This window comes from Amblyraja radiata, chromosome 9 (genome assembly GCF_010909765.2).
Source record: "Amblyraja radiata isolate CabotCenter1 chromosome 9, sAmbRad1.1.pri, whole genome shotgun sequence".
In the NCBI taxonomy this organism is placed as follows: Eukaryota; Metazoa; Chordata; class Chondrichthyes; order Rajiformes; family Rajidae; genus Amblyraja; species Amblyraja radiata.
Genome location: NC_045964.1, coordinates 17,134,131 through 17,206,219, shown reverse-complemented (window position 1 = coordinate 17,206,219; position 72,089 = coordinate 17,134,131). Strand labels below are relative to the sequence as shown.

General features: G+C 46.5%; 1 protein-coding gene and 1 pseudogene across 1 annotated transcript; one reads left to right on the top strand and one right to left on the bottom strand.

Annotated features, from left to right (window-relative positions):
* Window positions 1-17,375: 17,375 nt before the first annotated feature.
* Window positions 17,376-19,296, bottom strand: LOC116977300 (annotated as a pseudogene).
* A 17,076-nt stretch (window positions 19,297-36,372) lies between these two features.
* ccdc177 (coiled-coil domain containing 177) lies at window positions 36,373-39,074 on the top strand. The gene has a single exon (XM_033026789.1). The coding sequence runs from the start codon at window positions 37,031-37,033 to the stop codon at window positions 38,891-38,893; it is 1,863 nt and encodes a 620-aa protein (XP_032882680.1). The 5' UTR covers window positions 36,373-37,030; the 3' UTR covers window positions 38,894-39,074.
* Window positions 39,075-72,089: the final 33,015 nt, after the last annotated feature.

The window sequence follows — 72,089 nt, the reverse complement described above, 5'->3', positions numbered from 1 at the left end:
AGACTGTACAAACTCCATACAGACAGCACCCCGAGTCAGGATCGAACCTGGGTCTCTGTGGTTGTGAGGCAGCAAATCTACCGCTCTGCCACCATGCAGAATTGGCAATGTATTGAAAAATATAGCCCTAATCAAGGCCGATGGGATTAGTGTCGACAGACAAAATCGTGGGCATGGAGACAATGGGCTGAAGGGCCTGTTTTCACTGTTGTGTGAGTCTATGACTCAGTGACCCTTTGATTAAATGATTTGTTGAGTTGCTAGGGGGAAGTGTGTAAAGAAGAGCAGAACAAAGGGGCATTGTTTTTAAATCAGACCCAGAGCAATCAGAAGTGATTTACAAAGAATTGTTTGATACCATGATTGCTCAGTTTACTGCTCGTTCCCATTTGGGACAACTCTGCCCTAAAAGAAAATAAGGAAATTGCTGAAAACCTGGATAGGCTGGCTCTCACGCTCAAACCTTAACACCAAGGCAGCTCCCTGTTGAATTCACAGCTGCCGTTTTATTGACCTGCTGAACCCTAAGAATAAGACAGCAGTGGTGAATTCCTAAGAAGTTCCTAAAGCCCCCAAAGAACATTTTCCCCAACAGCCACGGAGGCGGGGAAAGTCATGTTGGGGAGGGGGACCTCTGTTGGATTTTTTTGTTTATTGAACTTTTAGTTTAGTTGAGTTCAGAGATACAGCGCGAAACAGGCCCTTCAGCCCACCGAGTCCATGCTGACCAGCGGTCTCCGCACACGAACACACAGTAGGAACAATGTACATTTATACCAAGCCAATTAACCTACAAACCTGTACGTCTTTGGAGTGTGGGAGGAAACCGAAGATCTCAGAGAAAGCCCAGGCAGGTCATGGGGAGAACGTACAAACTCCGTACAGACAGCACTCGTAGTCAGGATCGAACCCGGGTCTCTGACGCTGTAAGGCAGCAACTCTACCGCTGCGTCACCATGCCGACCATTTTTGTGTTTGTTTATAATATTATCCATTGAGTACTGCGTTTACAAACCTTTTGTGCTGCTGCTGCAAGTAAGAATGTCATTGGTCTATGATGGTACATAAGACAATAAAATACTCTTGACTCTTGAACTCTGCTGTGTGGTTGGACTCTCACACCCTCATGCCACAAGTAACCGGCAATCATCATTAGATGCGTCCTCGTTAGGGAGACAGTAATCAAGCAGCTTCTCACTGAGGTATATAACAACAGTAGGATGTATGTACAGAATCCCGTACAGAAATATTCAGGTGGGTCCAATTTCAAGGAATATTACTCCACACAAAAAAGTACTGAAAGTTGGAAACCCACACGAGAGTTCATGTTCATAAGGTCATAGGAGCAGAATTAGGCCATTCAGCCCATCAACTCTAGACCACCGTTCAATCATGACTGATTTATCTTCCCCTCTCAATCCCATTCTGCTGCCTTCTCCCCATAACCCCTGGCACCCAGACAAATTAAGAATCTGCAAATCTCTGCCTTAAAAGATTCCATTATCTTGGCCGCCACTGCCTCTGTGCAAATGAATTCAACAGATTCACCACCCGCTGGCAAAAGAAATTCCTCCTCATCTCTTTTCTAAAGGTACATCCTTTTATTCTAAGGCTATGGCCTCTGATCCTAGACTTCTCCCACTAATGGAAACGTCCCCTCCACATCCACACCATTGAGGCCTTTCACCATTCGATAGGTTTCAATGAGGTCTCCTCTCATCCTTCTATACTCCAGCAACTGCAGGCCCAGTGCCGTCAAATGCTCATCATACGTTAACACGATTATTGCCGGGATCATTCTTGTAAACCTCCTCTGGACCCTCTCCAACGCCAACCAGAGAGTTGGTGAAACTGGGTCAAATTTCAAAAGTGCGACTTGTACATTTTTGTTAGGTGAGGGCTACGGAATGAGGGTGAGTAGACGGAAGGAAGCTACAGCTCAGCATTGGTGTAAATGGATGGTGAGAAAGATCCCAGAGTTTCTCCTTTCCCTTAGTTCCAATGAGATATTACTATTGGATAGACACAAAAAAGCTGGAGTAAAGCCCCCGTCCCACTTAGGAAACCTGAACGGAAACCTCTGAAGACTTTGCGCCCCACCCAAGGTTTCTGTGCGGTTCCCGGAGGTTTTTGTCAGTCTCCCTACCTGCTTCCACTACCTGCAACCTCCAGCAACCACCTGCAACCTCCGGGAACCGCACGGAAACCTTGGGTGGGGCGCAAAGTCTCCAGAGATTTCCGTTCAGGTTTCCTAAGTGGGACAGGGGCTTAACTCAGCGGGACAGGCAGCATCTCTGGAGAGATGGAATGGGTGGCATTTTGGGTCGAGACCCTTCTACAGGCCGACCCGACCCGAAACGTCACCCATTCTTTCTCTCCAGAGATGCTGCCTGTCCCGCTGAGTTACTCCAGCTTTTTGTGTCTATCTTCGGTTTAAACCAACATCTGCAGTTCCTTCTTACAGCTATTACTCTCTAGAATTTAGGAGATTGAGAGGGGATCTTATAGAAACTTACAAAATTCTTAAGGGGTTGGACAGGGTAGATGCAGGAAGATTGCTCCCGATGTTGGGGAAGTCCAGGACAAGGGGTCACAGCTTAAGGATAAGGGGGAAATCCTTTAAAACCGAGATGAGAAGAACTTTTTTCACACAGAGAGTGGTGAATCTCTGGAACTCCCTGCCACAGAGGGTAGTCGAGGCCAGTTCATTGGCTATATTTAAGAGGGAGTTAGATGTGGCCCTTGTGGCTAAGGGGATCAGAGGGTATGGAGAGAAGGCAGGTACGGGATACTGAGTTGGATGATCAGCCATGATCATATTGAATGGCGGTGCAGGCTCGAAGGGCCGAATGGCCTACTCCTGCACCTAATTTCTATGTTTCTATGTTTCTATTACTATTAGTTCCACATGCCTGTGCTAAGTGGCACGGTGGTAGAGTTGCTTCCTTGCAGCTCCAGAGACCTGGCTTTGATCCTGACCTCGGGTGCTGTCTGTATGGAGTTTGTACGTTCTCCCCGTGACCGCGTGGGTTTCCTCAGGGTGTTCCGGGTTCCTCCCACACTCCAAAGACTTACAGGTTTGTAGGTTAAATTGGCTTCTGTAAATTGTCCCTAGTGTGATGGATCGAACTAGTATATGGGTGATCGCTGGTGGGTTGAAAGGCTTGTAAAGGGCCTGTCCCACTGTACGTGGTAATTCAAGATCTCTCCCGAGTTAAAAAAAAAATCAAACTCATGGTAAGCACGTAGAATGTATGTAACGGGTACGTCGGAGCTCCGGACGTCTCTTAGCAGCTCGTAACGCTAACGGCAGGTACTCGGGAAACGCGGTAAGCTCGTGAAGACTCGTGAAGATTTTTCAACATGTTGAAAAATGTCCATGAGAGCCCCGAGTACCTATGAGTGGCTATTACCATAATTCTCCGAGTTCGAATCAGGGGAAACTCTGGAGAACTCTTGAATTAGCTCGTACAGTGGGACAGGCCCTTTACCGCGCAGTATCTCTAAAGACTAAAGACCCCTTCTGATCAGCTCACTGCTCTGCCCCTGTGCCACCAGAAACTGGTGGGACTGCAATTTCCGGAATTGTTTCCCTGTTTAGGTAATAAGCGACATCTGCCATTTCAAGTCCCAAGTCTCAGCAAGTTTTAGAAAAAGGAGAACATTGAAAAGGCCAATTCACTGTGATTACTGACATTCCAAATTCAATGCCTCAACATAATGTAGTTACACCGGTTTAATAGCCACCAGTAATTTAAAACCAGTTCTTTGGTGGCTCTGCAGGAACAAAGGTTTCAGTTTTATTTAGCGAATGCAAAGTCCTTTAGCCAAGCAGTTGCCTCAAGGTTTGCCTCAAGGTTTCAGTTTGGGGAGTGTCACTAATCTTATGCTTTAACTATCCAACATCCTACCATGCCATTCCTATTCACTCCTCCCAGTTTTGTTCCACTTCAGTTTAGTTTAGAGCTACAGCTTGGAATTAGTCCCCTTGGCCCACCGAATCTGCGCCAACCAACGATCTGCGTACACTAACACTATCCTATACACCACGCTCTGATTTGTCCTGGTCTTTTCTGGCCTCCAGTTCCTCCATACACCCCCCCCAACATTTTCAGTCTGAAGAAAGGTCCCCCAACTCGAAAGGTCACCCATTCCTTTTCTCCAGAGATGCTGCCTGACCCACTGAGTTACTCCAAAACTTTGTGTCTAACTTTGGTATAAACCAGCATCTGCAGTTCCTTCCTATCGCAAGTTCTCCTGCAACTTGCCCCCTACTGTTTGACACTAAACCCTGACAATAAACGCCCCAGATGTTTGGAATGGTGTCTATGGTGCAGAGATTGGGAAACATTTTTACTTGTCAATTCCTTTTGCCACAGCAAGACGTTCTTTAGGAATTCTGAGTAAATTTCATTGCCTCCTGCTGTTTTTTGTCAACTTGATTTCAGAATACTGCCCGTTTCTCTTTCCTGAGATGTATTCGGGTAACTGAATCAGATGGGCATTGCAGCTTCCATTTGCCTTCCCTGCTGTGATGACTTTCAGTTTAAGCGACGCTATCAAAGGACGGCATCAGCGTTGATTTTGTTCTGGTTGCTGGTTGACTACTCCAGGAGATGCAAGCTCCCACAGCTGAGGGGCCAAAGTCCATGTTCTCCTCTGTTTCTCACCATCTTATGAGAAGATCTTCAGCACAGGAATCCTGGAGTACTTTTACCACCTGCTCTGTTTCCCATTTTTCCTGCTTCCTTCCTGGATCCATTGACTTTTTGCGGTCTGGCAAGAGTGAACTTTTATTTCAAAATAGACTTTATTCGAGAAATAAATATATACGATACATGATCCTTACAAAACTCCATCCAACATTCTAAGAGGCTATACATATATTCAATACAGTTTCCCCAAATCACAATTTTACCCTACACCCTTGCCATTCATGTGGCCCACTGGAATGGAATCACTTCCCTTATTTTGAGGGGGTCTCCACCACACCCTGCCCCCCATGTCCAGCAGCGGAAGGATTCTAGACTGTGGTCCTCCCCCACCAAGCCTTGGCGTTGGCTGCACCGAGCTTCAGTGCGTCCCTCAGCATGTATTCCTGCAGTCTGCAGTGGGCCAGTCGGCAACTTTCCCGAACGGACATCTCCCTCTGTTGGGTGGTCAACAACGCTCGAGAGTCTTTCACTGAGTTGATGACCTCCCAGCAGCACTTGATGTCCGTCTCTGAATGCGTCCCTGAGAACAGTCCGTAAATCACAGAGTCCTCTGTGACGGAGCTGTTCAGAATAAACCGTGACAGGGACCCTTGCAAACCTCTCCAGACTCGCAGAGAGAGTCCACACTCTGCAAAGAGGTGGGCCACCGTCTCCGCTCCAGAGCAGCAATCCCGAGGGCAGCGTGCGCTGGTAGTGAGGTTCCCACGGTGCAGGAAGGATCTGACTGGGAGGGCTCCACTCACCGCCAACCAAGCCAGGTCTTGGTGCTTGTTGGTGAGTTCTGGCAATGAGGCATTTTGCCAGACAAGCTGGGCAGTCTGCTCTGGGAACCACGCCACAGGATCCATGGAATCATTTCATTGTAGTGCCTGCAGGGCGTTCTCTACTGATCACTGCCTGATGGACTTGTGGTCAAAGGTGTTGGTCCAGAAGAAACTTTCCACGAACGACAGATGGTGCGGCAATGTCCAGCTGACTGGCACATTGCGTGGCATCTGCGCCAGGCCCATCCTTCGCAACACCGAGGACAGGTAGAACCTCAGCAGGTATTGACACTTAGTGCCCACGTGCCATGGCTCTACACTCCGCCTGATGCAGCCACACACAAAGGTGGCCATCAGGGTGAGGGCGATGTTGGGCATGCTCTTACCCCCAGTGTCTGCTGACTTGTACATTGTGGCCCGTTGCACCCGGTCCATCCTCGACCCCCAGATGAACTGGAAAACGGCCCGGGTGATCCCTATGCCGTGGGAGGGGAGGGACAGGCCACACTTGCGCCAAGTACAGCAGCTCCGAGAGCACCTCACACCTGATGACCAAATTTTTCCCCGTTATGGAGAGGGAGTGTTGTTTCCACAGCTCCAGTTTCTTCCCCACCTTGGACATCCGCTCCAATCAATTCTTGTCACACGCCTCAGCCCCTCCAAACCAGATCCCCAGCACCTTCAAGGAGATGGAAGATTGGTCGGGCCAGTTGCCAGAGAGCAAGGCCTCGCTCTTCCTGCGGTTCACCCTGGCTCCCGTGGCCGACTCAAACTGGTCGCAGACGCTAATCAATTTGCGGACCGACCCTGGATCTGAGCAGAAGACAGCGACATCGTCCATGTACAGGGAGGTTTTGACCTGAATGCCCCCACTGCCTGGCAATGTCACTCCTTTTATGCTCGTGTCCTTCCTGATGGACTCGGCAAAAGGTTCAATACAACAGACGAACAAGACAGGAGAGAGAGGGCAACCCTGCCTGACTCCAGACCTTACAGGGAAACTGTCTGATTCCCACCCATTGATTTGGACTGCACTACAGACATCGGTGTAGAGCAGTGGATCCAATTTCTGATTCCCTCCCCAAAGCCCATTTTGGAGAGCACGTCCCTCATGTACGTGTGCGATTATATCCTGTCGAAGGCCTTCTCCTGGTCCAAGCTGACTAGGCAGGCATCCACCCGCCTGTCCTGCACGTAGGCAATGGTATCTCTCAGCAGCACCAGGCTGTCTGAGATTTTGCTGCCAGGTACAACACAGATTTGGTCCGGGTGGAATGCCCGTCCCAGAGCAGACTTGCCCCGGTTGGCAATGGCCTTAGACAGGGTCTTGTAATCAACATTCAAACTAAGACTATAGGACTCGAGGGATAAATTTTATGGGTGCCAGTTCAGGGTGAAGTGGGTTTCAAGCAGAGCAGGTGGCAGTTCATCTGTTATGGAGCACCCAGTACCCTTCCACAGATTCCAGCATTGTTTCGGCCTTGCATTTGTGGATTGTACATGGAGGCAACTTGAGCAACAAAGGTCATAGAGAAAGATGGGCAATGCCCATCCAGAGAGCAATACTGGTCAGCCTAGGCTTTCATTGGCCGTGCACCAATTATTTTAAAAAAGAGTAGGTAAAACTCTGATAACCTCGTGTGTTCCAGACGTTGGCATTACCAGACTTCATGGACTTTAGTTAGAGATACAGCACAGAAACAGGTCCTTTTAAATGTTACACAGTGGTATAATCCATTTGTCAGTGAGCAGGTGAGCTTACAGGGAGGATAGAACACAAAACGCAGTACATTTACAATGGAAACAGGCCCCCTGCAGGTGAGTGAGCATGGTAGTGTGTTTAAAGGGAGCACAGGAAACGGGTCTGAAGAAGGGTCTCGACCCAAAATATTATCTATCCCTTTTCTCCACAAATGCTGCCTGACCCGCTGAGTTACTCTAGCATTTGTGTCTATATTCAAATTAAACCAGCATCTGCAGTTCCTTCCTACACAGGAAACGGGAGTTGGGATACAGGGCTGTGGTGATGTTCAAGGAGCAAGGGAACGCTGCCCAGATGACTATAACAGGACTGTTGGAAACAGGGCCCTGATGAGCTGAAAGGCATCATACTAGAAATAAACTAAGTAAGTTTAAAGTGAATGTAGTGACAGGGCCCAGGCAAGTTTGAAAGGTTGGGGACACCCAGGGAATTTAAATGTAGTATGGAAATGGGAACGGTGAAATTAAAGGGAAAGTGGGAGTGGGGCCTTGGTGAGTTTGACGGGAGAGTGACAATGGGGCCCAGTTGAGTCTAAAGGGAGGATGGAAGCCGGGATCCTTAGACTATAGAGATACAGTGTGGAATCAGGCCCTTCGGCCCACCTGATCCGCACCGACCAGCAATCACCCCGCACACCAGCACTACCTGCACACTCGAGATAATTTACAATTTACAGAAGCCAATTAACCTAAAAACCTGCACGTCTTTCGAGTGTGGGAGGAAACCGGAGCACCAGGAGAAAACCCATGTGGTCACAGGGGGAATGTACAAACTCCGTACAGACAACACCTGTAGTCAGGATTGAACCTGCACTGTAAGGCAGCAACTGTGCCACTGTGCCGCCCCCAAAATCTAGTGAGTTTAAAGGGAGGTAGACAAAAAGGCTGGAGAAACTCAGCGGGTGAGGCAGCATCCATGGAGCGAAGGAAATATGCAACGTTAGGGTCAAAACCCTTCCTTGACCCGAAACGTTGCCTATTTCCTGCGCTCCATAGAGTTTCTCCAGCCTTTTTGTCTACCTTCGATTTTCCAGCATCTGCAGTTTCTTCTTAAACATAAAGAGAAAGGGAGTGTGGAAATAGGGGTCTGGAGTGTTTACAGGGAGTGAGGGAATGGGTCCCAGTGAGATTATAAAGGGAGTGTGGGAATTGGGCCCGGTTGGCCCGATGCAGAACTATTCAACAGCATAGTCCCGATGCAGAACTATTGTCCAATAGACTATGGACTATGTGATTGTCCATTAACATTGTCCATATTAATGGACAATAAGATAGTGCATTTTTAAAAAACCCAGAGGTTTTGACAATGGACTATGGGGTTTGTATCGCTAATCTCCCTCCAACTACTGGAATGAAAGGTGCTGGCCTGCTTTTGTGAGTTGGTGCACAAGTGAGTTGGCGCACAGAGGCTCAGTGTGATGGTGATTCTGCCACAGCATTGTGCTGTCGACTTTGACAATTGAGTGGGCTGGAGGGGGTTTATGGCCACTTTGATGGTCAGCTTACTGCTTTGCGTACGCTGCTCTTCTTGAGATGCTGAAATGGTCATGCGATTTTGTTCTGGGTCCTTGCCAGGTTACTTATTAACAGCCTATAGGTACAAACGAGCGTTTGGGAAGCTGGCGTGATGGATTGGCCAGCTGCTACAGGGTTATAGGCACCACCAGGATGCAACCCAGGTCCCTGCAGCTTTAAGGCAGCAACTCTACCGCTGCATCACCGTGCTGGCCTATGATTTTATTTCAATAGATTTCTGTGAAGCTGCATTTCCGACGTGAAAATTGTTCAGGTTATGATGAGTTCTCAGCAATGTAACCCTGAACCTGTGTTAGATTGGTTGCTCGTGTGATAAGGTTTTATTTTTCCAAGATGAAAGCGTGTGGTTCACTGCCTTCCTATGCACCCATCACACCAGGAGCACAGGAGCATTGATGGAACATTTCCCTTTGATTGTACCATCCCATGCTGTTTAGCATGAACCATCTGATGAATGAATGTAGACACACAATGCTGGAGTTACTCAGCGGGTCAGGCAGCATCTCAGAAGACAAGGTATAGGTAACATTTCAGGTCAGAACTGTTCTTCATTCTGAAAGGTAGAGGTGGGGGCTAAGTGGGGGGGGGGGGGAGTACTGGAAGCGAGAAAAGGCCAGAACAAATCAGGGTCGGCTATGGACGGCCTCAGAAAGGGTGGAGTCCATAATGGCCCAATTGGCTGGGGAAGATGGACTAACGAGAGGGATACAAGGATGTGAACAGTGGGGGGGGGGGGGGGGGAGGGAATGCAGGAGTTACTGGAAATGAGAAAAAACAATATTCATACCACTGGGTTGTAAGCTGCCCAAATGAAATATGAGGTGCTGTTCCTCCAATTTGTGTGTGGTCCCACGATAAATGCATTGCACAACAAATATGCTTTTGTGGAGTAAAAGTCTATCAGCATTCTGCAAGTTGTTAACAAGTTCTAGCTCAGATACTTACACTTACAAACACAATTGAGGACAGAATCAACCACATTGCAGCCTTCACATGACCTATGTAATAACTTGTACATTTGGTGACATTGTGTGTAAGCTTGTGTCTGTATATCAAGGACTATAAGATTTCCTTTCCATTTTGCCACTGTTGGAACAGTTCAGCACTGACACTGTGCGACCACAGCATCGTGGCCAGTTTTGATGCACGTGAGATCTGGATGCTGGGGGAGGCAAAAATACAGGAGTCCATCCCCAAGTGACTGAAACCTGACATCTCACGACAGCTGTCACTTCCACGGGTCCAGGCAGTGGGCAGTTGAGGTTTCTACCCGAGTCGACCGCCTGCCCCTCTTCCACAAGCTCACGTTATAGGAGTAGAATTCGACCATTCGAGTCTACTCCGCCATTCAATCATGGCTGATCTCTGCCTCCTAATGCCATTTTCCTGCCTTCTCCCCAAAACCCTTGACACCCGTTCTGATCAAGAATTTGTCTATCTCTGCCTTCGGAATATCCACTGATGTCCTCCACATCCCTCTGACTAAAGAAGTTCCTCCTCACCTCCTTTCTAAAAGAGCCCCCTTTAACTCTGAGGTTATGACCTGTGGTCCTAGACTCTCCCACCAATGGAAACATCCTTTCCGCATCCACTCTATCAATGCCTTTCATTCTTCTGAAAGTTTCAATGGGGTCCCGCCTCAACCTTCTAAACTCCAGTGAGTAGAGGCCCAGTGCTGTCAAGATCCGGAGTTATGTCCATGCCCATGTGTTCCTGGAGAGGGAGCACGCAATGTCCATGAGGATTTTGGAGGCTTTCCGTGAATGCTGGTCGCAGCGGGGCTTTGGGTGTGACATGGATATGGCTGACACCGTGATGGTCAATGTTTGCAAACTGCATAAAAAGTAGTTTTGATTAATGTAGTAACATAAACTGTGAATACGTAATAAAAGTTCCTTCTTAAGGGAAATAAATGCGAAGACTTCTAACCCACTTCTCCCGTTCCCTGTAGAGTCAGAACTTTGTGCATTGACTCACATTGCTTCTTCTTCTGTTGTCATTTCCCCTTCACTGCTATATATAACAAGTGACAACAGGATAACAAACAGTACATGACTCATAATCCTTATTGCTTCAAATGTCATCCCTGTTCCTAACTTGGTGCCACCGTGGAGTATTTCTGGTGCCACACGTCTTGTTCCACTTCACTCTGTCAAGGTTTTAACTGCCTCATTAAGTGTTGCATTGCATCAAGATGACTAAACCTTTGGGGTCAAGTTCATTCCTTCTTCTGGTTCCTTCCATCTGGTGGAAAGCACAGAATGTTGAAAGCATGCACCACCAGGCTCAGGAACAGCAACTTCCCCTCTGTTAGTAGAATTCTGAATGGTTCTACCTTGAGCTAGGGTACACTCCGATTCACCTCTATCCCACCATGGACAGTGGACTTTGTCTATGGAGCTGATATGCCACAATGCTGAGCATTATATTCTGCACTCTGTACCTTCCCCTTTGCTCTATCTATTGTACTAGATTGTATTTATGTATAGTGTGTCTGATCTGTTTGGACAGTATGCAAAATAAACCTCTGTATGCGTAACAATAATAAACCTGCACATAAGCAGGTCAACATCGTATCTTAAAAAATCAATAAGAGGCAGATGCCAAAAATCTGAAACAAAAACAGAAAATGCTGGAAACACTCACTAGGTCAGGCAGCTTCTATAAAATGTTAACTCTCTTTCCACAGATGCCGCATGACCTGCAGTAAATTACATCTTAATTGGCTCACATATTCCTGTAGATTTAAAACCTGCAATTGATTCTGTCTGTCTGTCTGTCTGTCTGTCTGTCTGTCTTGAGATACAGCATGGAAACAGGCCCTTTGACCCACCGAGTCCACGCTGACCAGCGGCCACCACATACACTAGCACTATCCAACACACCAGGGGCAATTTACACATTTACAGAAGCCAATTAATCTACCAACCTGTACATCTTTGGAGTGTGGGAGGAAACCAGTGTACCCCGAAAAAGCCTACGGGGTCACAGGGAGAGCCGTCCAAACTCCGTACTGTGCCACTGTGTTTTGTTTCCTTGGGATAACACTAGTGAACATGCGCAACGCAAAAGGCCGGATATATAACTGAGTTTTTCGGATTATTTCCATTCGTTAAAAAAAAAAATCACGGTTGCAGTTTCATTTCCTCATATTTTCCCCTTATGAGAATCACCAATATAACGAGATAAATTGAAATTTTATGTTTGTTTTAATTTTAATACATTGTCACATCTAATTAACCATCCTTAGCAGTCATCTTTGCTGCAGTTCCAGCCAAGCTTTCCCATCTCTGTTTTTATCACTGGAGACAAGCCTTAATTAACAACCCACAATAATGAGCAGTTGTCACAGCCAGAAAATGGCAGGCTTCTAATCTAAGAATGGATTTCAATATCCGTGTCAGCATCCCACTTGGATGACTCATTCCTCCTCCCATTGGGATCTCCTCCTTCATTTTACTTGTTATCATGTGTTCGGATTAAATATCACTTTTGAATCATGTGACATGGTGCTATATTTGTTCATTTATCCTCTTCACTGCCACTAAATTTGCCCTGTCATGCAACATATGTTTCATGAAATTCCACTTCCCAGCTCTCACAGGTTAGACGGTGAGAATGAAAAGTTCTGACAAATAACAGCCTGACCCTGCAGAAACAAAGAACTGCAGATGCTGGTTTATACCACAGATAGACACAAAGTGTTGGAGTAACTCAGCGAGTCAGACATCATCTCTGGAGGAAAGAGATGGGTGACGTTTTGGTTCGGGACCCTTGTTCAGACTGAAAATAGGGGGTGGTGAGGGGGGAGGTAAGAGTTAGAGGTGAGAAAAGACCAGGACCACACATGCCAGCCACAAATGACCTCAGGCAGGGCGGTGCCTGGTAGGTCCATTGATGGCTAGGGAAGGAGGGAAGGTTTGACCTCAAGAAAAATAATGGTGTGTGGCTCCATCTGGTGGTTAGGCCAGTGATAGATCGAACCCTCGTTAGTTGAATTGGATCGGGCACGGGAAGATGACGTCATGAGTCACGGGTGTGCCCAACTGCATCTGCAGGGACTCAGTTAGTGCTCACTCTCAGCGCACGAGTGTCTGACTCTGTATCTGCCAATAAAGATCGCTTTGTTCTCAAACGTGTGTCTGACAATATTGGTGACCCCGACGATCCAAAACGGTTCTTTTGGATTCTCACGATGCACGCAGCCGACAACCTACCTCAGCAACCCGAAGCAGCCGACATCCTGGCTCAACAGAATGCCGTTTCTCTCAAGCTGCCCAAGTTCTGGACATCGCAGCCACAGGTGTGGTTCCAGCAGGCTGAGGCCCAGCTGCATGTTCGACGGCCGATGACACAAAGTATTATTATGTGGCCGGCATGCTGGATCAGGACATGGCCGATCACCTTGTACATTTCCTGTGCCTGCCGGCAGCTGCCGACAAGTACGAGGGCCTCAAGGAGCTCCTCCTGTGTACCTTTGACCTCAACCACCGCGATCGGGTGGCAAGGCTCATGCACATGTAGGGGGGGGGAGGTCTCGGTGATCACATGACATCCGTGTTAATGAGGGAGATGCTCACCTTGATGGATGGTCATCAGCCCTGTCTCCTTTTTGAGCACGCTTTCCTGGAGCAGATGCCTGAGGACATCCGACTACTCCTTGCAGGTGAGAATTTCGATGATCCGCTGCAGCTTGCGGAATGGGCGGACGACCTGTGGCAGACCAAACAGCAGGGCCGTGCTACTATCGTTCAGGTGTCGGCGGTGCCCCAGTGGGCCCAGCGACCAGTTCCTGAGTCCACCGGGCGTGAGCAACACCTGTAAGGAGTCATGGTGCTTCTGTCACCAGCGCTGGGGTTCAGAGGCCCGTCAATGCCGCCCACCCTGCACGTTTACGGGAAACGCCGCAGCCGGCCGCCAGCAGTGGCTGCTGCGGTGGGCTTGAAACATCGCCTCTATGCCTGGAACCTTCATTCAGGGCGGCGCTTCCTCGACACGGGTGCAGAGGTCAGTGTTTTGCCCCCGTCAGGACTCAACACTCATTCTGGTAAGCGGGGACCTTCTCTTACAATGGTTAATGGCAGCTCCATCCAGATGTATGGAGTTCGCACGGTCCCTCTCATCTTCGGCTTCTGCCATTTTACTTGGACTTTTACCACCGCCGTCTCACAGCCGTTGCTGGGCGCCGATTTCATCTGGGCTCAATCCCTGCTGGTCAAAGTGAGAGGGCAACGCCTCGTTCGTCTGCCTGTTCGTTTTTGTTACTCCGATTCTGGGGGGGGGGGTGATGTGGCGCCATCTGGTGGTTAGGCCAGTGATAGAACCCTAATTAGTAGAACTGGATCGGGCAAGTGACGCGTTTGGCAGGAAGATTACGTCATGAGTCACGGGTGTGCAACATCTCTGGAGAAGGGTCTGGACCCAAAACGTCACCTATTCCTTTCCTCCAATGATGCTGCCTGTCCCGCTGAGTTACTCCAGCATTTTGTGTGTATCCCCGTTCATGACTGGTGCTTGGTTTCTGCCGGCACCGAGGAGGTTAACCGACAGCCACTGGATAAGGCAAGAGGGGCAGCTGACGGTCCCCGGCCCTTCGGGGAACGGGTTGCTCGGGAGTTGGAGCAGAGTTGAGCAGGAATTAGCGCTTCTTCTCCGCGCTGGCTGTAAGCCTGGAGCGGCCACTGCTCCGGGCTGGTGTCCCGTCAGTCCCGGGTCACCCCGGACATCTCCAGCCGCCCCCAGACAGGGATGAGACACTCAGGAGGGGACGAGGACAGTCCTGTAGGAATTCAAAAGTGCTTGCAGCGCCGGAGACCCGGGTTCGATCCTGACTATGGATGAAACGCAGGTCTGTACACGCAGCAGCTCAGCTGCCGAGAACGTCTCTCCGCCAGTCCAGTCTCTCCCCCTGTCTCACACTCGCATCTGCCCCCGCTCTCTCGCTGTTACACCCCTCTCTCCCGCTACCTGGCACCCCCGTTCTTCAGATTAAATATATTTTTACACATAAATTATGAATAAAAATAAGAAAACGTTTCAAACACAAGTAATATTTTCTTATTCCAGTAGCAAACACATTAAGGATTAAATGAAACTAATAAATTCTTTAACGTTTTAAATATCTCATAATTGCAGATTAATGAACTGGGACTGTGTAAGTAGTGGGTGAACAGCTGAACAAGAAAGGAAGCTATTGAGTTGACAGAATTCTAGACTAATTCATCGGTACAATAGTTAACAATTTATACACAGTTTATACAGCTAGCACTTCGTTCGATTTTTCTTTTTCACAAATGACTAGAGCCAGGATGTTTAGGCACTAAAAAACTTTGAAATAGGCAGGCAAAAAGGCAAAATTAAATTACAAAAAGACACGAAAAAGGCATTTATTGACAAAAAAAGGTATAAAAAGGCAATTATTTCCACCACCAAAAAATGGTAAAAAATAATTATATAAAGGTGTACTACAATAGATGGCCAAAGTTGCCTGGTTGCACATAATTACTGGCATTTGTTTCAAATTATCTGGTGTTATACTATGCCGTCTGTCAGACAGAATATGCTTCAGTTGTGAAAAACGTTTTTCGCCCCAGCTGAGGTCACAGGTGCATACCCGAAACAAGCTACAGACTCTATATTCATGTTGATATCTTGTGCATTACAACTACCTTTGAGAACCTAAGCTATGTTTTGCATTTCTTCAAGATCTTTGTTAGCTAAAATCACTCTCTCACATTTTCCTGGTATGTCTTTACCTACATCGCCAAGAACTTTACAAATATTGTCAGTTACTTTGTTGAAAATCTGCAAGTTATTCACTAATGTTTCACCACATTTCTCAAGGGAAGCGGTAGGTTGTGGGAAGTTTGCAAAATTGGGAGCAATAAACACAAGATCGCGGTGGAGGGACTTTTTCTGCATGATTTCACTGACGATCCTGATTGCAGCAGATTCTTCTTCTTCAAAGCAGTTGATGATTTCTTTTATCTCTTCAAAATTTGCAGCATAATGGAATACAACAGAAAGCCATGTACCCCACCTAGTCAAAATGGGCTAAGGAGGTAGCGGAATCTCGGGTGCCATTTCCTTGAACAACTGCACAAGTGACGGTACTTTGAGGAAGATTTTCTTGACATTGTCTAGGCGATCGACATTTGGAAACAAGCTACATCTGTGTTTGGCAATTCTATGAAGTCCTGAGCTAAGCATGTCAAATGCAACATTTTGGGGAATCAAACTTTATGTCACAAACAGAAGTACATTCTCGTGTATTATACTTTCTGGCCAAAGTACAGCAAATGAAGATGTAAACAACTGAGCAATAGTTGAGCTGTTTGACTTCCCCAATACTTCCGATGTCAACAAATACTCCTTTGATGGTTGACCTGCCTCCAGTGTACCGATGACCACATTGGCAACATATCTCCCCACAACATTGGCTGTCTCGCCTATTGGGATCCATATTTTGTTGCATGCAACGTCATCTCTAATTTTCTGCACGACTATGTTGAAGTTGCTGTCAACATAATTTTTCCATAATGAAGACTCGCTTGGTATATGTTCCTCTGTGTATTTCTCTAAAAAACCTCCAATTTCCACAGTAGCATTCCAGCGTCAATGAATGCCTTGAATAAATCACTTGCAAACTCAGATTCATCTCCTGACAGCAGAACCAGGCACCAGCAGTAAATGTAGTGAGGAGACAAGCTTATGTATTTCGCTTGGGTAGTCTGCACCCCAGCGGTATCAACATTGATTTCTCTAATTTTAGATACCCCTTGTCTTTTCCCTCCTCCCCATCCCCTTCCCAGCTCTCCTTCTAGTCCTACTGTCTTTTAAATGATACTATCGTATCTGCTTTAACCTCCAATCCTGGCAGTGCATTGCAGGCACTCACCACCCTCTGTGTAAAATATTTTCCCTGCACATCTCTTTTAAACTTTGCCCCTCTCACCTAAAGGACAATCAAAACAACTGCAGACATCAGTCTGAAGAAGTCTTGACCCGAAACGTCGCCTATTCCTTCCCTCCATAGATGCTGTCTCACCCGCTGTTTCTCCAGCATTTTTTGTCTACCTTCAATTTTTCTGCAGTTCTGCAGTTCTTTCTTAAATAGATCTTGGAGAAAACTGAACCGACATGCAGTGGCACGAACGAGTGAACGACCGACGGTGGTGCCCCTGGTTTCAACCTGGTGGTGGAAATTTTCTTTTAAGTTATACTATGTTAACAAGTTAATAATAACATTAATATTAACGTGTTAACATAGAAAACGTCATTGTAATCACGGTACAACGAGAGAAAATAGCACGACCTTCTAGCAAAACGGCAAAAAAAGGCTGATTTAGGAACTCAAATGTGAAAAAGGCATTATCCTGGTGAAATCATCAAAAAAGGCATAAAAGGCACATGGCATTTATGGCAAAATCCTGGCTCTACAAATGACCTTTGACAAATCATGATTCCTTGCGGTTTTCGGAATACCAAACTCGCTTATACTACCTTTTCCCTGGGTAGGCTGATCTCATGGGAGGTGCTGGCTTTGAGTGTCCCAATCAAACCCACACCCTGGTGAAGTGTACTCCATCACGGTGCAGGGTCAGAGGACCTTGTCTCCAGCTTGAATAAGTCCTGTTAGATCTAAAGATGCTCGCGTTACCTTATCCACCTTTGATACGCAATTCAGTGGAGCAACACATTTCATCAGGTCATTCTCTTTCAGGATTCCTTAACGCAACTCATCTCCTGACAGCAGAACCAGGCACCACCCCTTCTTGCCATCTCCCATCTGCATCCTTGTAGATTCTTTGTATAATAAACTTTTTCTTAATCCTGTAAATGTGGCATTAGCTTCTTCATGACGCAATATCTGCAGTCCTCCCAATCCTGATCTCAGACAGCTTAAACTGAATGTGGTTCAACACTGGTTGTACACCATTAACACTTATCCCTATTGATAGGCAAGGGACAATGTTCTGTCCACTACTGTTTTTTTTCATTCTCACTATTCCATGTAGCTTATCTCAGCCACACAATGGAAATCCCTCGCAGCTTCACTTCATCTGCAAAATCCAAAGTAGAACAGGCTCTACCACCTTTTTAAGTTTACTGCTCAGTGAAGTTGGCCTTGGACTTACATGACCTCAAACAGACTTGTTTTTCAAGATACTTACATCTGTGACGCCTTCACGCCCACGTTGGTTTTGCATAGAGCCTGTCAACGCTGGTGAATCGGCAGCAGCCTCCCGAGAAGGTCACGGTGGCGCAGCGGTAGAGTTGCTGCCTTACAGCGAATGCAGCGGCGGAGACCTTGGTTCGATCCTGACTACGGGTGTTGTCTGTACGGAGTTTGTATGTTCTCCCCGTGATCTGCGTGGGTTTTCTCCGAGATCTTCGGTTTCCTCCCACACTCCAAAGACGAACAGGTTTGTAGGTTAATTGGCTTTGTTAAATGTAAAAAAAAATTGTCCCTAGTGGGTGTAGGATAGTGTTAATGTGCAGGGATCGCTGATCGGCGCGGACCCGGTGGGCCGAAGGGCCTGTTTCCACACTGTATCTCTAAACTAAACTAAACTAAAGAGCTCAATAGCAACTCCAAGGTCAGACGCACTAATTAGCCTCATCTGCACACGGGTTATGATCAGTGAGAATGTGGGTAAAAGCGGCTTCTGGAATAAACACGACACAAGGTGCCTGGCTCAACTAAGTGTCGTTTGTTCTTTGCTTTCTGTCGTGGGAATCAGTAGATCCTACAACTGGTGACCCCGACGTGACCCAGTTGTAGGGTCTACTGAATCACATGACAGAAAGCAAAGAACAAACGACACTTAGCTGAGCCAGACACCTTGTTCCTGCGGGGTCCTTCAAAGGGTCTGAAAGGGAGACTGCCGGTGGCTGCATGGTAAAACGTGACCCCAATACTCCAGAGATCCACGGTCGCTCCATACGTCTTCTGGTGAGGTTTTCTCAGCACAGCACGTTCATACATGTATGGGTGCAAATACTCCTTAGTTCCATAAAACGAGAGAAACTGCTCATCATTTTCCAAAATCCTGGCAGCTCCGAAGTCAGTTAGCTTGTAAACGGACGTTCCATCCTCTCCGATTCACCGCATATGTTTTCCAGGCTCTTAGATGCTCCTGCCAACACTGTCCGGTCTCCAGTAGGTGATTCATCGGCCCATGCATTCGCAACCATCAGAACTTGCTCCGGCAGCCAAAAATCAATTTTTCTCTGCAAGTCAGTGTACAAGCTTCACAATAAAGAAAACAAGCCACACAGCACTTAATTTTGCTGGTATACTCCTCTTCCACAGCAAAAAGCTTTACAATGTTTTTATGATGCAGACTCCGAAGGACCACAAACTCTGCATCTGGACTTTAATCGGCCGCAGGAAGCTGATGTTGTTGAATACTTTGACGGCGTACAGGTCTCTTAGCAGTGGCTCCGTGGCCAACAATGTCAGAGGTGAGCCAGAGGTAATTTGCCGTGCTCTGCATGTCTGATGAGTCTGAAATCTCTTGTCCAGAAAGCTCCTGACGCCACTGTCAGCCGTTGCAAAGGTGGAATTTGACCATAGGTTGAAGCTCGGGTTCATCCGCAGGTCTAAGAGCTGCTGGGCATCACCTCTTCACATGGTCCTGAGGAAGTCTGCCGGAAATTGGTGACCCTGCAGCGACTACCGTTCACTAAACAATGTCACTATTCCAGATCGCTACAGTATCCCACATTTGCAGGATTTCTCTGCAAGCCTACAGGGTAAGTGGGTGTTCGCAAGCATCGATCTCGTGCGCGCATATTATCAAATTCCGGTTGAGCCTGCCGATACTCCAAAGATAGCCGTGGTCACTCCATTCAGGATGTTCGAATTTCTATGGATGCCGTTTGGTTTACGAAACGCAGCGCAATCATTCCACCGTTTACCACATACTCTTCAGCCTCGATTTCATCTACGCATACATCGACGACGTGTTGGTAGCGAGCTCCAGCGAAGACGAACACAAGAAATGCCTCAGATTACTGTTCTGGCGTCTCGACAAATATGGTATTGTCATTAACACGAACAAATGCGTGTTTGTTAGTATAGTAAGACCTGAGTGATCTCCTGGACAAGTGTCGATCGCCTGGATTGGGGTCGGAGAGGAATTTCCCGGATTTTTTTCCCGAATTGGACCTGGGTTTTTATCCGTTTTTTTGCCTCCCCCAGGAGATCACGCGGTTCTTGGGGTGGAGAGGGGTGATAGCGGTATAAAGGGGAGGGTAGTGTCTTGTGTTCTGTGTCTTGTGTCTACTGTTTGTGGGTAAGTGTGTCTGTTTAGTGTTCAGCCATGAGCGAGTGGCGGTGCGGGCTCGACGGACCTGGTGGTCTACTCTCGCACCTACTTTCTATGTTTCTATGTTTCTATGTTTGCCATCGCGATCTCACTTTCCCCGGGCATCGCGTGACGGAGAACGCATCCTGCCCAGCGAATCACAGATGCAGGAAATCCGAAATTACCCAGTGCTAAATTAGTTAAACCAATTATGCCGAATTTTGGGGATGATGAATTTCTACCGCCGCTTTCTACCGAATGCCGCGGTTCCCTATTACCCTTGACCAACTTACTCAAAGGTTCGCACAAATCGTCTTCAAAGAAACCGTTGTGTTTACCGGGGATGCAATGCAAACCTTCAACGCCGCTAAGAGGACTCTCGCTGAAGCAACTATGCTGGTCCATCAGAGGCCCAACGCCTTATTTTCACTCACCACTGATGCCTCCGTCAACGCCGTGGGAGCCGTCGTGGAGCAGCGAGTCAACGGCAGGTGGAAGCCTCTGGCATTCATTTCGGCAAAATTATCACCCACACAGATGAGGTACAGTACGTTCGGGCGAGAACTGTTGGCTCTGTACCTCGCAGTCTAGTATTTCCGCCTTCTGTTGGAAGGCCGTCCCTTCACTATTTATACGGATCACCAGCCGCTCACATACACTACTCGTTCAAGTGTGGGGAACTATTCACCGCGGGAAATAGAAACATAGAAAATAGGTGCAGGAGTAGGCCATTCGGCCCTTCGAGCCTGCACCGCCATTCAATATGATCATGGCTGATCATCCAACTCAGTATCCTGTACCTGCCTTCTCTCCAGACCCCCTGATCCCTTTAGCCACAAGGGCCACATCTAACTCCCTCTTAAATATAGCCAATGAACTGGCCTCAACTACCTTCTGTGGCAGTGAGTTCCAGATATTCACCACTCTCTGTGTGAAAAATGTTTTTTCTCATTTCGGTCCTAAAGGATTTCCCCCTTATCCTCGAACTGTGACCCCTTGTCTTGGACTTCCCCGACATCGGGAACAATCTTCCTGCATCTAGCCTGTCCAACCCCTTAAGATTTTTGTAAGTTTCAATAAGATCCCCCCTCAATCTTCTAAATTCTAGCGAGTACAAGCCGAGTCTATCCAGTCTTTCTTCATATGAAAGTCCTGACATCCCAGGAATCAGTCTGGTGAACCTTCTCTGTACTCCTTCTATGGCAAGAATGTCTTTCCTCAGATTTGGAGACCAAAACAGTACGCAATATTCCAGGTGTGGTCTCACCAAGACCCTGTATAACTGCAGTAGAACCTCCCTGCTCCTATACTCAAATCCTTTTGCTATGAATGCTAACATAACATTCGCTTTCTTCACTGCCTGCTGCACCTGCATGCCTACTTTCAATGACTGGTGTATCATGACACCCAGGTCTTGTTGCATCTCCCCTTTTCCTAATCGGCCACCATTTAGATAAAAGTCTACTTTCCTGTTTTTGCCACCAAAGTGGATAACCTCACATTTATCCACATTATACTGCATCTGCCATGCATTTGCCCACTCACGCAGACCCAGCCTATCCAAGTCACCTTGCAGCCTCCTAGCATCCTCCTCACAGCTAACACTGCCCCCCAGCTTTGTGTCATCCGCTAACCTGGAGATGTTGCATTCAATTCCCTCGTCCAAATCATTAATATATATTGTAAATAGCTGGGGTCCCAGCACTGAGCCTTGCGGTACCCCACTAGTCACTGCCTGCCATTGTGAAAAGGGCCCGTTTACTCCTACTCTTTGCTTCCTGTTTGCCAGCCAGTTCTCTATCCACATCAATACTGAACCCCCAATACCGTGTGCTTTAAGTTTGTATACTAATCTCTTATGTGGGACCTTGTCATAGAAACATAGAAATTAGGTGCAGGAGTAGGCCATTCGGCCCTTCGAGCCTGCACCGCCATTCAATATGATCATCCAACTCAGTATCCCGTACCTGCCTTCTCTCCATACCCTCTGATCCCCTTAGCCACAAGGGCCACATCTAACTCCCTCTTAAATATAGCCAATGAACTGGCCTCGACTACCCTCTGTGGCAGAGAGTTCCAGCGATTCACCACTCTCTGTGTGAAAAAAGTTATTCTCATCTCGGTTTTAAAGGATTTCCCCCTTATCCTTAAGCTGTGACCCCTTGTCCTGGACTTCCCCAACATCGGGAGCAATCTTCCTGCATCTAGCCTGTCCAACCCCTTAAGAATTTTATAAGTTTCTATAAGATCCCCTCTCAATCTCCTAAATTCTAGAGAGTATAAACCAAGTCTATCCAGTCTTTGTTCATAAGGCAGTCCTGACATCCCAGGAATCAGTCTGGTGAACCTTCTCTGCACTCCCTCTATGGCAATAATGTCCTTCCTCAGATTTGGAGACCAAAACTGTACGCAATACTCCAGGTGTGGTCTCACCAAGACCCTGTACAACTGCAGTAGAACCTCCCTGCTCCTATACTCAAATCCTTTTGCTATGAAAGCTAACATACCATTCGCTTTCTTCACTGCCTGCTGCACCTGCATGCCTACTTTCAATGACTGGTGTACCATGACACCCAGGTCTCGCTGCATATCCCCTTTTCCTAGTCGGCCACCATTTAGATAATAGTCTGCTTTCCTGTTTTTGCCACCAAAATGGATAACCTCACATTTATCCACATTATACTGCATCTGCCAAACATTTGCCCACTCACTCGAAAGCCTTCTGAAAGTACAGATATAACACATCCACTGGTTCTCCCCTACCACTGGATTTCGTTCTGCAATTCTCCAGTGACATCAGGCACATTCAAGGAAAAGCAAGATTGGAGGTGGATGCTCTGAATGCGGCCACACTCATCGATTTTTATGCCATGGCTCGCGCGCAGCGTACTGATGTCGATTTTATCCATTACCACCGAACGCACACAGCCCTAAAAATGGAAGATGTACCTATCGGTGACACCGTATCCGTCGGGCGGTTAAAGCCAGCATACGTCGAGAACCAACCGACTACCTCTCCCACCGAACCAGCAAAGTCACAAGACCCCCAACATTTCCTGTCAAAGACCTCCCACACTGTAGTACCAAACAAGGTCAGGCCGTACAATCAACCCGCCAGACCGGCACGCGGCAGGACAAAGCCAGGCAGTTGCCACCTTGTATGACTCGGTGGCTGAAGAGGGAGCTGTGGCACTTTCACGCCCACGTTGGCTTTGCATACAACCCGTCACGTAAAGAGGTAATAATGGGGCTAAAGAGGTAATAATGGGGCTAAAGAGGTAATAATGGGGCTAAAGAGGTAATAATGGGGCATTTGGATAGCAGTAAAAGGATTAGTCCAAGTCAACATGGATTTATGAAAGGGAAATCATGCTTGACTAATCTTCTGGAATTTTTTGAGGATGTCAACACCCTACCCCCAATACCATGTGCTCTAATTTTAGTTACCAGTCTCCCGTGCGGGACCTTATCAAAGGCTTTCTGAAAGTCTAGATACACTACATCCACTGGCTTCCCTTCATCCATTTTACTTGTCACAAAGATCGATAGAGTTACATGGTATTGGGGGTAGGGTGTTGACATGGATAGAAAATTGATTGGCAGACCGGAAACAAAGAGTAGGAGTGAACGGGTCCTTTTCAGAATTGCAGGCAGTGGCGAGTGGAGGGCCGCAAGGCTTGGTGTTGGGGTCGCAACTGTTTACCATATATATTAATGATTTGGAAGAGGGAATTAGGAGCAACACTAGCAAGTTTGCGGATGACACAAAGCTGGGTGGCAGTGTGAACTGTGAAGAGGATGTTAGGAAGTTGCAGGGTGACCTGGACAGGTTGAGTGAGTGGGCAGATGCGTGGCAGATGCAGTATAATATAGATAAATGTGAGGTTATCCACTTTGGCATCAAAAACAAGGGGGCAGATTATTATCTCAATGGGGTTAGGTTAGGTAAGGGGGAGGTGCAGCGAGACCTGGGCGTCCTTGTACACCGGTCACTGAATGTTGGCTTACAGGTACAGCAGGCAGTGAAGAAAACTAATGGAATGTTGGCCTTCATAACAAGAGGATTTCAGTATAGGAGTAAAGAGGTTCTTCTGCAGTTGTATAGGGCTCTGGTGAGACCACATCTGGAGTATTGTGTACAGTTTTGGTCTCCTAATTTGAGGAAGGACATCCTTGTGATTGAGGCAGTGCAGCGTAGGTTCACGAGATTGATCCCTGGGATGGCGGGACTGTCATATGAGGAAAGATTGAAAAAACTAGGCTTGTATTCACTGGAGTTTAGAAGGATGAGGGGGTTCTTATAGAAACATATAAAATTATAAAAGAACTGGACAAGCTAGATGCAGGAAAAATGTTCCCAATGTTGGGCGAGTCCAGAACCAGGGGCCACAGTCTTAGAATAAAGGGGAGGTAATTTAAGAGGTGAGAAAAAACTTTTTCACCCAGAGAGTTGTGAGTTTATGGAATTCCCTGCCACAGAGGGCAGTGGAGGCCAAGTCACTGGATGGATTTAAGAGAGAGTTAGATAGAGCTCTAGGGGCTAGTGGAGTCAAGGGATATGGGGAGAAGGCAGGCACGGGTTATTGATAGGGGACGATCAGCCATGATCACAATGAATGGCGGTGCTGGCTCGAAGGGCCGAATGGCCTCCTCCCACACCTATTTTCTATGTTTCTATGTCACCGCTGGAAACTCACCAGCAGCCTCACGAGAAGGTCTAGCAATAAGAGCTGAATAACAACTCCAAGGTCGGACGCACTAATTGGCCTCATGTGCACACGGGTTATGATTGGTGAGAATGAAGGTAAAAGGAGCTTCTGGAATTAACGTGACACAAGGTGTCTGGCTCAGCTAAGTGTCATCTGTTCTTTGCTTTCGGTCATGGGATTCGGTAGAACCCACACATCCTCCTGGCCATCAATTATACGTTTGATCCTCTTTAGGTGAGATTCAAGGGGAGGGAAGTCCTGGGGAGCTGGATGGATCTGAGGTCAAACCTAAAAACCTACCTCTCCCAGTGGCCCTGGCAATTCAGTGTAGAACATAGAACGGTACAGCACAAGAACAGGCCCTCCAGCCCACAATGTCTGCGTCAAACATAATGCCAAGACCATCACTTAGCTACTCGCACATAACCCATATCTCTCCACTTCCAACAGGTCCATATGCTTGTCCAAAAGTCTTTTAAATGATACTATCGTATCTGCTTTAACCTCCAACCCTGGCAGTGCATTGCAGGCACTCACCCCCCTCGGAGTAAATATTTTCCCTGCACATCACCTTTAAACTTTGCTCCTCTCACCTAAAGGACAATCAAAACAACTGCAGACATCAGATGAAGGGTTTCGACCTGAAACGTCACCTATTCCTTCGCTCCATAGATGCTGCCTCACCCGTTGAGTTTTTCCAGCTTTTTTTGTCTACCTTCGATTTTTCCAGCATCTGCAGTTCTTTCTTAAGCAAACATAGTAAATCTCTGTTCCCTTCTTCCTCCGCCTGTCAGTCTCCCCTTAAAGCCACATAGGAAAGTTCTGCCTTCTTTTTCCTAAAACCTGTAAACTCCAGTAAATCACAGACCCAACAGTTTACTGGGTTCTGTCACTGGGACCGAGTGGCTGAACAGTTGTGAGTGGGAGCTGGTCAGAATCAATGCAGAGTTATGACCGATTTGAAAGAGGAGGAAGCCTTTCTTTTTTTTTTTTTTTTTTTTATTTATTTATTAGAAGTAGACATATTATAAAATGTAGTTACATATTATAGTAAAAAAACATTTCATATACATCAGTCATACATTATTAAAATTTTCCATTATCAATTACTTCTGCTTCTAGTGTTTTTATTTTTTATAGAAAGAGGGAAAAAGAGGGTAGAAAGTTACAAATATAAAAGAAAGAAAAAAAAAAAACACAACAGAAAAACAAGGGAGGTGGAATGGGTTACCTGTAATACGTCAATGGAGATAGGTTCGTAGGTTATAAAGTATAGCTTTTCATCTGTTCCTGAGTTCAAGTTTCAGTTGGGTCCTCGTGCTGTGTCAATCTATCCCTTCAGATAGTTAATGAATGGAGCCCAAATTTTATGGAAAAGATCTTGTTTGTCCATTAAGACAAGTCTAATTCTTTCTAAGTATAGGGTCTCCGACATTTCCGTAATCCACATTTTAATTGTGGGGGTTGTAGGGTCTTTCCAAAATTTTAATATTAATTTTTTTCCGGTTATTATACTGTAGTTGAGGAAATTTCTTTGGTTTGTTGTGAGTGTTAAGCTTTGTTCTGATATTCCAAGTATTATTAATTTTGTGTCTGGGTCCAGTTTTGTATTAATAACTTCTGAAGTTATTTCAAAAATATCAGTCCAGAAATGTTTAAGTTTTATACAGTTTGCAAACGTATGTGTTAAATTAGCCTCTAGATGTAGACATTTATCACAAATAGGAGAGATTTGTGGGAAGATTCTATTTAGTTTTATTTTAGAGTAGTGTAGTCTATGTAAGACCTTGAATTGTATTAAAGTATGTCTGGCATTTAATGAACATTGATGTATTTGTTGTAAACTTTCGTCCCACATATCTTTCGTGATAGGATGACCTATTTCATTTTCCCATTTGTATCTATATGGTTCGGTCGGTGGTACCTCGTTGTTTAGTAGGGTGTTATAAATATAAGCTATTAGTTTTTCAGTATTAGGATGCTTGTTCAGACATTCATCAAGAATTTCTGATTCCCTATTCCTGTAGACTTGTGTATTAGATTTAACATAATCTCTAATTTGTAGATATCTGAAGAAATTATTTGAATGCAGTCCATAATTCTGTTGTAACTCTTGAAATGAAAGAAAAGTACCTTTCCCATAAAGATTTCCTATATTTTTGATTCCATAATTTTTCCATTGTGTGAAACCTTTGTCCATAAAGGATGATTTGAATAAAGGATTATTTACAATGGGAAGGCAGAGTGGTATATTATTCAATTTTAAATCTTTTTTTATTTGTTTCCAAATTCGCATTCCACTATGTATTATGGGGTTTTCTTTATAGGTTTTTTTGTGCAGTTTTGTGGGGGCAAATATGATCGGTCCAATTTCAAAAGGTAGACAGTCTTCCTTTTCCATCATTAGCCAATCTGGTTGTTGATCCATTTCTTCCAGCCAGAAATTCATGTTTTTAATACGGACTGCCCAAAAATAAAATAAGAAATTTGACAAAGCCAAACCTCTATTTATCTTTGATTTACATAAATGTTTTTTACTTATTCTATGATTCTTATAATCCCAAACAAAACTTGTAACAATGGAATCGACTTTTTTGAAAAAAGTTTTTGGGATATATATCGGAATTAATTGAAGTAGGTACAGCAGTTGCGGTAAAAAAATCATTTTTATAGCATTAATTCTCCCAAGCATAGAAATGGGGAGTGTTTTCCAGTATTGAATATTCTTATGTAGTTTATTCAGTAAGGGTGGGAAATTTAGTTTAAATAAAGAGGTATATGTCTTAGTTACATAGATTCCTAAGTATTTAAATTTATCTTTAACTATTTTAAAAGGGGATTGTTGTATTGTATGTAAATTGAATTTTGTTATTGGCATGATTTCGCTTTTATTCCAATTAATTCTATATCCCGAAAACTGACCAAATTGAGTTATTAGATTTAATAGGTTTGGAATACTAGTTTCTAATTTTGTAATATATATTAGTATATCATCTGCATATAAGGAGATTTTATTCCTTGTGTCTCTAGTATTGTATCCAAATATTCCTGGATGGTTTCTAACGCTTTCTGCTAGGGGTTCGATTGCAAGAGCAAATAATAGTGGGGATAGTGAGCATCCTTGTCTACAGCCTCTAGAGAGATTAAATTTAGTTGATAACATTTTGTTTGTTAATATTCTAGCTGTTGGATAAGAATATAACAATTTAACCCATGTACAGTACTTCTCTCCTAGTTGAAATTTTTCCATCACCGAAAATAAATATGGCCATTCTACCTGGTCAAATGCTTTTTCAGCATCTAACGAGATAATTGCTAGCTCTGCGTTAGGGATTCTATTGGAGTATATAATATTAAATAATCTTCTCAGATTATAAAATGAATACCGTTTGGGGATAAACCCTGTTTGGTCGGGATGTATTAATTTGCTGATCACTAAGCTCAATCTATTAGATAGAATCTTAGTTAATATTTTCTGATCAGTATTTAAGAGGCTATAGCTCTGTATGAACCTGGGTCTTCAAGATCCTTGTCCGTTTTTGGTATAAGTATGATTGTAGATTCATTTAGAGTTTCTGGGAGTTTCTGTTGAGTATAAGCGTATTTGTACATTGTCTGTAGGCGTGGGGAAAGGAGGAAGCCTTTCTGCTCCTTAAATTTATCATACCATCCAGTTACATTTTGGCTGACCTTAACCTGATATTCCTAAATTACATTTCAAGAGATGTGATTTTTTTTTTTTGTTCTTAAAATAATATATTTTACTAGACAAAGTGCAGACCCGTTGGGTCTGTTCCCCCAACGTGCGGTTGTGGGGGGGAGAGGCGGCATGCAGCGTCACACACACTAACTATCCCCCCCCCCGCACTCGCGCTAATTACCCCCCTTGATATTATATTAATATTATTAATTTGCCTCTTTTACCCCATAACCACCCTATCTACTGACGCATAGCCCCCAACTTGCAGTCACATCTAGAGAGGAGGGGGGGGGGGGGGGGTAGAGAGTGAGGGCAGAGAGAGAAGGGGCAGAGACAGAGAGAGACACAGAGAAAGGGGCAAGAGGGATAGGGGGGTGGGGAGGAGAAGAGGGAGGATGGGTGAGTGGGGGAGGAGAGAGAGAGGGGGAGGAGAGAGGGGGGAGGGGAGGGGGAGAGAGAGGGTGTGCTGAGAGGGGGATGAGGTGAGGGGAGGGGGAGAGGTGGGGAGCAGGGAGGGTGGAGGGAAGGGGGCAGGGGTGTGTGGAGGGGGGTTTAGGGGAGGGACGGTGGGGGAGGGGATGGAGGGGAGGAAGGGAGAAAAAGAGGGGCGAGAGAGAGGGGGAGGGGGAGGGGATAGGAGAGAGGGGGAGAGGAGAGGGGGGGAGAGGAAAGGGGGGGAGAGGAAAGGGGGGGAGAGGAGAGGAAAGGGGGGGAGAGGAGAGGGGGGGAGGAGAGGGGGGGGAGAGGAGAGGGGGACGAGAGGAGAGAGGGGAGAGGAGGGGGGGAGATGAGGGGAAGAGGAGAGGGGGGGAGAGGAGAGGAGGAAGGGGGGGGGAGAGGGGGAGGGGAGAGGGGGGAGAGAGGGGGGAGAGGAGAGGGGGGAGAGGAGAGGGGGGGGAGAGGAGAGGGGGGGGGGGGGGGAGAGGAGAGGGAGGGGGGGGGAGAGGAGGGGGGGGGAGAGAGAAAGGGAGAGAGACAGGAGGGAGAGAGAAAGAGAGAGGTGGGGAGAGAGAGGAGGGGAGGGAGAGGAGGGGAGAGAGAGGAGGGGAGAGAGAGGAGGGGAGGGAGAGGAGGGGAGAGAGAGGAGGGGAGGGAGAGGAGGGGAGGGAGAGGAGGGGAGGGAGAGGAGGGGAGAGAGAGAGAGAGAGAGTGCCTTTTTACTTCAACCCAAACCCAAACAACCATTTGCAGGCAGTGCTTTTTTACTTCCAACTAACCATATATTCATTTTCAAACCACATTATGGGTACTCACAGCTGTGGAGACATTTGTTCAGTGTCATTCAGAGCTCTGATTGAGGCACACCACTTGCAGAGACTGATTGAGGCACACCACTTGCAGAGACTGATTGAGGCACACCACTTCCTGGTTTTATAGTCCCTCCCCCTCCCTCCAGCAGGGGCAGCAGAGAGAATGGGGAATTTTGTAAAAACATTAATATCTCTGTCATATTTCATCGACGGGAAAAATCCTCGGCACACATGCGGCGGAGGGGGGCTCTGAGCGAGGTGGCCAAAAATGACGGCCGTAGGTGGCGGCGTTCTCTCGGAAATCGCAGCACAGAAGTCCAAAAGCGGTCAAGAACAGAGATTTGGTAATATAGATATTCAATGCATGGGTTGGGCAGCTTACAACCCAATGGTATCAATATTGATTTCTCTACTTTCATGTAACCATTGCATTTCCTCTCCGCCCCTTCCTTATCTTAGTTGTCCTCCCAGTTTCACTGTTCGTATCCCTTTGTTATCACCTCTTCCACAGCCAACAATAGACCATTGTGGGCTCCAACTTTCCTGGGTCATCAGTGCTGGCTCTGCTTTGTTCTGAACCTTGTCATACCTCCAGTTTCCCTCTCCCACGATTCTTAGTCTGAAGAAGGGCCTCGACCGGAAACGTCACCCATTCCATTTCTCCAGAGATGCTGCCTGACCCGCTGAGTTACTCCAGCAATTTGTGCCTATCTACTGTGATTCTCCACCCAGTGTCTGTTTCCCTCCTCCTTTGCAAGCACTAGCATTTCTGTTGTCACTAAGCCTCCCTTGTCTCTTATCCATGCATTGAAGAGTGCGTAGAGGAGAGTCACTGGAATGTTATCTGAGATGAACCGTTTCAGTTATGAGGAGAGATTGTACAGACTGTGCTTGTTTTCCTTGGAGCAGAGGAGGCTAAGGGAGACCTGATAGAGGGACAGGAAATTATGTGGGACATAGATAGTAGAAAACCTTTCAGCACAGCAGACATGTCCAGATCTAGAGGGCATTAGCTGAGGATAAAGGGGGTAAGGATCTTAGAGGGTATTTGAGGGGGAGCTTTTCATCCAGAAGGGGGTTGCAATGTGGAATCCCTTGCTTTGGTGGGCAATCAGGGGAAAACATTTGCAGAACATTGAAGTATTTTGATAAGCACTTGATTTGCCAAGACTATGGACAAACTACTAATTAATTGGATTAGTACAGATGAGTACTTGATGGTCGGCATGGCCATGGTGGTCCAAAGGGCCTGCTTCTGTCCTGTGTGACTCCATGACTCTGTAACTCAATCACTATCCTCCCCTTTGTTTCCTTGCTGTCGCTTCTAGTGTCTGCATCTCAAAATAATGCTGAATTCTGCTGTCCAAAATGTGAAATCTGCTTCCATTGATATTGCTAGGGTTGTTTTGCTGACATTTTCAGTTTGCCTTTCCGACTTACAGCATCGGCAGTATTTTGCTTTTGAAGAGGTGAAATAAGCCGGCGGGTAGAACGAGGGCAAGGTCAGAAGAGACAGCGCATAACCAGATCACTGGTAGGGCATTTCCCAATGAACACTCACAGGGTGCCTGATACTTCAGCAAGCACGATTCAGCACTATGGAGAGAGATCATGCAGCAGAATTTCAAGTCGAGTTTATTGTCATATGCACAAGAACGGCCAGGTACAGATACAATGAAAATATAGGCACAAACCCCCCAAAAATTATACATATATTATATTGCGGGTGGCACGGTGGCTCTGTGGTAGTGTTTAGTTTAGTTTTTATATTTTAGAGATACAGCCCTCTGGCCCACCGAGTCCGCACTAAACAGCGATCCCAGCACATTAACACACTAGGGACAATTTACACTTATACAAAGCCAATTAACCTACAAACCTGTACGTCTTTGGAGTGTGGGAGGAAACCGAAGATCTCTGAGAAAACCCACTCAGTCAAAAAACAATAGACAACAGGTGCAGGAGTAGACCTTTCGGCCCTTCGAGCCAGCACCGCCATTCAATGTGATCATGGCTGATCATTCACAATCAGTACCCCGTTTCTGCCTTCTCCCCATATCCCTTGATTTCGCTATCTTTAAGAGCTCTGTCTAGCTCTCTCTTGAAAGCATCCAGGGAACCAGCCTCCACCATCTTCTGAGGCAGACAATTCCACACTCAGAACTTTCTGTGTGAAAAGGGTTTTCCTCATCTCCGTTCTAAGTGGCTTACCCCTTATTCTTAAACTGTGGCCCCTGGTTCTGGGCTCCCCCAACATCGGGAGCATGTTTCCTGCCTCTAGCGTGTCTAAACCCTTAATCATCTTATATGTTTCAATAAGATACAGGTACAATGAACCTGTACGTTTGTTCACGGGAGAATGTACAAACTCCGTACAGACAGCACCCGTAGTCGGGATCGAACCTAGGTCTCTGGCGCTGTAACGCTGCAACTCTACTGCTGCGCCACTATGCCCCCCTTACAGTTGCTGCTGCCCAAGTTGTTGCCTTACTATGCCAGAGACCAGGGTTCGATCCTGACCACCACCCAGAAATGATGAAAGGATGAAGCGCATTTTTTTTTTTACAAGGGGAACAACATATCTAGTGGCATTCAATGCAAGACCCCCAAAAATTCAATGAGGAATCCAGGAAGAAATGTATTTGCCCCAAGTGTGGAGAGAGATTAGAACCTGCTATAAGAAGCAACTAGTACAGTTACATTTAAGAAGGCAGGACAAAAACATGAGGGGATAGAGAAGAGGGTCATGGTGGCAGATTTATGTAGGAGGGGCTCAACAGACAAATCAGATCAACTGGCCTCTTTGTGTGCTCAATGCCCTCTGTAATCCTACGAGATAACATCGTCTCACGTTGTAACGATCCCTTTAGCTGGACTCCCACAAACGATTGCTATTTTGATGACCTGTAAAACAGCACAGTTGGGCCAAATGGTCTGTTCTTCCAGTAATCAAAAACGCTCCATAAATGCAACTTTTCTTTTCCAAATTTAGCAGCGAATAATGTATATGGGGTCCACAAGGCAATTGTGTGAGTGAAGGCTCTGCTTTCATCGGGCGAAGAACCTGTTATCCTGATTGTCCATCTCACCCAACACGCAACTGCACGAATGAGGACAGGACAATGTCCCCAGGCTACGACTTGCTTCAGCTGGAAATAGTTGAATGTCAGGCAAAGGAGACCCAGTCTGCTTCTTGCTTATTCAGATACTTTGCTGACACCATTTATATTGATCAGGATGAGACTGACTTTCACCGTTTTCCCTTCCAGAGTCCTATATAGAGAAGCTGACAAGAGCTGCAAATTAGTAAGAGGTCATCTGCAAATACTCCTCCTTGCTAACCTAACGACATTCAGATAAGTGATGTTTCTCACCCCAGACACTCTGGGCTCCGGCTCTTCTCCAGAGATCGGAGTTGGTGATTCAGGCCAACACTAGGTGCAATACTGGGGGAATACTGCGTTAAAATGAGGCACCTCTGAGAAAGGATGGAAACAATCCAAATGGCACTGTCCCAAGGACATCCTTTCATCCAAGCTGTTAGTTATCCCTCAATCAACACTGGATTCCCCTTTGAAAATTCATCTTGCTGTCTACTCTGATCCCATAGCAGAGTAACACATTTCATAGAAACACCATAGATTTATGCTCATCAACTCTCCTTTGAATTTTTCACCATTAACTTAAATCAGGAGGTAATTCACATTACATAGAACATAGAATACTACAGCACAGGGCCAAGTCCCCTCAGCCCACAATGTCTGTGCTTAACACATTGCCAAATTAATCTAATCTCATCTGCCTGCACATGGTCCATATCCCTCTATTCCCTGCATATCCATGTGCCTTTCTAAAAGCCTCTTAAATGCCACTGTCGTATCTGCCTTCACCACCATCCCCGGCAGTGAATTCCAGAACTTGCCACCCTCTATGGAAAAACTTGCCCTGCACATCTCCTTTAAACATTGCCCCTCTCGTCGGCTTTAGCTCAGAGGTTACTTTGATTTAACGATGACAATTTTAATCGTGTGTTCGCAGCTGGTTAACCACGGGCGCTGACTGAAGTTTTAGTGACTTGGATAGGTTGGTGAGTGGGCAGAAGCATGGCAGATGCAGTATAATGTGGATAAATGCGAGGTTATCCACTTTGGTGGCAAAAACAGGAAGGCAGATTATTATCTGAATGGTGTTAGATTAGGAGAAGGGGAGGTGCAACGAGACCTGGGTGTGCTTGTACATCAGTTAGCATGCGGTACAGCAGGCAGTGAAGAAAGCCAATGGCATGTTAGCCTTCATTGCGAGAGGATATGAGTTTAGGAGCAAGGAGGTCCTACTGCAGTTGTACAGAGCCCTGGTGAGACCACACCTGGAGTATTGTGTGCAATTTTGGTCTCCTAATTTGAGGAAGGACATTATTGGGATTGAGGGAGTGCAGCGTAGGTTCACAAGGTTAATTCGAGGGATGGCGGGACTGACGTATGATGAATGAATGGGTCGACTGTATTCGCTGGAATTTGGAAGGATGAGAGGTGATCATATAGAAACATATAAAAATTTTAGAGGATTGGTCAGGGTAGATACTGGAAAAATGTTCCCGATATTGGGGGAGCCCAGAACCAGGGGTCACAGTTCAAGAATAAGGGGTAGGCCATTTAGGAAAAACTTTTTCACCCAGAGAGTTGTGAGTCTGTGGAATTCTCTACCACAGAAGGCCATCGAGGCTGATTCACTAGATGTTTTCAAATGAGAGTTAGATAGAGCTCTTAGGGCTAATGGAATCAAGGGATATGGGGAGAAAGCAGGAACAGGTCACTGATTTTGGATGATCAGCCATGATCATATTGATTGGCGGTGCAGGCTCGAAGATGCCGATTGGCCTACTCCTGCACCTATTTTTCTATGTTCTATGTTTCTATGTTTTATCTTAAAGCTATGCCCTCGAGTTTTTGATATTTCCACCCTTGCAACAAGGTTCTGACTGTATAAATGCTTCTCATTTAGACAATTTATACACTTCACAATTTTATATTTCAGTTTTGGAAGAGAGCTGGAGAGATATCCTGATCAGTTTGAGATATCTCTGCCCATTGATAATACCCACCATCAGTTTTGATGACGTTTCTGATTTTTGTTTCAGATGTTGACAGACTTGTATTGCGGTCTTGTAGTGTTGTGGTGTGTATTGAAGTCACTGTTCAGTGCCAGAACATTCATAAGTTCATACGTTCTAGGAGCAGAATTAAGCCATTCGGCCCATCAAGTTTACGCCGCCATTCAATCATGGCTGATCTATCTTTCCCTCTCAAACCCATTCTCCTGCCTTTTCCCCATAACCCCTGAAACCCTTACTAATCAAGAATCTAGCAATCTCCACCTTAAAAATATCCATTAATCTGACCTGCACAGCCTTCTGTGGTATGAATTCCACAGATTCAGAACCCTCTAAGGAAATTCCTTCTCATCTCCTTTCTAAAGGTAGTCCTCTTATTCGGAGGCTATGGCCGTCTCTCCTACTAGTGTAAATGTCCTCTCCACATACATTCGATCCAGGCCTTTCACTGTTCGGTAAGTTTCAATGAGGTCCCCAACATTGAGGAACAATTAGAGGCAAATTTATTTCAATTTGAGTGTGGTAGGGTCTCATTGCTTTTAGGGAAGATGAGTGTGGTTACGTTATGAGCACTGCCCAATGGCGACTAGAATTGTTATTTGCATGCCATTCCTATCAGCATAAGAAGGTAGCAATGCCGCTGTAAGAATGGAAGTCTTTAGACTTTAGGGCCAACCAGAGATCACCCCACACACTAGCACTATCAGACACACTAAGGAGAATTTACGCATTTTTTACCGAAGCCAATTAATGTACAAACCTGTACGTCTTTGGAATGTGGGAGGAAACTGTTGCACCCGGAGCAAACCAACACAATGACAGGGAGAACGTACAAACTCCATATAGACAGCTCCCGCGGTCAGGATCGAGCCTGGGTCTCTGGTGGTGTAAGGCAGCAGCTCTACCGCAGCGCCACCGTGCCAACCCAAGTCCTGCTCACCAACCTGCAGGTCTATCTTTGCTCCCACAATGTGCCAGATTTGTGTCTGCAGCCTCCTCCAGTCCCACAATCACCATGCTTTCTATGCTCTGTCAATTCTAGTCTCTTGTCACCCCGACATTTGCCCACAATGAATGGCTGTGATTTCAACCCTAAACTATGAAATACTCTCACGACCATACAGGCGACCCCTGGCGACTGTGATTGTGAGAGGTCGCCAAAGAGTCGTAGCGTCTTTCTGGTGGCCGCTGAATTTTCAACATTTTGAAAATTTCGGTGACTTTACTCCAGCATTCTGTATCTATCTTCCATGTCCATTCAGCCAGCTCTCCTTGGATCTACCTTAGAATTTTCTGCTAGGATATTTTACCTTCTTTCTGAGCTCTCCTCAACCTTTTCCACACACAAAAAACAGCCCCAGCCTTTCTAATCTTTCCCTGTAACTGTAGACCCTCGTCCCTAGAGTCCCTATCGATAAATTTTTCCTGGAAGCCTCTCTAATGGCTTTGGGGGGGGGGGGGGGGGGGGGGGGGGTGGTGAAGGGGGCGGGTGGCGGATACTGAGGTGAGGAGGAGGAGTGGTGGGTGTCTGAGGATTGCCAGTCAGAAGCGCAGCCGTTGTTGTTTTTGGCACCAGTGCCGCAAGGTGGGGAAGCCGGCGGCGAAGGGTTAATCGGAGCAGCGAGAGGCGGGGATGAGCCCGGGGACTGGTACAGGGAGTGCGGCCGAAGATGCATTAACATAAGCAGCCGTCCGATCCGATCCGGGGGGCCGTCTGTCCTCCAGTCTCAACAAAAGGCGGGCCTTTCCTCTGCAACTGCATCGACCCCCCACCCGTCCCAGATTCATCCTGCCGGCCCGAAGATCGTTGTTATCGGGTTGCATTTGGCCGGCGGCTGTGTTCTGAGCTTGTATTGCACCGATCTCGGACAAACCTGCACCATTTGACCCACCAGCAGGGCGTGTGCGAGCGGATGGATGCAGTAGCTGCCTCGCCGCCGTGTGTGTAGATGGGGGTTGAATCCACTGAAGTGCATCGCAGATAGGTGTAGCCGCCGTTGCATTTGCGAGGTTGCAAGCTCTTGTTTTGCGCTACGCGTGAGGGTTAAGTTATATAACCGAATGAATGCGCTACCTCGGTGGAGAGGAGCGAGTGGGCGATGGTGTTGAGCTTTGCACCGGCAACCTCTCCCCCACCCGAGCGGCGCTCTTCGCTGCACCGTGAGAGGCGAGGATGGTGGACCCGAAGGGGGACGGGGTCGGGGCTCCGGGAGGAGGAGGTCCGGCGGCGGCGGCGGCGGCGGTGTCCAGCGCCCCGGTGCTGAGGCAGGACTCGCCTCTGCTGCGCTTGGACCTGGACAACTTCAACAGCGCCGAGGCCGAGGGCAGCCGCTACGTGTTGACCAGCCCCAGGTCGCTGGAGGCTTGTGCCCGCTGCGGGGTCAAGCCGGTGGAGCTCCTCCACAGGTCCATCAACGAGTTCGCCAAGGAAGCCCCGGCCAGGTCCATGAGGGTGGCCACTGGACTCTACGAGGTGTACGAGAAGGAGAGGCGGAGGAAGCTGAGGGACTGCAGGGAGGAACGGGAAAGGATTATCAGGCTGGAGAGGAGGAGGAGTAGTTGTAATCCGATCAGAAACAGCCTGCCATCCTCGCCAGCTCCCAGGACTAAACAAACACCGGCCACTGGCCTGAGCAGGTCGAGGAGCTACTCCATGGAGTCCTTGCAGAAGAAGAAAAATAGCCACTCCAATGTCACCTCGTCTGACTCAGGGGCCTCTTCCTCCTTCAGTGGTGACACTTGCAAAGGCAGGAGCCGGTGGCTGAAGGTAAGTCCCAGAGGAAGGGAGCTGACCGGGATACCGTCCGCCATAGGCAAGAGCCTCAGCCTTGGCGACCTCTCCCACTCGCCGCAGACCACCAAGAAGGTGGCCAAGTTGGTGCAGGAGGTGAGGAGGGGAGGTCACGGCGAAGTGTCGGAGCGAGACAGGAAGATAGCTGCCCTCATGCTGGCCAGGCACCAGGAGGAGGCCCTGATGAGTGGCCAGAGCTACAGGGCACACGTGGAGTGGGAGACGCGCAGGAGGAGGGAGGCCATGCGGAGGGATGAGGAAGAGAGGGAGAGGCAGAGGGCTCTGCTGCAGTGCCAGAGTATGTGGGAGTCCAGGCTGGAGGCCCGGAGAGCCAAGATGTGCCACGAGCAGAAGGAAGCGGCCAGGCTGAGGCTGCAGCAGACCTCGCTGCAGGAGGAGAAGTGGAGGATGTTGGCGGAGAGCCAGGAGCAGCAACGGAGGGGCAAACTGGAGAACGCCAAGCTGGAAGCCCAGGACAAGAAGATGCACCAGGAGGAGCAGCTCAGGACCAAGGAGGTGGCAGTGAAGATGGACCTGGAGCTCAAAGACCAACTGCTGCGTCAGAAGCTAACCCTGGCCAAGCAGAAGAAGTCGGAGAGCGAGGAGAAGCAAGTGCAGGAGAAGAAGATCGTCAACATGGTGCAGAGGTTGAAGCATGACGCTGCCTTGAAGGAGATTGCCAAGGAGATGGAGATGGAGAGGAAGGTTCTGAGGAAGTCCCTTCACCAGAAGCTGACCAAGTCTCAGGAAAACTACGAGCAGCTGATAGAGAGGAGGAACCGGGAGCTGAAGGAGAGGGCCATCCGGGAAGAGCTGCAGATACAGAAGGCGCGGGTGGTAGTGGAGCAGCAGGAGAAGGAGCATCAGGAGCACCTGGAGAGCCTGGCCCGGGCCGCCGAGAAGAAACTTCAGCACGCCACCCAGGTCGCCCAGGAGAAGATCACCCAGATCTCCCGCAAGGCCGTCCAGATCAGGGTGGAGAAGGAGCGGATCCACAGGATCAACAAAACCAAGTTGGAGGAAGATGAGGTGTACAAGCGGATGGAGATACAGCACTCAATAGCCAAGAAGCTAGAGAAGAGCGAAAGGATCTTCAGGGAGAGACAGATTGCACTGGAGAACTCCCGCTCGCTGGCCAGAGCCTCCTTCCAAATCCGAGATAAGGTGCGGGGGGAAATCAACACCAGGACTTTTGACAAGATGGCACTGGAAGCAGAACTGCAGGCCCACCTGGACAGAAAGTAGGCTGGGCAAGACCACTTTGTGGACTTACTGGAAACTAATCCGAACAATGCCTTTTTTTAACAGTTTCTATTCCATAAGATTCATGAGGCTGCGTGGTGTACCTTGTGCATAATGCTTGATGTTTAAAGGTGTACAGAGTACAACAGAGTATATGGTTGCTTTCGTTTACGCTTGCCATTAACAGGTTGTAACTCATTCAACTTATTTTTCTTGGTAACTTTGGCAAGTGCATGCAATCTTGTGCTATTTTTATGGGCCATAAGAATAACGCAACATTGAGTATGGAAAGGATGTTTGTCATTGTACACAATATGGACCAGATCTCTTCTAACAGTTAATTCAACGATTCAATTATACTTATTGTCTCATGTACAGTGGTCACTAGGTACAGTGAAATTCTTTGTTTTGCGTACAACCCAACAGGACCAACGTCTACAGCTTCTTGCTGTAACACATTTTCAGCTTAATAGTAATTATTTAAACACTGGATTATCATTTCTCTGACATAATCTGGTTCGTTCATACTACAGAAACACGGGAGAGTCTTTAACTGATCTGTTTACATCGATTTTAATTGAACAAAATGAGCGCACAACTTTTGATGGCTCAAGTTTAGGGTGCAAGGATGTCCTAAGTGAATATGGATCGTGACACAACCCGATCCACTGTACGGTTTAGATCACGAGTGGACAGAGAACTACACTCAGGTACTGGGAAGGGGGAGAAAGGGGAAAAATAATAGCTGAAGCCGTTGGGAGTTCCAACATTTCATCTCAGGAATGGATCTCCGAACCAGACTCGGAAAGAAAGATTTTGGGTTTCCTCAGGATAAGTCTCTCTTTGAAATGAATATGGTGGCCTTTGTCCAGTTGGCATTGCAGATAGGATCGCTTCACGAAAATGGTGCTGGCCTGGCACTTCTGGGGAATGAATTCGCCCCACACACCCAGGCTCATACCTCTGATATTTCCCCCCCAAACTGAAGATCAAATGATACGTGAGAGGATGGCATTCTCATGAAGCAACTACGCTCAGCTGCATTAGTGGGAGAGTCTAGGTCCAGAGGCCATAACCTCAGAATAAAAGGACGTACCTTTAGAAAGGAGATGAGGAGGAATTTATTTAGTCAGAGGGTGGTGAAATATGTGGACTTCATTGCCGCAGAATGCTGTCGGGGCCAAGTCAATGGATATTTTTAAAGTGGAGATTGATAGATTCTTGATTAGTACGGGTGTCAGGGGTTATGGGGAGAAAGCAGGAGAATGGGGTTGAGAGGGAAAGATAGATCAGCCATGATTGAATGGTGGAGTAGATTTGATGGGGCCGAATGGCCTAATTCTGCTCCTATAACATTAACATAAACGTATTACTGGAGTGAATATGAGCATTAAGAAAAGGAACAGTATGGTGATGCTGTGGCATCACATAAGCACACAACAATATGTATTTGCGATTAATATATAGATGTGGAGCTGACTGTTTACTGTTAAACCTTAAGGAATGGGTATTGGGTAGATCAGATTTCTCTTGCAGGAAATCAAAAGTTTATTGTAGTAACTGTTATATTGCTGGAGCAGCAACCCGGAGGTCGAGGATAAGGGTATATATCCCAGTTTGAGAAAATGTGTTCAATTTTAAGATTATGCAATTAAACAGTTGGCGTCAGTGTAAAACAAAAGTGAGCCTTGAGTTGTTTGATTATTGTTAAAATCCTGCAACTAACCTGTTTACGAATGTGGCTCAAGCCCCTGTTAAGTTATAATTGCCCTCTGAACTGGCCTGGCAAGGCACTGTGCTGTGCAGAAGCTCAAGAGGAGACAGATAACATGGACAACTGAAGCCACAAGCCTACTTCTCTCCTCTGCTCTCTCCATCCAAACATCTCCGACTGCAATCTTATTTGCACATCAGGTAAAAAAAAGAAGACATTTTGAAATGTTGTTACATTCAGCATGTGTCTCCATCCTTTGAACCTAAGTAAAGTGCATCCTGATTGTTTCTTTATATAGGTGCATGAGAAGCCATGATCTGGTTTGTGCTGGAGTACAACTAATGTCACATTGACTACATTGTCATCAATCGGCTAAACATCCAGAAATAGTAGTTATTATATACTGTTTAGTTCTCCATAAATAACACTCCGTGCTCACTCAAAAAATATTATTTTTCTTTCAAAATGCTTCTATTTTTTAGTTTTAAATCTCCAAGCCAAACTTTCAATTGGTTCATGACAGCCACAGAGTAATTGCTTCACTACTGTGGACAGCTGACACCTCTGTATAACTCCACAGCCTCACCCCTCATGATCACAAAGTCATGATGCAGCTTGATAGGACTTTGTGTAGGAATGAACTGCAGATGCTGGTTTACACCAAAGATAGACACAAAATGCCGGAGTAACTCAGTGGGTCAGGCAGCATCTCTGGAGAAAAGAATAGATGATGTTTCGGGTCTCAGCCCTTCTTCAGGCTGAGAGTATATCGGCAAGACCAAGCGCAGACTGGGCAATCGTTTCGCTGAACACCTACACCCAGTCCGCGATCTCTCGTTTGCAAACATTTTAACTCCACTTCCGACCTTTCTGTCCTGGGCCTCCTCTACTGTCAGAGTGGGATCACACATAAATTGGAGGACCAGCACCTCGTATTTTGCTTGGGCAGCTTACAACCCAGCGGTATGAATGTTGAATTCTCTAATGTCAAGTAATCCTTGCATTTCCTCTCTCTCGCTGCCCCTCCCCCACGCTGGTCGTCCTGCCAGTTCCAATGTTTGCATCCATATATCCCTTCGTTATCACTTCTTCCACAGCCAACAATGGACCATTGTGGGCTCCGCCATTCCTTGGTCATCGGTGATGGCTCTGATTTGTTCTGACTTTATACCTCTAGTTTCTCTCTTTACTGACTTTCAGTCTGACCCAGAACGTCACCTATTCCTTTTCTCTGGAGATGCTGCCTGACCCACTCGAGTTACTGCAGCATTTTCTGTCTCTCTATAGGATTTTGGTTAGGCAACTTTTAGTTTAATTTAGTTTAGTTTAGTTTATTATTGTCACATGTACTGAGTTACAGTGAAAAGCTTTTATTTGCATACTATCCAGTCAAAGAAAAGACTATTCATGATTACAATCAAGACATGCACAGCGTACAGATGATGGATAAAGGGCACATTTAATGCAAGATAAAGTCCAGATGATGGATAAAGGTTTTAATGCAAGATAAAGTATGATTAAAGATAGCGCAAAGGTCTCTGATGAGGTAGATTGGAGGAAAGAACTGCTCTCCAGCTGACTAGAGGAGGGTTCAGTTGCCTGCTCATAGCTGGGAAGAACCCCAGAATCTGGAGGTGTGTGTTTTCAAACATATATATCTCTTGTCCAATGGAAGAGGGAACGACCAAGGTGAAACAGACCCTTGATTATGCTAAACACCTTGCCAAGGCAGCATGACGTTTGGGTGGAGTGAATGGGTCTGGGCTATGTCCATAACCCCCTGCTTTGGAGTATTACATGCAGTTCTGCTTGCTCCATTACAGGAAAGACGTGGGGGCTTTGGAGAGGGTTCAGAGGAATTTTAACTAAATTGCTGCCTGGATTAGAGGGTTTCAGCTACAGGGAGAGGTTGGATTGTTTTCTCTGGAAAGTTAGGGGTCGAGAGTAGACTAGATAGAGGTATATGAAATTATGAGAGGCTTGGATAGGGTACACAGTCAGAACATTTTTCTCAGGATGAAATTGTCCAACACTAGAGGACATTGATATAAGGTGAGAGATAGAAAGTTTAATGGATTTGTGCAGGGCAATTTTTTTACACAGAGAATGGTGGGGCCTGGAATGCATTGCCAGGGGTTGTGGTGGAGGCAGGTACAATAGTGGACTTTAAGAGTCTTTTCTATGGAAGTGCAGGGAATAGAGGGATATGGATCATGTACGGGCAGATGAGATCAGTTTAACTTGGCATCATGTTTGACACAAACATTGTGAGCTGAAGGGCCCGTTAGTGTGCTGTACTGTTCTAACTCTACCTCCTCATGCCCTTTATCTCCAGAAACACCATCCACCCATCTTTGGCCATTTGCAGATCCTGGATTCCTTGGTCCAATCATTGAGTGTTGTGCCACCAGGTGTCTCAGCTCCAAACACTGGAATTCCTCTTCCTAATCTTTACCCCTCTTGCTCGTGTCTGATAACTCTTGATATCCATTTGATCGGCATCCCATCAACCAGTTTAAACCTTCATCCCCCCCATCAGCAGCACCCAATGACTGTACAGCCACCTCTCATTTTACGTGGGGGTTACATTCTTTTAAAAAAGCGAGTATCTCAAAAACGTGTAAATTAACCATTTTTACCATAAGAATGTATGTAAATGGTACAAGTTAGGGGATGTCACATCACTGTCTACATCACACAATAAATAGTTAATTTATGTCTGCCATTATTCTTTTACCTTACTGATTACTAATTGTTCTTCCTATAATTAAAGAAAAAACAATAGTAAATACATCTTAAATAAGCATTGGTTATTTAAATTCAGTTTTTGAATGCAAATGCTAACACTTGCATTGAAGACTGGCGACTTCTGCTTGTCCAAGATGGTGTAGGTGGGGGGTTGAGGATGGAGTGGGGGGCAACACATCAGCTGATGAAATCGGAGACAGGCAGAGACGAGGGTATGTGAGGGTATGGGTGACTCAGTGGTTGAGGCAGCGGTAGTCTGAGGTTGGGAGATACCAGATATCGATGGCAGCTCATTCAACACCATCACTGTTGTACTATACAGTAGCTTGTCAGGCATTGCATGCGACTACTCTACCAGGCCTAAATTTGAGTGCGTTATTTAGTTAGGTTAGGTTAGTTCAGTTTATTGCCACATGTACCATGGTACAGTGAAAAGCTTTTATTGCATGCTAACCAGTCAGCGGAAAGACAATACGTGATTAACATTGAGCCATCCACAGTGTACAGATATATGATAAAGGGAATAACATGAATAACGTCCAGTAAAGCCCAATCAAAGATGGAGGGGAGAAGAGGGAGTGGCCGGGGCACGACTCGTCCTTGATTATGCTGAAGGCCTTGCCATGGCAGCGTGACGTGTAAATAGAATCAATGAAAGGGAGGTTGTGATGGTCTGGGCTGTGTCCACAATTCACTGCAATTTCTTGCAGTCTAAAGGGCCTGTCCCACCAGCATGCGACTGCATGCGTCTAGCGCGACCAAACGTGGTCGCTTGAGGCGTACAGCCGCGAGGGGCCGGTCACACTTCGATCGCTCGAGGCGTATGGAGTTGTGCGGGGCTGGTTCTGACATCGCGCAGGGCTCCAAAAATCTTGCACTGTCCGAAAATCCCGCGCGCCAACGGCCTGCCGGCCCGCAGGCGCATAGAGGGTGTCGTACGTCGTACGCAGCGTCTTGACGTCGTACGCAGCGTCTTGATGGCGTAAGTCTAGAGTGTGGCGTTGCGCGATAACATCACCGCCCGGCGTGCCGTTGCATGATGATGTCACCGCCCGACACCCAAATTCAGTCGGCCCGCCTCCTGCCCAGCTGATTAGTGAGTATGACGTAAATTACGTCACGCGCGAACTTTGTGCGTACTTACCGCAAATTTAGCGCGAACTCCGCTTCCGTTTGGTCGCGTTAGACGCATGCAACCGCATGCTGGTGGGACAGGCCCTTTAGATGGAGCTGTTCCCAAACCATACTGTGATGTGTCCCGATAAAATGTTTCCTACGGAGCGTCTGTAGATGTTGGTGAGAGTTGGAGTCATGCTAAACTTCCGAAGTCATGTAAGGAAGTAGAGGCGTTGATGTGCTTGCTTGGTCGTTGCTTCAATATGCATGGTCCAGGAGATGTTGGTGGTGGAATTTGAAGCTTTTAACCATCTCAACTTCGGCACTGTAAATGCCAACCGGGGTATGTGTACCGTTTCACTTCCTGAAGTATATCACTATCTCCTATATCTTGCTGACATTGAGAGAAAGGTTGTTGTCTTGCCACCAGGTCACGAGATTCTCAATCTCCTTCCTTTACTCCGTCTCATAATTATTTGATACCCGGCCCACAACGGTGGTGTCGTTGGCGAATTTGTAAATTGAATTAGATTTGTACATGTTGCACAAGGAGGAAAGAAGGGGGGTGAGAACACATCCTTGCAGAGCACCAGTGTTGAGGATTATCGTGGAGGATGATTTGTCCCCTATCCTCACTGATTGGGGTCTGTTGGTCAGGAAGTCGAGGATCCAGCTGCATAGATGAGTGCTGACTACAAGTTCCGCTGGTTTGGTGATGAGCTTGGATGGGGTAATGGGGTTAAAAGCAGAGCCGTAGTTTATGAATGGGAGATTTACGTAGGTGTCTCCCTTATCCAGGTGTTCCAGGGATGAATGTAGGGCTAGGGAGATGGCATAGTCCATGGGCATATTGTGGCGGTAGGTGAACTGCAGTGGGTCGGGGCTGATGGGTAGACTGGATTTAATGCATTCCATAAATAGCCCCTCAAAGCATTTCATGATGTCAAGGCCACTGGACAGTAGTCGTTAAGGCATGCGATCTTACATCTCAAAAAAATGTATAAATCAAACACAAGTAAAACGTGTGGTAGTTGTATTGTCTACCATCTCCAAAATGTTCTGCAGTTATTCATAATTTGTTTTCAGTCTAAGACAATAGACAATAGGTGCAGGAGTATCCAACTTATCCACCTCCTCCAACCTCATCTATTGCATCTGCTGCTCTAGGTGTCAACTGCTCTACATCGGTGAGACCAAGCGCAGGCTTGGCGATCGCTTCGACCAACACCTCCGCACAGTTCGCATTAACTGAACCCGATCTCCCGGTGGCTCAGCACTTCAACTCCCTCTCCCATTCCGTATCCGACCTTTCTGTCCTGGGCCTCCTCCATGGCCAGAGTGAGTCCCCCGCAAATTGTAGGAGCAGCACCTCATGTTTCGCTTGGGTAGTTTACACCCCAGCAGTATGAACATTGACCTCCAATTTCAGGTAGTCCTTGCTTTCTCCCTCCTTCCCCTCCCCTTCCCAGCTCTCCCACAGCCCACTGTCTCCGCCTCTTCCTTTCTTCCCGCCCTCCCCACCCTCACATCAGTTTGAAGAAGGGTCTTGACCCGAAACATCACCTATTCCTTCGCTCCATAGATGCTGCCTTGTAAATTGTTCATTCTAAGCTTCCCCCAGTCTAGTTTCAGTCATAAATCACTGAGTCAAGCACTTGTACATCTAAACTTTATTTTGACAAAACACAATTACAGTTCCCATTACTGTATCTAACCACTGCGGGTTCGATCCTCGTATCTGCCTGATCAAGCCCGCTAGGCCTCGCTCAAACTGAAACACTCCAGAAGGTCACGCAGTCCCAAGCGCTCTCCCAGAAGATCAACACAGGACCTCGTGGCAGCGGACTTTTATAGGTCCCCGGACCTTGAGGGGCCGAACCACATGGGGGTGGTCTCTTTACAATCCAATTACAGATATCGATTAACCCCATACATGACAGACATTTCCCTAACCCAATAATACAGTGGCTAATACAATACAATACAATACAATACAATACAATACAATACAATTCAATTTATTGTCATTTGGACCCCTTGAGGTCCAAACGAAATGTCGTTTCTGCAGCCATACATTACAAACAAATAGACCCAAGACACAACATAATTTACATAAACATCCATCACATCGCTGTGATGGAAGGCCAAAAAAACTTATCTCTCCACTGCACTCTCCCCCACGATGTCAGAGTCAAAGTCAAAGCCCCCGGCGGGCGATGGCGAATTGTCCCACGGCCATTAAAGCCACGCCGGGTGATGCAAGGTCGCACACCGGGTTCTAGATGTTAGAGCCCCCGGCGTGCGCTCGCAGTCCCGCGGCCATTCCAAGCCGCGCTCCAGGAGCTCTTCAACCCCGCAACTCGGGCGGGAGAAGTCGCCGCTGCGGAAGCCCCGAAAAGCGGTCTCCCTCCAGGGACCCGCGGGCTCCCGGTGCCGCCGTCCGCCAGACCCGCAGTTGCAGCCTCCGAATCTCCGGAGGTCGGGCCGCAGCAGCGTCCACCACAGCTCCACCCGCTCCGGACTCGGCCAGCTCCGCGACGGTGAGGTGAGTAGTCGGCACCACAGCCCCCGGTCTTCCTGTTGGAGGCCGCTCCTCGTTGCAGCACCAACGACAACGGAGACCCGACAAAGAAAAGGTCGGGTCTCCCGTGCAGGGAGAGATTTAAAAGTTACCCCCTCCCCCCCCACACCACCCCCACCCCCCCACACACATACCCCAACAAAAAATAACAAAAACTACATAAAAACATAGACATAAAATAATAAAAACGCAGACGGACTGCAGAGGCCGCTGCTGACGAGAGTCGCGCCGCCCACCATTGTATTCAAACAGTGTTTCTCAGAGGAAACGAACATCGCAACATTTGCCCTGATATGCAAGAAAACCAGACAAGGCTCAATACCTCATCCAATCAACATTCAGCAAAGTAAAGCTTTGCAACATTATTTACAAGGTGTATGTCTGGTTTGCATTCATCCAATCCATTCTATGCATTTTGCACCTAATTGTCATGGTCTGCAGATGTCCCTATTCTCTTCCTGCAGCTAGGATCTAGACTCTAGACAAACTGGCACCATTCTGTAGCTTGTCCCACTTCTACAGAAAGCACTTTTAAAGTGACCAAATGGCCTAGCAGCCCTGAAGCCTTTACTCATTTTCAGGGTCCTGGCTTCCCCAATTTGACCAGGATTAACTTTCAAAACAAATAGTCAAATAATCCGCTAACCAGATTACATACAGTATGTGTGTCCATTACATTTCCCATCGATCAGCAACACAAGATGATGTTTCTTCCCAGAATCTTGTCAAGCTTCCCGAGTTTTTGTGGGCGTAGCTTCACAATTTCCCTCTGATGAGTCTTCACCTCCCGAGTTTTTGTGGGCGCGATTTCCCTCCATCCGTGTTTTTGCCCATTCTTCCATCCCTTTCCATAGTCAAACCTATAACCTATAATTCCTGAAAAACGTGGGACAAAGCAAGTTACCATCATGCACCCATGCTTCCCCATGCATTCTGCAATACTATCCCTTTTCCATTTCACTATTACTATCTCTATTATATTCTACTCTATCACTGTATTCCTATTCATATTCTGTTCCCTAATATACTCTTTACTATCCTAGGATCAACATTAATCAGCTCTCTCCATATTTACACGATGTTATAGTATGTATATCTGATGATGGGTTCCCATATAAATTTCAGCTGGGTTCAGTCCAGATTTCCCTACAGGCATTACTCTTTTTTTTAAAGCAAACCATGGTAAATGTTCCAATTTAACCAAATTCAGTCTCAGCCTTCAATTTACTATTTTAAATTTCAGTGTCCATCTCATCCTTCTCATTCCACAGCACTGTGGCCGATAACACAATTCCATTCCAATTCCTGTGGAATTCCCAGCTGTTCAAATTTAAGCAATAAATTTCCATATGTTGTTAATTTAATCATAAATCCAATTAAGAATGCCAAATCTAGGGACAATTTCTTTCCACCTTGATAATAGAAGCCGCTTTACCATCAAGGGTTAAACAATTTAGATCCATCGGTGAAATATGCATTGGCTCTGCTATTCCTACACCCATTCAAGTTTCTCCCTCTTATTCACTAGATTTCTCCTCCAATACTTCTTCCTTACTATGTTGGCTCAGCTCTCAGTCTAGGGGTTCTCGCTTATACCATTTCCTTTTATCTCTAAGTAACTCTTCTGGATGTTAGTATTGACTTTCCGAGAGGAACATAAATTTTAAGTCTACCTCATCATTTTATACTACCACCTTATATTTCCAGGGTATGTCTTAATTCCTGATATCCGCTAGGGTCTGTCCCTCCCTTGATAGTAACAAAATAGTCCAGTCCTATCTTTGACTATCCTCCTACGGGTGAGAGAAGAGAATAATGCCAAATTAACAGTCAATTCCCTACCAATTTTAAGACTGTATCCCATAGTCCCTCTTTAAATTAATTTACTTATAACTACATTTTGGTTCAAAGTGAGTATTTTGCCCCGAACTACAGAGGAATTTCCTTTTATTCAAATCCAGTTCTTTAAAGAGGAGCTTGTCCCAATAGTTGCTACAGGTTGTCGGTGTTGGTTCTTTAGGGAAGATTAGATAGTGTCCTTTACTTTCCTTGCTTCAAAAGCTAGATGATGTTAAAGTTGGGCACTAGGGTAGGTCTTCTCTGATGTCAGTTTTAAGCGAGTATGAATACTGAGGAGCTCTGTTTGTTGGTTGGCCTTCCCAGATTTGTCTTAAAGGGACAGGACAGTATCATTTCCTCCTGCTTGTTGCTTCCTGTTTCTGGGGAGCTACATTACCTTTGCTGTCTTCTGCCCGTTCGCAAGGGGTCTGTATATTCTTTACCTCACTCCCCAGATAGTATGTTGTCAATTATACTGTCCTGCAGGCTCAAACTCAGTAACACGTTAGTATAATAACTTCCTTCCCCACTCCTGTACCTCCTGCACAATAAGTTTGTTTCTTCTCTCCCTAGTGCCATTTCTCCTCCTTACCATTCCTTCTCATGCCAGCTACTATGTTCCTTTTCTTACTTTCTTTATTGCCCCTTGATTTTTCTTCCGTCCTGCTATATTCTGTCTTCTCACTGGGTACTCCTTGCTCCAATGACCTAATTGTGTACAGTTTTAACAAGCTCCTTGATTTACAATTTTCTTTGCTCTAATGGGTTTTCTGGGGCAGTCATTAGGGTTTACAATTTTCTTCTATGTGATTTTCAGTTTTTACTACAATAGTACATCCAATTTGTTCATTCTGGTAAATTACTTGAGGGGGTTCTAAAGTAGGGGTCATGTCTCCACGCCCACAATTCCTGGACGGGTTGGTAAGTCAGGACTGAGAAAATGGGTTAGCTTGACTTCTTGGTTCCTGACATTCAGGCCATTTCTCTCTCTGTTCTCGGGTCCCAGTAGTCTCTTGAATTAAAGGACCTCCCATAATTCCTGTGTTCTCAGATGTTTCTATATTCTCTAGGATCTCTAATTTCTTCGTAATCCTGGAAATCCCTTATTTGACCCCTCTCTCTCACTCGCTCCCTTGTTGGACAGGCCCAACTCCAATTTCCCATTCCCTCACATGTATAGCATTGATTAGGCAATATGGTTGGTTTTTATTCTACCCCTTGTTTCCATTGGAATGTGTTCTAAATTGGGAGTGTAGTAGTGATAATAATCTGAATGATCTGGAACCCTAATTTCTCCCAATCTGTAATTTGCTGGTACTCTGGGAATCCATGGTTCAGTTAGATCTTGGCAATTCTTTCTTGGCTATGCATTCACTTTCTCATCTAGTTACAGGGTAATTTTCCTGGTTCCTACCCTCCTTCCAATAGTGCCTCACAGCTCTGGCCAGTTGACTGGCTCGGTTCTCAGACCAGTTCCTGTTATCAATTTTAATTAAATCTGCTACTTTAGTGGGGAGACAATTCAATAAGATAGCTCAATATTGAGGGGAACTTGCTCCATTCTGATATCATGTTGCTCCAGTCTAAATCACCTGATTGGTCCATATATAATTTTGAAAAATGATCTAGAAATTCGTCTGCTCCTTCACCTTTTTCTAGTTTTATTTCCAGAACTCGTTTTAAATCGCCTGGTTTCTGAAACGTTTTTGCAAGGGCCGTTAAAACAGCCTCTTCTCTTGCACTGTCATCCATTACTACATTTGCCAAGGCTTCATAAGTTGTGTGTCCTAGGGCTACTAGAAATTTGGTATTTTCAGCTGGAGTAATTATCTGTTGTATGGTCTCCCTCAAATCCCGGGAATCCGCATTGTGCTTCTTAAATAATCTATAAAAGCAGCAGGTGACTTCTTTCTATCAGGGATTCTGTTTAGTACTACCATTATTTCATGGGGCTTCCACGGAGTACGGACGTCTGTGGCACGGGGATTATTCATACTTACTGCACTGGTCGAATCTGCTGTACCCAGCCCTTCCCTCACTGGGAACTGCCTATGCGATATCTAATTTGTATCTATCTCGATATCTTCAATCACTGTCTCACCCTCATGAATCTACCCAGTTGCTAGGGGGCTCCCGATACTGCCCAAATAAATTGGTACCTCTTTCTTACTACTCATGTAATCTGTCTAGGTTGTGGCTCACAGAAATACTCTGGCGGTTGCACTATATCTAACATACCTTCCTTTTCTTTAAACACCGGAGCTAACCTTTTCGTTCTACTCCGGGTGCCATAAGCCACTGGACGATCTATAAATGATGGCGTGGATAGGATCAAATAATCTGGTACCCCAGTATCTGCTGTTGGTAGAATCTGTTCAGATGTAGAATTTGCAGGAGTTATATATTCTGCAGACCTAAAATATTTATTACGGGCACAAGGCATACACGGTGGTAGTGAAGCTTGGGAAACGAAAGAGGAACACGGTGGGAACTGTGAACATCCACTAGCGTTAACATTTGTCCATTCTTCCAAATATTCATCTCCTTACCCCTGAAGTCAGCACTAACCATCGGATTCCTAAATTTTAAATTTACAGGGACTAGTTTCCTTCCAGGAGATCTGCCTTTCCCTTGTTCTGTATGTTTCCCTTCATCTCCACAGAATTCCTAAATCCTTCCTTTTGATCCCTAAATTTATCAAGCTTGCTCTTAAACAATGGCTAATGGCTCAAAGCATTCGCAGCATTGCAATCCTTTACTCCTTTGCGCCACCAATCCTACTCCTATTCAAATTCTTCTCCTATCTCCCACAAGTCCACACCTTTTCAACCTTACAATTAACACATCCAAGCACAATCAAACACATTCTCGCGCTCATTTAATCCTCAATCGAAACACCCGAAAATGATCTTCAGACACGCAAGTAACACAGTACACAAGCAGGAGATCACGCCACCTATTACTATCAGGCACAACCACACTCCTACACAAACCACAAACATTTGTTTATTATAAATCACGCACTCTAATAAATCCTCCTCGTGGCGTAATCAGGAAGCAGAACGACTACTCCCTCGACACAGCGATCAAAAGAGTACAATCCCTGATCGAACCACCACGACTCAGATTCTCACAATACTAGGCATAAGCTCAGGGGCGACCGCGCTTTTGCGGTTGCAGCCCCTAGACTGTGGAACAGCATCCCCTTTCCCATCAGAACTGCCCCCTCCATCGACTCTTTTAAGTCAAGACTAAAGACTTATCTATACTCCCAAGCCTTTCCTGACGTCCTCTGAGTGAGGGCTACATGTATATATGTATGTAGTTTGTTTTGTTGCGCTATTCTTATAACAAATGTAAAGCACTTTGGCCAACGAGAGTTTTAAATGTGCTATATAAATAAATGTGACTTGACTTGACTTGACTACTACAATCTAAACAATTACAAATATTTAATTCAAACACACTTTTCAATTATCTAAATCCTTAAACACTCACACATGCAGTAATACAAATAGCAGTCCGCGCACTTGACACACTCTAAATCTTACTTTCTAAATCTTAATACACTCTAAATTTATTTACAGACACAAAAATATTTACACAATTCGGATCCGCTAACTACAAAAAGCTAGATTTTTAAAATTTACAAAAATGATTTAAAGCACTAGCGCACAGTTTAAGCACTAACGCACAGTTTACAAACACTCAATCTCAACGCCGCGTCACACTGTTATCAATCAGTGAACCTCTCTCTCCGATACCGAAGATCTTCCTCTTCCTAGGTTACTCTTTGCTGAAGAGTACTACTCCTTAAATGACTACTTTTCCTCCCGAACGTTACTATCCTCATGCTAAGACTGGACCTCTATCCCTCCTCTCTAAGTTCTACAGAATTAGGGGTACCCTTCGCATTCAGATTACTTTTCACCAAGTAAACCAGGTTCCCATCTCTCAGGAACTCTTCGCTATCAGGTACTAGTCAACAATCGATCAGAGGGATATTATTCACTTTTGATCAGCCGCTATTTGGAATCGATCATGGACATGCACAAACTCCGAAGTTCTATCAACAAGAATTCGAATTCTACCTTACGGGCAGAACCTCAATGTGATATTCTGTATTTGGAAATTTGATTCTACAAAGCTAGACTTGTTCTCGAACTCCTTGTTTTAGTGCATATCCTTCCTCATATGCAGGCTCTCGAATCAAACTAAAATTGCCCAATTATATTCTCGAATGAACTAGAGTATTCCCAGCCAATCTATACTTTGACCATTGAGCCCAGTACCTTCACGAGATTCCTTGTCCGTCACACATATATATGACTCAGATATCTTCATGCAGATACCCCTCTCTGCTGGGCACTGAGGGTTCAGCACCTAGCGTCTTTGCACTGGCACTCGTCGATGCCGATTTTCAGAGCGCGCCTTTCTTATCCGCACTCCTGGCAAAGATAGATCAATACGTTGGTCAGACCTATGTTTCAATACCCCACCAATTGGATACCAAATCTAACCTTGGGCCACCCCTCGTCCAATGAAGCACGTCAGGCTCTCGTTAAGGCAGCTGCAGTCTGCCAACTACGACCAAGTTTTGGGCCTCTAACCCAGGAAAGGGCCTCTAACCCAACCCCAGCAGGGCCTATAACCCCACCCTGGTTTTATGGGCCCCTAACCCAAAGGAGTGCTAACGACCCCCCCCCTCCCCTCCGTGCTTGCTAGACTCTGTTCTAATGATCTTGTTGGGACCCTATCCCAAGCCCACGAATGATCGATCCGCTCCGACTAACGAAGTGTCAAAAACCAATCCGAAAACCGTACAGTGGGCCCGATTTCTGCACTCGCGATCGAAACAGCTCAACACCCTTGATCGCAAACTTGTGTTTGGGGGTCTGTTGAGATCTTGGACGAGCCCCCAATGTAAATTGCTCATTCTAAGCTTCCCCACAGTCTAGTTTCGGTCACAAATCACTGAGTCAAGCACTTGCACATCTAGACTTTATTTTGACAAAACACAATTACAGTTCCCACTACTGCACCTAACCACCGCGGGTTCGATCCTCGTACCTGCCTGATCGAGCCGTCTAGGCCTCGCTCAAACAGAGACACTCGAGAAGGTCATGCATTCCCAAGCGCTCTTCCAGAAGATCGACACAGGACCTCGTAGCAGCCGACCTCGAGGGGCCGAACCACATGGGGGTGGTCTCTTTACAATCCAATTACAGATATCGATTAACCCCATACATGACAGACATTTCCCTAACCCAATAATACAGTGGCTAATACATTGTATTCAAACACTGTTTCTCAAAAGAAACAAACATCGCACCATTTGCCCTGATATGCAAGAAAACCAGACAAGGCTCAATACCTCATCCAATCAACATTCAGCAAAGTAAAGCTTTGCACCATTATTTGCAATTATTTACAAAGTGTATGTTTGGTTTGCATTCATCCAATCCATTCTATGCATTTTGCACCTAATTATCAGGGTCTGCAGATGTTCCCATTCTCTTCCTGCAGCTCGGATCTAGGCTCTAGACAAATTGGCACCATTCTGCAGCTTGTCCCATTTCTACAGAAAGCACTTTTAAAGTAACCAAATGGCCTAGCAGCCCTGAAGCCTTGACTCAATTTTAGCAACCTGGCCTCCCCAATTTGACCAGGATTAACAGCCTCACCCGTTAAGTTTCTCCAGCATTTTTGTCTAACTTCGATTTTCCAGCACATGCAGTTCTTTCTTAAACATTAAGAAGCATGAAGCCAGTGGAAACATGGGAGCACCATCACTTGTAGGCTCCCCTTATGTTCACACAGCTTTTTGACGACTAAATGTTTTACCAGTCCTTCATGGTCTAACGGGTCTAAATCCTAGAACTCCCTACTTGACAGCATTGACGGATCACCTACACTAGAAGAACTGCAGTGGTTCAAGAAGGTGGCTTCTCAACAGCATCTGAGGATGGGCGATAAATACTGGCCTTGCCAGCAATCCCCAGGTCACACATTGTTAATGAAATTTTTTTTTCTCTTTTAAGGGCCTGTCCCACCAGCATGCGACTGCATGCGGCGAACATGACCTAACGTGGTCGCTTGAGCCGTACGGCCTCGCGGGGCCGGTCCCACTTCGATCGCCGGAGTTGTGCGGGGCTGGTCCCGGCATCGCGCGGGGCTCCGAAAAACTGACACTGTCCAAAAATCCCGCGTGGCAACGGCCTGTCGGCCCGCAGTTGCATTGAGGCCGTACGCAGCGCCTCAAAGGGCGTACGCAGCGTCTCGACACCGTACGCAACGTCTGGACGGCGTACGCAGCGTCTTGCCGGCGTACGCCTAGCGCGTGGCGTTGCGCGATGACGTCACCGCCTGGCATGCCGTTGCATGATGACGTAACCGCCTGACGCCATGCGGCGTCAAAATTCAGTCGGCCCGCCTCCTGCCCAGCTGATGGGTGAGTATGATGTCGGGTCCAGCCCCGCACAACTCCAGACGGCTCCGCGGTTGGAAGTGGGACCGGCCCTGCGAGGCCGGACTATTCAAGCCACCACGTTTGGTCGCGCTAGACACATGCAATCGCATGCTGGTGGGGCAGGCCCTTCAATGAAGTAAATGTGGCAGGAAATTGGTGTGAAACATGATCTAACAAACGTAAATAAATGTGTAGGAAGGAACTGGAAATGCTGGTCAACATCAAAGATAGACACAACATGCTGGAGATGCTCAGCGGGACAGGCAGCATCTCTGGAGAGATGGAATGGGTGATGTTTCGGGTCAAGACCCTTCTTCAGAAAGAATTGACTAGGTCATCTGTTCCCTTGAAAGGGATAAATGTTGGCCTGATTTACCTTTCCCCTGGTCTCGATGCAAAACGTCATCTACTCCTTTTCTCCAGAGATGATGCCTGACCCGCACCTTGAGTTCTCACCTGCGATTGGGCCAGATATATACCAGTAATAATAATATAGGATTAATGTAGGATTAGTGTCTGGTGAATTGATGGTTGGTGTAGACACAAGTAGCGTGAAGGTTCTGATTTAATGCTCCAGCTTTGACTCCTGGAGTGAAATATCCAGTTCCTCTCTCTGCCTGGAGACCCTGGACGTCATCCACCTGCTGATCTGCACAGTCTAAAGATGCCTCTTGACACAGGTCCCCATCCTTACTGAAGGCTTCGCTGAGAATCAGACATACAACAGTGGGCCTAAGCAAGCTTTTGTCATCGTATTTGCTGCAATCTACAGAGCTTCGATTGCTGTCCAAATCCAGTTGGCAGAAAGCCTTCATCTCCATTGGGTAAATAGTCATCATGGGGCTTGGGGATGGGGTGTGGGAATGGGCCGGTTGGTGTTGGAGGTAGGTGTGGAGAAAATAGAGGTGCGCCCACCATCTTGGGCCACCATCACCTCAGCCCGAGAGGATGGGGAAACATACATAGATCACAAACCATGTGCGGACGTGGCGCCGATGGACGAGAAGCCGAAGCAAAGAAGTCGAAGCCAAAGAAACAAATGGAAACGAGGCCGAAATGGCAATAAACCGAAAGAGTACGAAGACGAAACGCCTACTAACCGAAAGGATGGGATGCCTAAATACAAACTAACCAAAAGGGCGGGACGCCTAAAAGCCAACGAACCGAAAAGCTGCGTCGCCTAAAAGCAAACTCACCGAATGGCCGCTCTGTCGAAACGCCACCTACCCGAAAGGCGGCGTCGCCTACAAGCCAAAGGACCAACTGCCGCTCGACAGAAAAGTCCAATAAAGGACATGACGTTGCCGGGGGGCGGGAATTGTCAGCGATTGGTCCAGACCCCCGCGTCCATCACATCACTGTGAGGGATGAACATTGTCCCAAACCTCCGCTCCACCCGACCCGCAGCCCGCGGAGGGTAGCCGTGGGAGAGTGGGGGCTGTCCCGAGGGATGCGCACCTTTGGCCGCTTTCAACTTATTGCTTGGGTTTAGATTGCCCAGTCACCTATGGCTTGTGTTGGAAAAAGGACCACCACGCTCCCGTCTCCCCCTTCTCTCTCTCCTCTTCTCTCCCCTTCTCTCCTTTCTCTCCCCCCTTTCTCTCCTCTCTCTCCCCTCTTCTCTCTCTCCTCCCCTCTCTCTCCCCCTTCTATCTCCATCCCTTCTCTCCCTCCCTTTCTCTCTCTCCTCCTCTCTCTCCCCCCCTCTCTCTCCCTTCTCTCTCCCTCCCTTCTCTCTCCCTCCCTTCTCTCTCTCCCCTTCTCTCACTCCTCCTCTCTCTTCCCCTCCTCTCCCCCCCTTCTCTAACCCTTCTCTCTTTCTCTCCCCTTATCTCCTCCATCTCCACTGGCGGGAGCGTCCCACAGTCACTGACTGTAATGCACCGCCATCAGACCCCAACCCCACACCAGGGTGATTCCCACCCCCCCGACTTCAAACAAGTTACCTCAAATTGAAATCTCACATCTTTCCGAGGGAGGGATGGAATGGATGTAGTCACCGGCTAAAGCAAAGGCCATTAGGACAGGGAAATAATGCCACCAGTTAATTAACCAAATATTGGCAGCGGTCCGTGTGAAAATGCAGCACCTACCTACAATGAAGGCACTGTGAAACCAGCGGCTGCAAGCCCTTCCCACGGGACAGGGTTTTAACTCGGCATTAAAAATCAAAACAGAGCTACATTAATTTAAAAACAAAAATGTTACATGTATAAATCGTTCTTACATTCGGGAACATGGTTAATTAACTGGCATTATTTCCCTGTCCTAACGGCCTTTGTTTAATAATAATAATAATAATAATAATATCTTTTATTGTCATTGCACGTCAGTGCAACGAGATTTAGTATGCAGCTTCCAAACGATGTAAAAGAAAAGTAAAATAAATAAATAAGCTGTGTGACGTGACCATCCGAGGGAGACAGTCCAGGGGGGGTGGGGGGCACTCAGCAGGGCCGGTTCAGAGCCGCTATCGCTCTGGGTATAAAGCTGTTTCTGAGTCTGGAGGTTCGGGCGTAGAAGGTCTTGTAAAGTCTGCCGGAGGGAAGTAGTTCAAACAGTCCATTACAAGGGTGTGATGAGTCTTTATGGATGCTGACTGCCTTCCTGAGGCACCATGTGTGGTAGATGCCCTCCAAGGCTGGTAGCTGTGTCCCAATGATCCTCTGCGCTCTGTGGACGACGCGCTGAAGAGCTCTCCTCTCCGCCTCCGTGCAGCTGAGATACCACACAGAGATGCCATACGTTAGTATGCTCTCTGTGGTGCAGCGGTAGAACGTTGTCAGCAGCTGTTGGGGCAGACCAGTCTTTTTTAATGTCCTCAGGAAGAACAGTCGTTGCTGTGCCTTCTTGACCAGCGCAGCGGTGTTGGTGGACCATGTGAGGTCCTCTGAAATGTGAGTTCCCAGAAACTTAAAGCTGGACACTCTCTCCACACTTTCCCCGTAAATGGAGATTGGGGCGTATTCTCCATTATGGGACCTCCTGAAGTCAATAATCAGCTCCTTGGTCTTGGAGGTGTTTAGTGACAAGTTGTTACGTGCGCACCAGTCCGCCAGGTTCTGCACCTCCGCTCTGTAGTTTGTTTCATCACCGTTGGTGATCAGCCCAATCATTGTTGTGTCGTTTGCAAACTTCACAAATATTGGTGTTGAATGCAGGAACACAGTCGTGAGTGAAGAGGGAGTAGAGCATGGGGCTCAGTACACAGCCCTGTGGTGTGCCGGTGTTCAGGATGATAGTGGAGGACAGGTGCGGGCCCAGTCTCACTGCCTGCGGTCGCTCCGTCAGAAAGTTCAGGATCCAATCGCATATCGGCGAGCTGAGGCCTAGCTGGTGGAGTTTGGTGGTGAGCTTGGTGGGGATGACCGTATTGAATGCAGAGCTATAGTCAATGAAGAGCATCCTCACGTACGTGCCCTGTCTGTCCAGGTGAGTCAGGACAGTGTGAAGAGCCAGAGAGATGGCATCCGCTGTTGATCTATTTGCCCTGTATGCAAATTGATGAGAGTCCAGTGAGGCAGGGATGCTGGATTAGATTTGATATGGGAGAGGACCAGCCTTTCGAAGCACTTCATTGGGATTGGAGTTAGGGCAACCGGGCGGTAGTCGTTCAGGTTGGTGACTTTAGACTTTTTCGGCACCGGCACTATGGTGGCTGTTTTCAGGAACTTGGGGACCGTTGCCAGAGATAGAGACAGATGGAAGATTCTCGTGAATACCTCCTCCAGCTGTACAGCACAGTCCTTTAGTACCCTTCCCTGGACTCCATCCGGGCCTGCAGCCTTGCGTGGATTGATCCTACGCAGAGCGCACTGTACCTCCTGAGTGCTCAGTGTTAAGGCCTGTCCCTTCGCCATGGCCGGGGTTATTCCACTCCTGGTGGTGTTGCCAGTTTCGAAGCGGGCAAAGAAGGTGTTTAGTTTGTTGGCCAGTGTGATATCACCGTGGGGGCAGGCGGGGCTGCTCTTGTAGTCAGTGATGTCCCTGCCACCCTGCCACATGCTTCTGGTGTCCGCGGTATTGAAGTGGTCTTCCACCCTTTGCCTGTGGATGTCTTTGGCCTTTTTTATGCCTTTGTTCAGGTTCAACCTGGCCGCACTGTAGGCAGAAGTGTCCCTGGATTTAAAGGCATTGTTGCGTGCCCTTAGCAGATCCTGAACCTCCTTGTTCATCCAGGGTTTCCGGTTTGGGAACATCTTTATTTGCTTGTCCACTGTGACAGTCTCCACACAGCAGTTGATGTAGGAGAGCACAGTGGATGTGTACTCCTCCAAGTCTGCCTCTGTACCACTGGTTGCCTGTTGTGCAAACAGGTCCCAGTCGGTGCGATCAAAGCAGCCGGTTTAGCCGGTTACATCCATTCCGTCCCTCCCTCGCAAAGATGTGAGATTTCAATTTGAGGTCACTTGTTTGAAGTCGGAGGGGGGGTGGGGGAAATCACGTTGGTGTGGAGGTTGGGGTCCGATGGCGGTGCGTCAGTGACTGTGGGACACTCCTGCCGGTGGAGACGGAGGAGAGAGAGAAGGTGGAGAGAAATGGAGAAGGGGAGAGAGTGAAGGGTTAGAGAGGGGGGGAGAGGAGAGAGAGGGAAGGGAGGGAGAGAGAGCGGAGGGAGAGAGAGGGGGAGAGAGAGAGGAGGGGAAACGAGGAGGAGAGAGAGAAGGGGAGAGGGAGAGGCGGAGAGGGGGAGAGAGAGAAGGGAGAGGGGAGAGAGAAGAGGGGATAGAGAGGAGAGAGAAAAGAGGATAGAGAGAAGAGGGGAGAGAGAAGAGGGGAGATAGAGAGAGAGAAGGAGGAGAGATAGAAGGGGAGAGAGAGGGGGGAGAGAGAGAAGAGGGGAGGGAGAAGGGGGAGTCGGGAGCGTGGGGGTCCTTTTCCCATACAAGCCATAGGTGACTGGGCAATCTGAACCCAAGCACTGTTGAAAGCGGCCGAAGGTGCGCATCCCTCGGGACAGCCCCCACTCTCCCACGGCTACCCTCCGCTGGCTGCGGGTCGGGTGGAGCGGAGATTTGGGACAATGTTCATCCCTTCACAGTGATGTGATGGGCGCGGGGGTCTGGACCAATAGCTGACAAGTCCCTCCCCCCGGCAACGTCATGTCCGTTATTGGACTTTTCTGTCGAGCAGCAGTCAGTCCTTTGGCCTATAGGCGACACCGCCTTTCGGGTAGGTGGCGTTTCGACAGAGCGGCCATTCACTAAGTTTGCTTTTCGGTGACGCAGCTTTTCGGTTCGTTCGCTTTTAGGTGTCCCTTCAACCAGCTCTCACAATTCAATTGCTCTATGCCCGCTGCATACTCCCTTATCTTCTCCCAGCAGAGGATTGGGGGGGGGGGGAGGTTGTCCCTCCAACCGGATTGCAGTTGTCACCTTCAGAGAAGGCAGCGCTGGAGGTCATCGCCATTTCGGAAATATCAGTCACCGGGCTCGATTGAATGTGTCTGGAGAGATGGCAGATCTCAGCTCCAGCAGGCAGAAGGTCCTGGTGACCCGAGGCTACACACCTACAACAGGCCTGGCTCTTGCACTTCTTAACCGGGGGACGGAAGCCACCGAGCCCGTCCGCTGCTTGACCATGAACACCGGGAACCACCAGAGATGAGATCGAGGGAGTAAGCGACAGTGGCAGATGCTGGGGTAAAGGCCCGGTGGGAAGGAACCGGGAATCTTTCCTACCACGCCCTTAAGGCCAGCTACAGGAGGTGCCCCTGGGGCACATTCGACACATGCAAGCAGGAAAAGGGAAAATAACAGCGAGTGATCAACTCATTGCATCAGGCTTCTCGAGTGGTTTATTTTGTGCACTGTGAGACTGGTTTGTGTGTGAAAGTTATGTAAAAATCCAATTTGAGCTGTTTAGCACAAAGATTGTGACTTCAATGGAAATGGCAACAAAAAGTACCGAAGAAATCCACTCTTTGCCAACATCATATACTGTATAATGGCAGCCGTCTGTCAAGAGCCAACACATGCTTTGGTCCAGTCATGGTGCCAGCGTCATGGAGCCATAGAGTCTTACAGCATGGAAACAGGCCCTTCGGCCCAACTTGCCCGTGTAGATTAACATGCTCCATCTACATTAGTCCCACCTGCCCACACATGGCAACCCTCAAAACCTATCTTATCCATGTACCTGTCCAAATGTCTCTTAAATGTTATGATAGTACCCATCTCAACTGCCTCCTCCATATATAGACACAAATAGCTGGAGTATCTCACGGCACGGTGGCGCAGCGGTAGAGTTGCTGCCTTACAGAGCATTCAATGCCAGAGATCCGGGTTCGATCCCGACTACGGGTGCTGTCTGTACAGAGTTTGCACATTCTCCCTGTGACCGTGTGGCTTTTCTCCGAGATCTTCAGTTTCCTACCACACTCCAAAGACATACAGATCTGTAAATGTAAATTGTACCTAATATGTGTAGGCGTGTGTTAATGTGATGGGATCGTTGGTCGGTACGGACTTGGTGGGCCGAAGGGCCTGTTTCCGCGCTGTATCTCTAAACTAAACTAAACTCAGTGGGTCAGAAAGCATATCTGGAGAAAAGATATATGTGACGTTTCAGATCAAGACCCTTCCAGTCTGAAGAAGGGTCTCGACCCGAAACGTCACCTATTTCTTTTTCCCAGAGATGCTTTCTGACCCGCTGCCTTGTTCCAGCTAATTGTGTCTACAGTTTAAACCAGCATCTGCAGTGCCTTCCTGCACATTCCTCCTCTGTATACCGTTGACCGTTCCATATACCCTGTGTAAAAAACTATCAGGCTATCAACACGACAACAAATAGGCTCCAAACTATTTAGACTTGGGTGGATTATTTTTGACTTGCACTAATATTGTTTATTTATTTATCTGTTTGTTTACTTAATATATTTGTTGCTTATGGGTTTTACATGGTACTATGCTTACATGTCTGTTATGCTGCTGCAACTAAGAATTTTATTGTTCCGTTTCGGGACATGCAAAACTCTCTCGGCTCTTGACTTTACTAACTGGCATCACACCTCTTCTCAAATTATTCCTCGGACCCCCACTAGATGGAGGTATTGCACCATCGTGGATTCAGCAAGAGGATGAAGTTGCACTTGGGAGCAGTGGTTGAGACACCACTTAACAAGATATGAGAACAATGGAATTATCAACTGTAAATATGAGAGATTAGTTATTAAGCACAGTTTGCTTTTATTAGTTTGTGAGACAATTGAGCTTCAAATCTGATCCCAGATGCATTAAATAACAGCTCAACAATGGTATTTGATAATAATCCACAGCATGATAAACTCACACTGACACAGAAACTACTATTTAAGGCCTTTCACACCCTCCAGAAATTCCAAAGTGCCTTGCAGACAGTGGATTAGTTTGAATTATGGCCACTCTTGCAGAAAATGTCTGAGCCAATGATGCACAACAAGCTCTAAGCGGTAGAGTTGCTGCCTTACAGCGCCAGAGACCCGGGTTCGATCCTGATTATGGGTGCTGTCTGTACAGAGTTTGTACTTTCTCCCTATGACTGTGAGTTTTCTCCGGGTGTTCTGGTTTCCTCCCACACTCCAGAGACGTACAGGTTTGTAGGTTAATCGGCTTTGGTAAAATTATAAAATTGTCGCAGTGTGTAGGATAGTGTTAGTGTGTGGGGTAATTGCTGTTTAGCGTGGACTCGGTGGGCCGAAGGGCCTGTTTCCATGCTGTATCTTTAAAGCCTAAAGCATACAATCTATTTTTGAGGAATTGTTGGAAGAAATGTTGGTCAGGAGGCTATGGAAAATCATTTTCTTCTTTAAAACAACAGCCACAAATCTCGTTTTAAAAGACACAGCATGGAAACAGGCCATTCGGCCCACAGAGACCATCTCAGCCCTCGATTTACCAGTTCACACTAATTCTACGTTATCCCAATTTCACGTCCACTCCCATTCACACACTCATAATTTACAAAGGTCTTTAGGATGTGCAAAGAAACTGGAGCACCCGGAGGAAACTCATGTGGTCACAGGGAGAACATGCAAACTCCACACAGACAGCACCTGAGGTCAGGATCGATCACGGGTCTTGGGTGCTGTGAGGCAATGGCTCTACCAGCTGTGCCACTGTGATACCCCATTCACCTAAACAGTAGAGGTGGTTCAACACTGTCATGTAACCAGCAACCCTTGATTTGCAACCTTCTCTATAAGGTGTGCCAACCCAGAGTCTGTGCTTGAATCTTGGTGCTGTCCCTTGATTCAATAACCTTCTGACTCACAGGTGAGGGAACACACTCTGAGCCCCAGTATCCAGGCAGGGGACGTGAGATTGGGTGCTGCACATGCGACCTTCAGCTTTTTAGCCAAAGATGTGGGAATTGATTATGCCATTAAGCTGGAAAGAATGCAGAGAAGATTTATGAGGGTGTTGCCAGAACTCGAGGACCTACTACAAGGAGAGGTTGGGCAGGCTGGGACCTTGTTCCTTGGAGCACAGGAGGCTGAGGGGTGATCTAATAGAGGCACATAAGATCAGGAGATTAGGTAGTGTGAATGCACACAGTCTCTTATCTAGAGTAGGCGAATCAAGAACCAGAGGACAAGGGCTTGAGCTGAGGGGCGAAAGATTTAATAGGAACCTGAGCGTCGCAGCGGGGTGGGAATGTCAAAGATAAATTGCAAAGCTTCAAGAAGACAGCAGGTGATAGGGACAGGTAGAGTGCTTAAACATGTTTACAGTCCTCTTCCTGTGTTATAATAATTCTGTGCTTTAAGGAAGGTTGAAACTGAGCATGCGTAGCTGATATTCACTGCAGACTACTTTAGTCAGATTCCGGTCTCTGTTGTCAAAGGACAAATGGCAACCGTAAAACAATAAATAAGGTAGAAAGAACGGGTAATATGGCATTTGTTTATCTGTAACAGGGTGGAATTGGGCTGTGTTTATTCTGCTGTGCTTTTCAGTGATGTGTGATGTATATTTGCTATAAGACCAGTGGGAAGAAGGAACAGTTCTAAAGTGCCTTCTGCAATAATCAAAACATCAAAGGAAAATTCTGTATAAGAGTAGATGAATCTTTGTTTGTTGAGCGATCTTCTAGATTGCTCCCAGTGATCACTGTATTTGTCACTCTTAAATAAAGTCTTGATTGGCTTGCCCAATCTTTGTGTTCAGTTTTAGTTTTCTTTAACAGTAGGAAGCTCCTAGCTGTCCAAGTGGCGGTGGGTGGCGGAGGACAGGCCCACATGAGTGCTGGAGGTTGGACGGGATTGTGTGGGTGCCAGATGTCAGCCAAGGATGCACCACCAAGAACAAAAAGGGACCCAACATGGGGGGAGCCATAGAGAACGAAGTCCTTTGGGACGACATTGAATACATTTGTAACTTGGTCGGTACCCTATACATCAGTGGTTCTTAACCTGGGGGTCATGACCCCCATATCGTTTGGGGCTTTGCCGGGGGTCATGAAGGGGACACAAATAACATATCAATTTGTTGAGCCCATGTTTAGGAACCTAACAAAGATACATACCACATACAGTTTTTTGTTCGCGTATGTGCGTACTGGTGCTAAAAAGGTTAAGAACCACTGCTACGTGGTGATTCTTTGCATACTTTCATAATATAATATGCAAAACAAAGAATTTCATTGTACTAAGGTACATGTGACAAAGTGTCATTGCCATTGTCGGGTAACATTTTGCACACAGAGGGTGATAGGCATAAGGAACAAGCTGCCAGAGGAGATAGCTGAGGCAGCTACAATAAAAGTATTGAAAAGATATTGGGACGATAAGGTGGATAGGGAAAGGTTTAGTAGGAATGGGTGGCATGGTGACCTGGTTCGATCCCAACTGCGGATGCTGTCTGTACAGAGTTTGTCGGTTCTCCCCGTGACCGCGTGGGTTTTCTCCGAGCTCTTCGGTTCCCTCCCACACTCCAAAGACGTACAAGTATATAGGTTAATTGGCTTGGTATAAGTGTGAATTGTCCTAGTGTGTGTAGGTTAATGTGTGGGGGTCGCTGGTCGGTGCGGACTCGGTGGGCCGAAGGGCCTGTTTCTGCACTGTATCTATAAACTAAACTGAGAAATGGGCCAAAGGCAGGCAAATGGGACCAGCATTGATGGGGCATCTTGGTTAGCATTGACGAGTTGGGTGAAGGGCCTGTTTCCATGCTGTGTGGCTCTATGAGGCTAGGACCACAGAATGCTTCTGATCGGAAAGCATATTCCTTCATAGCTGGGGGGAATCGATCGGGGCAGTTTGTAGCAGATTTCAACGGTAAGTAAACCTCCTTTGCAGAGCATTGGGAGTGAACAAATCTTCCAACATTACAACTGGAACAATTCCCTCTCCCCGTGTATAAAGTAGAGCGCTGTAAGTAATTGGAATCTATTTCCTGGCACGTCCTGCCACTTGCTCCAAATGGTGAGTGAGTGGAGAGAACCACTGCAAGAATAAAATAGTCCTGGAACCAGTGAAACAGAGGTAGGAAAGATTTACCAGAGATTATCCATCACTCACTGCAGAATGCGAGGACAGGAAGTTGGTCAGCAATATTTTCTCCCCCCAAAATATCCTACACAGTTAATCAATCACTTCATCATCTTATAATATCGAAAACATCTAATTAAATCATTGGTATGACAATTATGCGGACCAGGAAGCAAACACTTTAATAAATGTTTACAGCGTGCAATTTAATCTTTAATGCGAAACCACGATAATTTAATTTTCATCCAACCGTAACTCACTGGCTGGTGATCATTGCTTCCCATCACCCCGGCTCTGCTCACATTGAGCTTTATATAAAGGAGCTCCAAGAAATGAAGGACTCGCATTTTTTAAAAGGAATTTTAAAAACTGAGGATATCCCACAGTCAACAAAGTATGTTTTAAAGTGTGGTCATTGCACACAGGAAGCTCGTATATACAGCAATGGGGTGATGAATCTATACAGCAATGGGGTGATAAATCTATATATAGCAATTGGGTGATGAATCTATATACAGCAATTGGGTGTTGAATCTATATATAGCAATGGGGTGATGAATCTATATATAGCAATAGATAGTCATGCTCTATTTCCACAGCATTTTATACTTTATCCAATTTAGTCTCGAGAGCTTCAGTTGTCCTTGCACCCTATTGAGATGTCTAGATTAATGCTGTGTCAATGATTTTTGATTCCATTCCTTGCCACAATAGTTTCTTGAATCCTGCCTGTCAACTGTTGCTAGCATTGAAAACATCTCAATTCCAGGACGAAGAGAAGGCTCCAGATCTTTCTTTCGGAGAAGGCCTCCTCTGTAACTGAACGGTTGTGGGGAAGGGTTTCCTTCTATCTGTCCTATCTATGCCCCTCAAGATTTTGTACACCGCTATTAGATCCTTCCCTCAGCCTTTCCTCAGCTCCAGAAAAACTAACCCAACCTCCCTTCTTAACGGAGACTTTCCATCCCAGGTCATATGCTGGTGAATCTTCTCTGCACCTCACATCCTTCCTATAATATGGTGACCACAACTGCACACAGTTCTCCAACTGTTTCCTAATCAGTGTTTTATAAAGTTGTACCATTATCTCTGTGCTCTTATAGTTAAGGCAAGAATCCCATGTGCATTGTTTATTAACCTATCTACCACCTTCACGGATCCTTAGACTTGCATTCAATCCTACCATTCATTTTGCCAATTGAATATTTTCCTGTTATCCTTTCTCTCTCTCTGTCCATTTAATCTCCTATTCAGGTCTATATTTTTCATTCAATTCTAAGGTTTCAACTTTAGTTTAAAGATTGCTTGTGAGGGACATGTTTCGATGCCTTGTGGGATTCATATAAATATCATCCGTCGGCATTCACATGTGCTGTGTTACATGGTTGCTGACATTGTCTGATCAAATTCAGATTCTGGAGGTGTTCATTCATTCTGTCATTAATTGAAGGCTGGCGTAATTTGCTAACAGCAGATGTTGGGCTAATTGAGCCCCAGTCCTTTTTACCCCTTCTAACTTTCTCAAATAACCTGGAGCCGTGCAGAATGTTCAAACCCAGTGGAGCAGCCACAAAGCTAAGAAAACTTTGTAAGAAAGTTACAGCTACTATATCCGCTGTTTCCAAGCATGGACTCCTGTACATCGGCGAGACCAAGCGAAGGATCGGCGATCGTTTCACTGAACTCCGCACAGTCCGCCTAAACCTACCTGGTCTCCCGGTTGCTAAACACTTTAACTCACCCTCCCATTCCCACACTGACCTTTTTGTCCTGGGCCTCCTCCACTGTCAGAGTGAGGCCCAGCGCAAATTGGAGGAACAGCACCTCATATTACGCTTGGGCAGCTTACACCCCAGTGGTATGAACATTGACTTCTCTAACTTCAAGTAGGCCTTGCTTTCCCTCTCTCTCCATCCCCTCCCCCTCCCCCTACACAGTTCTCCGACCAGTCTTACTGTCTCCAACTACATTTTATCTCTGTCCCGCCCACTCCCCAGACATCAGAAGTGTCTCAACCCGAAACGTCACCCATTCCTTCTCTCCAGAGATGCTGCTTGTCCCGCTGAGTTACTGCAGCATTTTGTGTCTATCTTCGATTTGAACCAGCATCTGCAGTTCTTTCCTACACATTTAGAGCTAGGATATCTGAAATGCTTCAACAAGTTACCTCAAAACCCTAGGAATGAAATTATTTGGTGCCAAAGTTTGGTGCACCATTTCTACATTGCTGTTATTTTCCTGACATTTATTTTGGCGAGTCTCTGATTCAATATTAGTTTCCTCAGGATTCTAAATATTCACTTCACTACAAATATTAATGTAGATTTATTGTTCAATGTATGTTAATTTATAGTTTCACTGTTGGCATCTTGAACATTGATTTTATTGCCTTTTTTTCCCTAACCAAGGAAGGAAGAAAGGTGAACTTCCACTTCACGTGGCGTCCTTGTGAATTTAATCTATTTATTCTCACTCCCTGCTTTTATGCAGCTCTACAATTATTCTCCCTTTAATTATTTACTAAGTTATAATATAATTGCAAAAAAAAGAGTTAGTGTCGACTTTAACATTCCTTGCAGGTTCCTTACTTATTTCTTGTCTTAATAGTTATTTGCCATTTTTTGCTGCTCTTTGTATCTCCCCCAGATACTGACATCCGTAAAATAATTTGCTCAATTAGTTGACTAGTTTTATGTTGTCTCTTGACTTGAAGGTCATCCATGGATTTATTTTGTCAAGCAGAGCTCTTACCCTTTTGGCAAAAAACTGATCCTGCTTCTTATTTAAAGATGGAGGTCTTCCTATTTTGCCATGAGTCTCACTGCATCAAAATTATCTTTAGACTTTAGACTTCAGAGATACATTGGGGGAACAGGCTATGGCCCACCGAGTGCCGTACACCAGCACTGTCCATCACACAAGGGACAATGTACAACTTTACAGAAGCCAATTACTTATGATCTAATAACCTTATGACCCGAAACGTCACCCAGTCTTTCTATACAGAGATGCTGCCTGTCCTGTTGAGTTACTCCAGCATTTTGTGTCTAACTTTGGTGCAAACCAGCATCTGTAGTTTCTTCCTACACACTGAAAATGTACAAGTTGTATGCTACAATTTAAGCCCTTAAAGTCTGAATCATTCTAATAAAACTTTATTACACTTCTCCAACTTTCATATACCCTTGCTGGGTGACGTGCCCTGAACTGAGCAGCATAGTGCCGATGGGGATTTGTTTTAAGTGCGGTATAACACTTCCTTATTTATCCTGAGTTAAAGGCCATCACTTCATTTGCGTGCTTGACTGCTTTTTGTATCCATTCACCATCATTTCCTGACCTTCCAGATGTTCTTTGCCTCAGACTTCTTCTTTGATAACATCAGCGCAATGTTTACAACTTGCCTTTGCACCAGTGACGTTGATGCCAGCCCTTTAAAAGAGAGTTTATTGTGAAAGCAATTGCAGTTAAACTTTTATTTTAACCTCATGCTAGTGAGGACAGGACCAGGGAGATAGGGGATCTGAATGTGTGGCTGAGGGGCTGGTGCAGGGAGCAAGGATTTAGATTTATAGACCACTGGGATCTCTTCTGGGGTAGGGGTGACCTGTACAAAAGGGGCGGGTTACATCTTAACTGGAGGGGGACTGACGTTCTGGCAGGCAGGTTTGCTCAGCTTACACGTGTGGGTTTAAACTAAATAGTGGGGGGGAGGGATTGACAAATTGGGAGTATAAAGATGGAGTTGAAGGGGAAGTGAGTACAGGAAAAGTTACAAAAGACTCTCGAATTAATGGGAAGGAAAGTTCGAGAAGGGATAAGAGAGTACAGTCAGGGCCAATTGCAAGCGGTGTGAGAGGGGAGGTGAATACCGAGGTCAAAGTGTTGTATATAAATGCGCAAAGTATAAGAAATAAATTGGACGAGCTTGAGGCTCAGTTAGAAATTGGCAAGTATGATGTTGTGGGAATTACAGAGACATGGCTGCAAGAGGGCCAGGGCTGGGAACTGAATATTCAAGGGTATACGTCCTATCGAAAAGACGGACAGGTGGGCAGAGGGGGTGGGGTAGCTCTGTTGGTGAGGAATGAAATTCAGTCCCTTGCAAGGGGCAACATTGAAACAGGAGATGTGGAGTCAGTATGGATAGAACTAAGGAATTATAAGGGTAAAAAGACCCTAATGGGACTTATCTACAGGCCCCCGAACAGTAGCCTGGATATAGGGTGCAAAGTGCATCAGGAGTTGAAATTGGCATGTAGTAAAGGTAATGCTACGGTTGTTTTGGGAGATTTCAACATGCAGGTAGACTGGGAAAATCAGGTTGGTACTGGACCCCAAGAAAGGGAGTTTGTGGAGTGCCTCCGTGATGGATTCTTAGAACAGCTTGTATTGGAGCCTACCAGGGAGAAGGCATTTCTAGATTTAGTGTTATGTAATGAACCGGATTTGATAAAGGAACTGAGGTTAAGGAGCCATTAGGAATGTAGTGATCTTAATATGGTCAAGTTTAATGTACATTTGGAGAGGGAGAAGGGTAAATCGGAGGTATCAGTGTTAAAGTTGAATAAAGGGGACTATGGAGCCATGAGGGAGGAGCTGGCCAAAGTTGACTGGAAAGATACCCTAGCAGGGATGACAGTGGAACAACAATGGCAGGTATTTCTGGGAATAATACAGAAGGTGCAGGATCAGTTCATTCCAAAAAGGAAATAAGATTCCAAGGGGAGTAAGGGGCGACCGTGGCTGACAAGGGACGTCAGGGACAGTATAAAAATAAAAGAGAATAAGTACAACATAGCAAAGATGAGTGGGAAGCCAGTGGATTGGGTAATGTTTAAAGAGCAACAGAAGATAACTAAAAAGGCAATACGGGGAGAAAAGATGAGGTACGAAGGTAAGCTAGCCAAGAATATAAAGGAGGAGAGTAAAAGCTTCTTTAGGTATGTGAAGAGGAAAACATTAGTTATGACCTAAGTTAGAACCTTGAAGACTGAAAAGGGTGACTTTATTATGGGGAAATGGCAGATGAATTGAACAGGTACTTTGGATTCGTTTTCACTCAGGAGGACACAAACAATCTTCCTGATGTACTAGTGGCCAGATTATCTGGGGTGACGGAGGAACTGAAGGAAATCCACATTAGGCAGGAAATGGTGTTGGGTAGACTGATGGGACTGAAGGCTGATAAATCCCCAGGGCCTGATGGTCTGCATCCCAGGGTACTTCAGGAAGTGGCTCTAGAAATCGTGGACGCATTGGTGATAATTTTCCAATGATGATTCAGGATCAGCTCCTGTGGATTGGAGGGTAGCTAATGTTATCCTACTTTTTCAGAGAGAAAACAGGGAATTATTGACAAGTTAGCCTGACGTCGGTAGTGGGGAAGATTCTGGAGTCATTATAAAAGATGAGATAGCCGAACATTTGGATAGCAGCAACAGGATCGGTCTGAGTCAGCATGGATTTACGAAGGGGAAATCATGCTTGACTAATCTTCTGGAATTTTTTGAGGATGCAACTAGGAAAATGGACAAGGGAGAGCCAGTGGATGTAGTGTACCTGTACTTTCAGAATGCATTTGATAAGGTCCCACATAGGAGATTAGTGGGCAAAATTAGGGCACATGGTATAGGGGGTCGAGTGCTGACATGGATAGAAAATTGGTTGGCAGACAGGAAACAAAGAATAGGGATTAATGGGTCCCTTTCAGAATGGCAGGCAGTGACTAGTGGGGTGCTGCAAGGCTCGGTGCAGGGACCGCAGCTATTTACAATATACATCAATGATTTAGATGATGGGATTCAAAGTAACATTAGCAAATTACCAGATGACACAAAGCTTGGTGGCAGTGTGAACTGTGAAGAAGATGCTATGAGAATGCAGGGTGACTTGGACAGGTTGGGTGAGTGGGCAGATGCATGGCAGATGCAGTTTAATGTGGATAAATGTGACGTTATCCACTTTGGTAGCAAAAATAGGATGGCAGACTATTATCTAAATGGTGTCGTTGGGAAAAGGGGAAGTACAAAGGCATTTTGTGCCTGGCTTGATGCATGCCGATTGCAAACATTTCAGCTTAAGATGAAAAATAGACAATAGACAATAGACAATAGGTGCAGGAGTAGGCCATTCGGCCCTTCGAATTCATCAGTCAATGAAAGTAAGCATGCAGGTACAGCAGGCAGTGAAGAAAGCGAATAGCATGTTGGCCTTTATAACTTGAGGAGTTGAGTATAGGAGCAAAGAGGTCCTGTAGTTATA

What these genes read in the sequence shown, in the direction of transcription:
- ccdc177 (XM_033026789.1), top strand. Translation starts at nt 37,031, where the DNA reads ATGGTGGACCCGAAGGGGGACGGGGTCGGGGCTCCGGGAGGAGGAGGT.